A 72,089-nucleotide genomic window follows, 5' to 3' on the forward strand; every position below is an offset into this window, starting at 1 on the left:
AGCTCTAAGTTAACTTTTTCCAGAGAAAGGTGGTCAGGGATAGCCCTCTGTAATGTCAGAAGAGTATAGTATAGCAGACAGTAAATAGACAGATTTTGGTTTCAGGGTAGCTGCTCAGGCAAAGGACCCCTTGAGACCTGACTCACCTTGCCCGTCAGGTCTCCCTGCATGACCTTGTCATGGGTGGGATCTCCTGTGCTGGCTCCCGGCATACTCATATGTTCACAGTCCCAGAATCTCAGAGACAATCATGCCTGAACTGTGTCCCCATCCCAGTCTCTAAAAATTTTAATCGTTTCATTCTTTAATTTGATCCATATTGCTCTTGAATATCTCTGAGGCCAGTCATCCTAGATTTGGGAGTCACTTGTCTTGAGGGGGCCGATTGAATTTTACGTCCCCTTGTTATACTTTACCCTAACCAACTGTGTGATACAAAATGTCATACCCATCCTCTTACATTCTGTGAGAAAGTAAGAAAAATGGAGTTGAACGTAGGGCTTCTCAGGTGGCTCAGTGATATAGAATCCGCCCGCCAGTGCAGGAGATGCAGAAGACATGAGTTTGCTCCCTGGGTCAGGCAGATCCCCTGGAGGAGGAGATGGCCACTTGCTCCAGTATTCGTGCCTGGGAAATCCCATGGACAGAGGAGTCTGGCAGGCTACAGTCCATGGGATCATAAAAGAGTTGAACTATGTATATTTACATCATGAGAAACGCTGGACTGGAAGAAACACAAGCTGGAATCAAAATTGCTGGGAGAAAGATCAATAACCTCAGATATGCAGATGACACCACCCTTATGGCAGAAAGTGAAGAGGAACTAAAAAGTCTCTTGATGAAAGTAAAAGAGGAGAGTGAAAAACTTGGCTTAAAGCTCAACATTCAGAAAAGGAAGATCATGGCATCCGGTCCCATCACTTCATGGGAAATAGATGGGGGAACAGTGGAAACAGTGTCAGACTTTATTTGGGGGGGCTCCAAAATCACTGCAGATGGTGACTGCAGCCATGAAATTAAAAGACCCTTACCCCTTGGAAGGAAAGTTATGACCAACCTAGATAGCATATTCAAAAGCAGAGACATTACTGTGCCGACTAAGGTCCATCTAGTCAAGGCTATGGTTTTTCCTGTGGTCATGTATGGATGTGAGAGTTGGACTGTGAAGAAAGCTGAGAGCTGAAGAATTGATGCTTTTGAACCGTGGTGTTGGAGAAGACTCTTGAGAGTCCCTTGGACTGCAAGGAGATCCAACCAGTCCATTCTGAAGGAGGTCTGCCCTGGGATTTCTTTGGAAGGAATGATGCTAAAGCTGAAGCTCCAGTTCTTTGGCCACCTCATGCGAAGAGTTAACTCATTGGAAAAGACTTTGATGCTGGGAGGGACTGGGGGCAGGAGAAAAAGGGGACAACAGAGGATGAGATGGCTTGATGGCATCACGGACTCGATGGACGAGAGTCTGAGTGAACTCCGGGAGTTGGTGATGGACAGGGAGGCCTGGCGTGCCACGATTCATGGGGTCGCAAAGAGTCGGACACGACTGCGCGACTGAACTAAACTGAAGTATATTTATCTGTGTATATCTAAAGAACTGATACTTTCAAACTGTGGTGCTGGAGAAGGCTCTTGAAAGTCCTTTGAACTGCAATGAGGTCAAACCAGTTAATCCTAAAGGAAATCAACCTTCAATATATGCTGGAAGAGCTGAAGCTGAAGCTCCAATATTTTGGCCACTTGATACAAAGAGCCAACTCATTGGGAAAAACCCCGACTCATTGGGAAAGACCCTGATGCTGGGAAAGATTTAGGAAAAAAGAGAAAGGTGCAGCAGAGGATGAGATGGTTAGATAGCATCACCAACACAATTTGGTGCAAATGAATTTGAGCAAACTCAAGGAGAGAATAAAGGACTGGGAAGCCTGGTGTGTTACAGTCCATGGAGTTGCAGAGTCAGACATGACTTACCAACTGAGCAACAATAACAAATATATTGATTTGAAATAAAGATTGGAAAAAGTAAGTAAAATGAAATTTTGTGTATATTTCATATCTTCCTTTGTTTATATAACATGCTTTCTTTCAAAAAAGGATTAAAAACCTAAGGAAATCTCAAATATATATCAGAGAAACACAAAAGATATCAGTACCTGTCCCAGAATTCCTGACTTGTTTGTTGCATGCAGTTCTATCTGTTGGAGGATTCAGCATCACTTCCTGCCTGACCTAGATTATATAACCATCTCTGTGTCTGGTCCCTTGGTGCTGAACCCTTGGTCTCTCAGGTGTAATTAACAGACATTATGATGTAGCTTATCATCTGGCGTTTCATACAAGTAAGTTGATTGTGAATGGAATACCGTTACAGTTAAATGATACCAATCACCAAGCATTCTTTACAGGCACTTTATTTTCATGTGATAAATTACAAAACAAATGCACAACCTTTCATCCTTAGATAATTTCACAGACACACAGGCATCCCATTAAAAACATCCCCAAAGTAAAGATTTTGTAAAAACAGCAAATATCTGAACATATATAAACTACCTACGGATAACTATATTTTGTTTTCTACACCACTTGGCTTTTAATTTTTAAATAAAAATGATGTTGCAATGAATTATACATATATATATAACACCACTTAGTGTGTATTCAATTATTAATGTCATAAAACCTGTGATGTGAGAAAATTAAATATATATAATTTATCATCTTTCTGCATTTTCATATTGTGTGGGTCACAGCAAACTGTGGAAAATTCTCAAAGAGATGGGAATACCAGACCACGTTACCTGCCTCCAAGGAAACCTGTAGGCATCTCAAGAAGCAACAGCTAGAATCAAACATGGAGCAACAGTCTAGTTTAAAATTAGGAAAGGAGTTACCTTAAGGCTATATGTTATCACTCTGCTTATTAAACTTATATACAGAGTACATCATGTGAAATGCTGCACTGGATGAAGCACAAGCTGGAATCAAGATTGCTGGGAGAAATATAAACAACCTCAGATATGCAGATGACACCACTCTCATGGCAGAAAGTGAAGAGGAACTAAAGGGCCTTTTGATGAAGGTGAAAGAGCAAAGGGAAAAAGCTGGTTTACAACTCAACATTCAAAACACTAAGATCATGGCATACAGTCCCATAATTTCATGGCAAATACATAGGGAAACAATGGAAATACTTACAGACTTTATTTTCTTTGGCTCCAAAATCACTCCAGATGGTGACTGCAGCCATGAAATTAAAAGATGCTTTCTCCTTGGGAGAAAAGATATGACCAACCTAGGCAGAATATTTTTTTATCTTTATTTATTTTTTTAATTTAAATTTATTCATCTTAATTGGAGGCTAATTACTTTACAATATTGTATTGGTTTTGCCATACATCAACATAAATCTGCCGCGGGTATACACATGTTCCCCATCCTGAATGCCCCTACCACCTCCCTCCCCGTACCATCCCTCTGGGTCATCCCAGTGCACCAGCCCCAAGCATCCTGTATCCTGCATTGAACCTGGACTAGCGATTCATTTCTTATATGATATTATACATGTTTCAATGCCATTCTCCCAAATCATCCCACCCTCTCCCTCTCCCACAGAGTCCAAAAGACTGTTCTATACATCTGTGTCTCTTTTGCTGTCTCACATACAGGGTTATCATTACCATCTTTCTAAATTCCATATATATGCGCTAGTATACTGTATTGGTGTTTTTCTTTCTGGCTTACTTCACTCTGTACAGTCGGCTCCAGTTTCATCCACCTCATTAGAACTGATTCAAATGGATTCTTTTTAATGGCTGAGTAATACTCCATTGTGTATATGTACCACAGCTTTCTTATCCATTCATCTGCTGATGGACATCTAGGTTGCTTCCATGTCCTGGCTATTATAAACAGTGTTGCGATGAACATTGGGGTACACGTGTCTCTTTCAATTCTGGTTTCCTTGGTGTGTATGCCCAGCAGTGGGATTGCTGGGTCATAAGGCAGTTCTATTTCCAGTTTTTTAAGGAATCTCCACACTGTTCTCCATAGTGGCTGTACTAGTTTGCATTTCCACCAACAGTGTAAGAGGGTTCCCTTTTCTCCACACCCTCTCCAGCATTTATTGCTTGTAGACTTTTGGATCACAGCCATTCTGGCAGAATATTAAAAAGCAGAGACATCACTTTGCTGACAAGGGTCAGTATAGACAAAGCTATCGTTTTTCCCATAGTTACATATGGATGTGAGAGTTGGACCTTAAAGAAAGCTGAGCATCAAAGAGTTGATGCTTTTGAACTGTGGTGTTGGAGAAAACTCTTGAGAGTCCTTTGGACAGCAAGGAAATCAACCAGTCCATCCTAAAGGAAATCAGTCCTAAATATTCATTGGAACGACTAATGCTGAGGCTGAAGCTCCAATACTTTGGCCACCTGATGGGAAGAGATGACTCATTGGAAATGACCCTGATGCTGGGAAAGATTGAAGGCAGGAGGAGAAGAGGACAACAGAAGATGAGATGGTTGGATGGCATCACCGATTCAATGGACATGAGTTTGAGCAAACCCCAGGAAATGGTGAAGGACAGGGAAGCCTTGCATGCTGCAGTCAGTGGGGTTGCAAAGAGTTGGACATGACTTAGCAACTGCACAGCAACAACAGAGTTTATCAAAGTCAGATATTTCTTAAAATAAATTCTATGTGGGAACTTCCTTGGGGGTCCAGTGGTTAAGACTCTGCACTTCCACCACAGAGGGTGAGGGTTCCAGTTGCCACCCTTGGTGTGGGTTAAGATCCCACATACCACATGGCAGGCCAATAAATAAATAAATAGAGTTAAAATCATAAAAATAAATAAATAAATTATATAAATGATGTTTGGGACCAAAGAGTATTAAAATGATTTAAAACTTTCAATTTTTGCTTTTTCACCTGTACTCACTTTATATTATCTAATTTTCACTGCATGTTTTAGACTTGACATATTATTACATATATCCTGATCTAATAGCCTCATAATATGAAACAGAAATTGAAGCCCAGAGAGAATAATATTCTGCAACTCTGTAGACATTGTTTCTTTACTTCCATAGAAATACCTCAAAAATAGATTCCTGAATACAGCACAATGAAACAAATTTGTCTTAAAATATAACTCTAAGTAGTCTCTCAGATGTTATGGCTTGTTTATGTTAAAGTGACACTTGAAAACTCACAAAACAATGACATATGGCTCTTAGATTTCTGGGAGGACTGATGGATCATACAAGTCCCATTTCTAAACCAAGGAGGGATCCAGCAGTGACCGAGAGCAGAGGGGCACCTAGGAAGTGCTGTCACCCTGGGAGGGTGTGTGTTTTAGTTATATTACATGGACTCAAAAATAATCAATGTTGGAGTGAAGAGAAAGTGATGTGGGGGACCACTTCATTGCAGTTTCAGGAAGGAATAGGTAGTAAAGAAAGTGGTGTCCCTTGACACTGTACAACCTGACAGTTTTGAGGAGGTGATCTCTGCATTATCCATCTATTGTAGTATTTTATCACACATGTGAGTCATTGCTGTATACTTCTGAGCACAGGTTGCTACTTGTTCTTTAGACACCTATAGGTGATAAATATTCTTCCAAAATGTGCTATAATCATGTATATTACCTCTACAACTTCAGTCTTAATGCAGTTAATTTAATTGTCACAGATGTGTAAATGCAAAATGTGAGCAAACAAGGAAAGTTGTGCAAGGCATGTACCAGTTTATGCGTTCCAGTAATTCAGTAAGTTTCGTATTTCTTCTGAGCTCTAACTTGGAATAAATACAAAACAAATGATTTTCAGTTATTTTTGTTTATGTCTTCATATTGTTTACTGTTATAGTATTTCCCCTTGCTGTCTATAAAGCTAGAATATCCTTCAGACAAAATTCAATTAAATTAATAATTTTCATAAAAGAGATTTCTGTTACAATTATTAATGCTTTTCCTTAGTGTATTCTCTTCTTTATGTGATGACCTCAATATGAAAATACCAAATGTACTTCTGTGGCAGATATTGACAAGAAAAATCGCAAAAACCCTATGTAATTGCTAAAAGTATTTCAGCATGTATGCATAAGATGATGATATATTTGTGGTCATTAAGAATTTATTTCCATTCTCTATTTCTCTGGTGTGTATTTGGAGAGAGTGAAGTCAATTATCATCACCATAACCTGATTTCTTTCCAGACATATTTTTCTCAGATGCTTCTCTTTCTCTAAGAATACCATGTTTCCTCAGGCTACACTCTGTTTAGACAGAACCCCATCTTATCTTCACAAACCTGACTGCCCATCCAGGCTGTGAGGACTAGTTCTCCCTAAATCTGTAACATGGATAGCAGTATGCTACTGACAATTGAATAACATAAATTGCTTCCCCCAAAGTTTGGGCATTAATAGAGAATACCTTTTAGAATCATGAGGACATGGAGGGAGAGACTGAAGGTTGAATTTAAAATGCAAGACTTTGGAGACAAACAATTGAGATTAAAAAAATCTGTAAACAAACCTCCTTGATGCCAATCATGTCCCTAAACATAATACTGTACAGGTAACCACCTATTTAAAATTTTTAAATAAAATTTAGATTTAGTAAATATTCATATAGTTTTATGTAAAGTATGTCAAGTCACACCTCCACTATGACTTTTCAGTGTGAATCATCTGGGTTTTCCACATCTTGTGTTAGCCGCTCAGATGTGTCCAACTCTTTTCAATTCTATGGATTGTAGCCCACCAGGATCTTCTGTCCATGGAATTCTCCAGGCAAGGATACTGGAGTGGGGTGCCATTCCCTTCTCCAGAGCATCTTCCTGACCCAGGGAATGAACCCAGGTCTGTTGCAGGCAGATTCTTTACCATCTCAGGCACCAGGGAAGCCCTTCCGCATCTTAAACAACACTATTGTTGTCTGCCTTTCCAATCCTCGTCCATCGTGTAGAATATCTGATTCCCTGAGGACACGAAAAGCTGAAAATCAACTTATATGAATATCCCTTTTAACGAAATGTCTCTTAAAGTCAAAATTCTGTATAGGTCAGTTAATTGGGCTTGATTGATGGGACTGGGCCTCCTGTAACCCATTGGACTGGAGATGCAATTTTTTCCATCCATTGGTGTATATGGTATATATATATATATATATATATATATATATATATATAGAGAGAGAGAGAGAGAGAGAGAGAGAGAACCCCATCTCTCTGTTATACTTTTTAAATCATCCCAAATAGAAATTATTGATAGAAGCATATCGACATAGATACAGCATGTGGTAGCTGAAATGTTCAATAGTGGTTACTGCATTCATAACTCTCTTTTGACCAGTGGAAAACGAGGCTCATGGAGGAACTGATTTGCTGAAGGTGACTCTTACTGTAAGTTGAGTGTTCATACAGACACAATGCTGTTGAAATTGCTTCTCCAGTTCATAGCTTATTTCTTGAGAGGTTTTCAAGCTAAGTTAAATTTGCTGCCTCTGAAGAAAGAGCCACAGACTTATCAAATCAATGAGAACTGTTACAATTTTGATTCAGCAAACTCTGCTACCTAACTTTCCACCAGTATGAGCTCATGGATTCTATCATTCTATATATGACCTAACTACCATCCCTGGTTATGCTTATTTGTGGGGATACCAATCGCAGAGTAGAAAGAAAGAACTGTGAGAAAAGAATTGACCTAAGTTACAATCTCGTTACACACGGTTACTGAAGGAGGCCATGCAATGGGAGTCAGAGATGGCAAATTAAGCCTAAAATTGTTGGGATGATACCTTACTGAGAGGCTGACAAATGACTCAGAGAGGAAATAGGACTGGGCAATATAAAGTATTAAACTCAAAGTTGAGGTTGAGTAGTCAGGGAGAGGGTGAACTAGCAAGAGAGAAGAAAGCTTTCAGTATTGAAAATGTATGCTGTGTTATAAATTACATCAGAGTTGCATTTATTGCAGTGAAAACTATCTTTAACAGTAGTTTTTTCAGAGGAGGGGATAAGTTAGAAGGTAGGAATCAACATAAACACACTACTAGACATAAAGTAGATGATCAACAAGATCTTACTCTATAGTATAGGGAACTCAGTTCAGTTCAGTTCAGTTCAGTCGCTCAGTCGTGTCCGACTCTTTGCGACCGCATGAATCACAGCACACCAGGCCTCCCTGTCCGTAACCAACTCCCGGAGTTCACTCAGACTCGTGTTCATCGAGTCCGTGATGCCATCCAGCCATCTCATCCTCTGTCGTCCCCTTCTACTCCTGCCTCCAATCCCTCCCAGCATCAAAGTCTTTTCCAATGAGTCAACTCTTCACATAAGGTGGCCAAAGTACTGGAGTTTCAGCTTTAGCATCATTCCTTCCAAAGAAACCCCAGGGTTGATCTCCTTCAGAATGGACTGGTTGGATCTCCTTGCAGTCCAAGGGACTCTCAAGAGTCTTCTCCAACACCACAGTTCAAAAGCATCAATTCTTCGGCGCTCAGCCTTCTTCACAGTCCAACTCTCACATCCATACATGACTACTGGAAAAACCATAGCCTTGACTAGGCGGACCTTTGTTGGCAAAGTAATGTCTCTGCTTTTGAATATGCTATCTAGGTTGGTCATAACTTTTCTTCCAAGGAGTAAGTGTCTTTTAATTTCATGGCTGCAATCACCATCTGCAGTGATTTTGGAGCCCAAAATATAAAGTCTGACACTTAGTGCGCTTGGTGCGCCAGCCACCGCCGCCAATACTCTGCAATAACCTATATGGGATAATAATCTGAAAAAGAATAGACACACGAATTTGTATTACAAATAACTTTTCTGTACGACTGAAACTAAGACAAAATTGTTAATCAACTCTAACCCAATATAAAATAGAAATTAAAAGTAGAATTTTGCCAATACAGATCACTGTGAAGGTAAGGTGTGGGCAATGCTGGCTTTCGGTGGGGAAGAATGGAATGATAGCCATAAGATGATGAGAATCAAGTGCCTTGTCCTAAATATGGAACAGGAAATGTCCTAAGTGCACGAGCTGTCACAAAAGATAGACATTGTTTCCTTTGCAGCTAAATGTGCCATTTCAACCATAGCCCTTGGGGCAGGACCAGAGAATTACGTAAGAAAAGTACTCTGGGATTTATTAGCCAAATTACTTCTTGGCAAGGTGCAACCAGGGAATTGCATCATTAGGGCTGTTTCAACATTTGGACTGACTTGGGAATGGTGTGTCCAACATAGATCACTGTGAAGTAACCTCTGCTCAGCTGGGACAATGAGTGAATGCAGGGCCCTGAAAAACCAGTCCTAAGGGCAAAGAACTCCAAACATGATATGAAGATGGGATGTGTTGTGAGATCTAAAACCCTGGATGACCTGCCTCTGAAGTGGATAAAGATGGATCCTGAAGATGCCACTCATGACCTGGTGCTGTGAATGATGCCATCTCTTTTCAGGGCTTGTCCCTGAGGGAGTTATGAAGCTTTACATGATTGTGCACCCTTATGTAAAACAGATAGCGAGTTGGAGCCTGCTGCACAGCACAGGAAGCTCAATGTGGTGCCCCGTGGTGACCTAGAGGGGTGCGGTGCCAGGGCGGAGGGTGGGGAATATATGCACACACATGGGTGATTTGTTTAATGCACAGCAGAACTAACACAACATTGTAAAGCGACTGTACCCCACCTTAAAAAAATCCAGATTGAATACTCACCCCTCTCACATCTTAATCATTATGTTAAAACAAGAATAAACAGAAACAAATGCAAAAATTCCTGGTTTCCTTATCATATGTAAAGGCATTAATACAGTGTCATTAGATTAAAAGTTAAAGGAACAAAGTAAAGTCTATCTTTTTTTCCTTAAACATACAGTGGGTAGATGGTAAAGAATCCATCTGCAATGAAGGAGACCAGGGGTCAATCCCTGGTTAGAAAGATCTCCTGAAGAAGGAAATCCAGTATTTTTGCCTGGAGAATTACATGGACAGAAGAACCTTGTGGGCGATAGTCAGCAAAAGTCAAACACTACTAAGTGACTAAGCACCTCAGCACCTTTAATGTAAATGACGGCCAGAGAATCCAATTTCGCATAACACAAATAAGCTTATTTTTAATAGGCATGGCTATCTTTAATAGGTTTTTAACAAAGTACATTGAATGTGGAAGGGGTTTGGGCAATAATTAACAGGCACTGATATAGAAAATATACTTAGAAAAAAGTCCATTATTTGAAGTTATAAAAGAAAATAGGGTCATGGAGAAAGCAAGGGAATTTCAAAAAAAGAAAAAAAAAACATCTGCTTCTGCTTCACTGGCTGTGCTACAGTCTTTGACTGTGTGGATCACAAAAATCTATGGAAAAGTCTTAGAACTGATGGTGTTTTGCCAAAAGTTTTCACTTCCTTCTCAGGTTCAAAGGATTTGTTAACACAGTAACCCACTCATTACATACAAATATATAATGCAGATATTTATTAGACAATTATCTAGCTTACTTTCAAGTTACTAACACTAATAGAGCAGAGGATACATCACCAAATTGGGTTTTGACCAACCTCCAGGCTTAAATAGTGCTGGGAAGTCCCATGTCATGGACATCTGGAGGCCCAACTGGGAAAAGGTCCCAGGCAGTACCTCCACTCTGTTTTGTGGGTGAGACTTCAAAGACTGTCCTGATTTTGACTTATAATCCCAGGACAAACTCAAATGGATACATTCATCAATCTGGGACCAAATTGCAAACCTGGTTTCAAGATAAAGCTGTTGGCTTTGCCATGGAAAACTTGGAATGTGGTGAAGCCTGGGGCTTGGTTGGCCAGGCCCCCTCCAGAGGCTCAGCTATCTCAGGATTCCTCCCCTGTCTTATCTATGGGGCTGCAGGTCTTGCACTCATTGCGGTCACTCCCAGTCAAGGCAGTGCCCAGGTAGGTTAGAAGAAAGGTCACAGGCCTGCTCTGCTTTGTCTCTGAAGCCTAAACAAGACTGTTTATTTACTTTCTTTAACAGATGGGAGTACCAAATCACTTTACCTGTCTCCTGAGAAAATTGCATATGAGTCAAGAAACAACAGTTAGAACTGGACATAGAACAAATGACTGGCTCAAAATCGGGAAAGGGGTATGACAAGGCTGTATATTGTCATCCTGTTTACTTAACTTATATGCAGAATACACCATAAGAAATGCTGGGCTGGATGTATCACAAGCTGGAATCAAAATTGCCAGGTGAAATATCAACAACCTTAGATGTGCAATGATACCACTCTGATGGCAGAAAGTGAAGAGGAACTAAAGAGCTTCTTGATGAAGGTGACAGGGGAGTGTGAAAAAGCTGGCTTACAACTCAGCATTCAAATCACTAAGATCATGGCATCTGGTCCTAATGTTTCATGGCAAATTTTGTTGTTCACTCACTAAGTTGTGCCTAACTCTTTGCAGTCCCATAGACTGCAGCACACCAGGCTTTTCTGTCCTTCATCATCTCCCAGAGATTTCTCAAACTCGTGTCTATTGAGTCGGCAATGCCATCCAGCCATCTCATTCTCTGCTGTACCCTTTTCCTCCTGCTTTCAGTCATTCCCAAATTCAAGGTCTTTCCCAAACATTTGGCTCTTTGGATCAGGTAACCAACATATTGGAGCTTCAGCTTCAGCATCAATCTTTCCAATGAATATTCAGGGTTTATTTATTTTAGGATTGACTGGTTTGATCTCCTTGCTGTTCAAGGAACTCTCAAGAGTCTTCTCCAGCACCACAGTTCAAAAACATCGATTCTTTGGACTCAATTTTCTTTATGGTACAATTCTTACCTATGTACATGATAACTGGAAAAGCCATATTTTGGTGACTACTACTAAAATTCTGTTTAGAATAAAGTCCCAGGACATGTCGCAGATACACAGAGAGCCAATATCAATCATTGCAAATATAATCAATTCTAAACATTACTTTGTGTTTGTTTCTTATTTTCCTGTATACCAATGCTTAAGATGATAACTTTCCCGGAGGGAGGTGGGAGGGGGGTTCATGTTTGGGAATGCATGTAAGAATTAAAGATTTTAAAATTTAAAAAATAAATAAATAAATAAAATTTTTAAAAAAATAAATAAAAGATAGCAATTGGGCTTTTTCTTTTTAAAAAAATATTAACTGAGGTAATGGCTCACTGGTAAAGAATCAGCCTAATAATGCAAAGGACGTGGGTTTAATCTCTCGGTCGGGAAGATCCCCTGGAGAAGGAAATGGCAGCCCACTCCAATATTCTTGCCTGGGAAATCCCATGGACAGAAGAGCCTGGTGGGAACAATAGAGTCAGACACAACTTTGTGACTAAAAACAATGACAGCAAAAGGCTAATGCCAGGAACACCCCAAGAGGTGTAGTTGTCTTTTCCAGTGACCTTTAAAGAAGACCCAGGTTCTTCATCCCCCAACTTCTAATCATGAGTTTCTGTACATCTGTGAAAAGCACCGTATCTGTTCTCTGCAATATTGGCAAGATAGAACATCCACAGGATGATAACCAGTCTCTGAAGTGTAACAGCAATAGAGTACACATGATTCTAAGATTACTTAGTGATATTATTGGGGCAGAATTATAAGGAATAGACTCTTCATGAAGTTCTGTCGATCCCTGTGATCCCTGTCCCTGTTACTCATTCAACTGAGTCTGGAGGCACAAAAGAGAGACATATTTCTTTTACACTGAATATACATGTGTGCTAAGTCGCTTCAGTTGTGCCTGACTCTTAACAACCCCATGGACTAAAGCGCACCAGGCTTGACTGTCCATGGGATTCTCCAGGCAAGAATACTAGAGTGGGTTGCCATGCCCTTCTCCAGGGGATCTTCCCCATTAAGGGATCAAGCCCACATCTCATTTCTCCTACACTGGCAGGTAGGTTCTTTACCATCTGGAAGGCACAGTAAATGTACTAGAATGAAATGAAGTAAAGGGAGGGGTTCTTGCTAGTGTATTTGGAAAATTTACAAGGACTCCTTTGCTTAATAATGCAAGGGGTCCTCATTCATTTATTCAATAAGTGTTTTTGAATGACATTCTGAAGCCCAGCAATATAAATATCCAAATAGATAACGGGTGAGCAAGAAAGGAAAGGAACTTGTAACTATCGAGGTTTTAATTACAATACATGGTTTTATGTTTATTCTTATTTATTTATGAAATTATTTTGTATATGAAAGTATTTATTCACTGCCTCTACAATTTTACATGCTATGATGACACAGTTATAGAGTGATACAAGTACATAAAAAGTGTACAAAAAAAACTATTTCACTCACTATTATTCTCTTATTGCTGAGCAACTTTATTAAACATATTGTTTTAAAAATGTACTGAAATCATAGGATGGTAAGTTGAATTGACATAGGAGAAGGGATAGCTTGGTGAGTGCTATCTCACAGTAGGCTTACCCAAGGAAAGAGGTATAAAAAAGACCCTCCCTGCAAAACAGCATATTGCTCCCCTTTCTTAGTCTGGAGACAAATTAAGATCACCAATGACTATTTTCAACACTCAATTTAGGCACAAAGGTAACTAATGGGTAATATCCAGAAGACTGTAAGGGTGAGACTACAAGAATCTATCAGTACCTGAACTTCAGCTCTCAGAATCTTTACATATGTAGTTTTGGTTGAAAACACTGTATCACTCAGAACACAATTTAGTACTGATTACTTTTTTTATGGCAACTTTCACATCCTTATTCCTTAAGCTGTAGATGAGTGGGTTTAACATGGGGATGACAACTGTGTAGAAGACAGATTATTTTGTCTGTGTCCATGGAGTAACTTGAACTGGGTCTGAAATACATGAATAGGGGCAAGCCATGAAATATAGCCACAGCAGTTAAATGGGAGGCACACATAGAGAAAGCTTTGCATCTCCCCTAGGCTGAGTTCATCCTTAGGATGGTTGCTATGATGTAGCTGTAGGAGAGGAGGACAGTGATAATGCTGGTCCCCATAACACAACTACTGGAAATGAACAGCATTATCCCATTGATGGGTGTATCTGAGGAAGAGAGGGCTAGCAAGGCCCGGAAGTCACAGAAAAAGTGATTGATGGCATCAGAACTGCAAAATGATAAGCAAAATGTACAACAGGTGTGGATTGCTGAATCTACCAAACCTTCCACGTAGACAACAGATATTAGCTGGGTACAGAGTCTTCTGGACATGGAAACTGTATAAAGAAGTGGATTGCAAATGGCTACATAATGGTCATAAGCCATGACAGCCAACATGAGACATTCCACATCTGCAAAGGTCCCCCAGAAATACATCTGCATAGCACACAAGTCAAATGGAATCCTTTTATGCTCAGATAGCAAATCAGCCAGCATCTTGGGAGAGACAGCAGAGGAGTAGCAGACATCACAGAAGGAAAGATTGCTCAGGAAATGATACATGGGGGTGTGCAGTCTTGGGTCCACCTTGATCAGCAGGATCATTCCGACACTGGCAACCACAGTTATGCCATAAACCAGCAGGAAGAGCACAAAGAGCTCCTGCTGCAAGTGCCTTCTGTCTGAAAGCCCTAGAAATGTGAAGTCAGTAGCCACACTGCAGTTCTGAGCAGTCATCACTCATATCTGTTGGGAAATTCCTGGTTGTGAAAGAAGAAAAGGAAATGGAGGATAAATATATCAATTTATTATCTTTATAGTTAAACCCCTGGTCCTTCTGTAGATGTCAGTAATCAAGAAAAGAGACAGACCTTCCTAGGACTGCATGAGACCAACAGACTCTGAGAAATATTCTCCAATTTTATTTAAATGAAAAAAAAATTGACAACAATACATTTGCAAAGCACTGTATAGTTTTGCAGTGGCCTTTCATCCAAACTAAATCAGACTGTTTTCAATCCAACTTGTGTAGTATTTATGACCATGTTTGTGGCTTTCCTGATGGCTGAGATGGTAAAGAATTTGCCTGCAATGCAGGATACCTGGGTTTGATCCCTGGGTTGGGACGATACCCTGGAGAAGGGAATGGCTATCCACTCCAGTATTCTTGCCTGGAGAATCCCATGAACAGAGGATCCTGGTGGGCTCTATAGTCCATGGAGTCGCAGAGTTAGACACAACTGAGTGACTAACACTTTACTACTTCTGTCTAATACTAACAAAATGATGTGCTCTGAGTGAAGCAAGGGTCTGATAATTGGGTGGTTCACATAACTTGTCTTTTGACAAGATTGCTGAGTTTTTTTGGTTTGTTTTGGTTTTCAATAATGTAGAAATGTTGTTATACCCTGTGTTAGAGAAGAGTAGTAAGTAAGAAGTACAGGTGATGAATATATCGCTTTCTTATTCCCCCTGTGGAGAGGGCAGAACTATAGCCAGCTCTGAATATAAGAAGTCCTCACTTCACCGTTAACCTCTCAAGTCCCTCCAACCTCATCATAGGACGGATAGATGGTTCATGATTCAGGACCTGCTGGGACAGAGAGGGTGGTGATTTTTGGATAAGAGGGTGGAAGAGGCTCTATGAACTAAATGCTGAGATGCACATAGAGTGACATGCCAGTGCTGACCATTCTTCTGCTTGGAAGTTGCAGTTATACCGGGGAGATGATGAAGAGCACTTGAGATCCAGTTGCAGAGATGCTGGTAGCAAGGGTCATAGAGGCAAGAAAAAAGGCTTGGTTTGCTGCGTGAGTCCTTTCTGCCCTAACCTACTCTCTTCCACTTTGTATTCTGCCATAACGGTTTCATAAGACACATAACATAAATACTCTCACGGTCACACTTCTGTAACCTCAGAGACATTCACATCTGAGCTGTGGCCCCACTCTAATTCCCTAAAAATTTTAATACTGTTTGATTATTTTATTTGAGCCAGATTTCTCTTCAGTATCTCTGAGTTCTGCCTTTCTTTGGTTTAAGAATGACTTGTCTTTAGAAGGACAATGGAATTCTGTGTCCCACTGTTATATTTTACCCAAACCAGTGATGTGATACATAATGTCATCAGTTAGTCAGTTGAGTCACTCAGTTGGGTCTGACTCTTTGTGACCTCGTGGACTGCAGCACGCCAGTCTTCCCTGTCCATCACCAACTCCCAGAGCTTTCTCAAACTCATGTCCATTGAGTCAGAGATGACATCCAACCATCTCATCCCCTGTCATTCCCTTCTCCTCCATTTGTCCTCTTATGTTCTAGGAGAATTTAAAAAACAGGAGTTGAATGTAGATGAGGGATAGAGAAGAGCTTTGGAACAGTGGTCTAGTGATCACTGTGCAGGTTTTCAACCCTAGGACTTAACTCGTATATCTGCTTAGAAAGACATAATTAAGCAAAAATACTTTCCTTTAAAACTTAAAGCAGTTATAGAAGTATAATATGTATGTTATACATAATGCACAGTATAACAGATAAATTTTTAGAATAGTAGAGGACGTCTGACCATTTCCATAATGCCTCTTTGCTCCTTTTGTATTCCCTATTTACATGTATTTAAAATAAACAGGTTGTACAACTAACTAAAATAAAAATGTGTGTGCTATTTCATATGTTCCTTTGTTTATATAAAATAACTTCTTTCAAAAAACCATTAAAAAATAAGGAAATCTCAAATATAAGTCAAAGAAACAGCAAAGATATCAGTACCTGTCCCAGAACCCCTGCCTTGTTCATTGCATGCAGTTCTGTCTGCAGGAGGGTTCAGCATTGCCTCCTGCCTGACCCGGATTATATAATCATCTCTGTGTCTCATCCCTGGGTGGTGAACCCTTAGTCTCTCAGGAATAAGTAACAGATATGATGTAATTTATCATCTGATATTTCATACAAGTAAGCTGATTGTACATGGAATATAGACCTTTAGAATAGTTTGCCTTTGGCCCCCCTCTACCTTAATGCCCAATATTATACTTATTCAGAAACAGTGAATGCCTCTGATCTGCAAGCATTCCTAATTCCCAGTTCACCAATCCTTATGTAGCTGCTTTGTTTTCATTCAATACATTAGAAAACAAATGCATACCCATTCCCCCTCACAGACTTACAGACACACAAACACAAACACTCTCCATTAAACACATTCATGAAACAAAGATTTTGTAAAAACAGCAAAAATCTCAACATATTTACATTCCATAGGGATAACTGCATGTTTTCTACACTATTTGGCTTTTAGTTTTTAAATTAAAATGATGTTAGGATTATGTGTGTGTACAGGGAAGCCTGACGTGCTTAAATTCATGGGGTCACAAAGAGTTGGACACAATGACTGACCAACAGCAAGGCCTTTTATATTATGTCATAATTACAGTCTGTTAGAAATAATTTTAATAGCTATTTAATTGACATTGCTCACTTCCATTATATGGCAAGATTCATTAGTAGAAAAGCAGATGGAATCACGATGAAATAAAGCCCACATAGAGTGCAGCAGCAACTTAGAAAACACTAACTTTCAGGAACATTTTTAAAATTAAGACTGAAGAAACACAAATTTGACAAAGAGTCTGAAAATTTTCCACAAATAAGGAGTATTAAACAGAAGTTTGAGATATAAAATGAAACCTGTGGCATTTAGGAAATCATACATATTGCTAGGATTGGAAGACAGTATAAATATAAACAAATCATACAACATTAGTCAAACCAATTTTGATTTTCATAAATTATTGTGTAACATTGGGAGGAAGATGTATACGAGCAAATTTTCAATGGAACTGTTTTTTATTTTTACATTTCATCAGAGCCTCTTTCACATCTTTGTTCTGTAGGCTGTAAATCAGAGGATTTAACATGGGAATCACAAGAGTATAAAACAAGGAGGTCATTTTGTCTTCATCTAGAGAGTAGGAAGTACTTGGCCTGAAATACATGAAGAGCAGAGTTCCCTGGAAAATTGCCAAAGCAGTTGGGTGGGAGGTGCAGGTGGAGAAAGCCTTGAACCTCCCCTCAGCAGAGTGGATCTTTATCACTGCTAGGATAATGTAACAGTAAGACACAAAAAGACCTGAGAGGGTGATCAGTTCAATGAAGCCAAAAATGATAAATGTCACTAATTCATTGACCTGTGTATCTGAGAAAGATTGCAAGAGGAGAGGAGGAACATCACAGAAGAAATGGTTAGTTTCATTTGACCCACAGAAACATAAGCAGAAAGTTAATATTGCATTTATCGAAGCATCCATAACTCACCATATAAACCCCAGCCATCAGCAGGGAGCACACCTTGCCAGACATCTTGACTGTATAAAGCAAGGGGTTGCTAATAGCTATGTACCGATCGTAGGCCATGACCGCCAACAGTAGACACAGAATCTGCAAACGTACAGAAGATCAGGAATTGCAGAGCACAGCCATAGAAGGGGATTGATTTGTTCTTGATGAGGAAGCCCACGGGAATCCTGGGTCCAATGACTGTGGAATAGCAGAGGTCACTGAAGGAGAGGTGGCTGAGGAAAAAGTACATGGATGTGTGCAGCTGGGGGTCTGTTCTAACTAAAACGGTCATCCTGAGATTTGCAAAAAGAATAATGAGATAAATAACCAGAAATGTGGTAAATAGGGTCACTTTGACTGCAGAGCTACTACTAATTCCCAAGAGAAGGAATTCTCCCAAGGAAGTGCAATTTTCTCCATCCATTCTTCTTTATTCTTTTTGTAAAAATGCTCCAGAAATGACTGAGACAATGACAGATCAATGTTTTCACTCTTTTTGAGCAAAATATTATCTGTAAATCAGATAAAATTAATTCCAGTACATTTTATTCTGAGAAAATAACCCATACAATTTCCCCACTATTTGATTTCAAAAGGTTAAGTGTGGGATAGGAGTTTTGAAAAAGTCTGACCCTAAATGTGGATGTCATCTATGATGTATGTGACTAGTTGGAACCTTCACTGCTTTATCTCAGCAGTCAGTTCTTTACTGACAGTTCGTTGCATGTCAAACATAATATGAAAGTAACACTTTAATTAAAGACAAGGTTGGAGTATTCAACCTTATATTTTAAAGATACCTATCCAACTAAGAATACAAGTGATTACACTTCTTGAGTACTTAAGAATCATAATGTGTTTATTTGCTCGTTTGCTTGTTCAATTGCTAAGATGTGTCTGGCTCTTTCAACTCAATGTTGAAGCCTACCAGCCTCCTCTGTCCATGGGATTTACCAGGCAAGGACACAGAAGCGGGTTGTCATTTCCTTCTCCAGGGCGTCTTCCCAAATCAGGGATAGAACCCCAATCTCCTGAACTGCAGGCGGATTCCTAATGACAGAATGAACTATCTCTGATTTTGAAAGAATGAACAATATGGTATTATTGTCTCTGCTCTACTTTTTAATGTAGATATTGAGCATTAGATATATTTTAGTAAAATTATCTCTAGAAATATTTTACTGCTTTGCCACATTATTATTATTTATGTGCAGGGGCAGTCTGGTGCCAAAGGACATGTCTCTTGACCAGATAAAGAAAAATTCTAGAAACAAGCAGAAACCAAAAAACTTTAGCTAATTCATTTTCATCCCTTTAGATTTTAACCTGGGTTGTTCATTAAAAATAGATGGGACAAAGTAACAAACATATATTTGATATAAGCTTCTATTTGTGTGTATGTTTATATGCATGTGCACATGAGTGCTTGTGTGGGCATGCACTCTGTTGATATATGAGATGTGGAGTAGGAATGATGAACTGATTTTGCTTCAGACTTGAGTAAATGTGGTATGTGGTTTTTATGGATTGAATTTGCACAAGTTATTAATAGTATTAGTATTGTGATAAGTCATTATGCACAGTGGCAAAGAATTTGCCTGCAATGCAGGAGACACGGGTTCAATCTGAGGCTCAGGAAGATCCCCTGGAGAAGGAAATAGCAACCCACTCTAGTATTCTTGCTGGGAAAATCCCATGGACAGAGGAGACTGTTGGGCTACAGTCCTTGTAGTCACAAAGAGTCAGACATGACTAACTGAGCACACACAACATGAACAATATGACACTTTTTACTGTTAAAATATTCAAAAAAATCTTAAATCTTTGTTATATCTTTTCACAGTGCTTAAAAAAATCCAACTTTTCCCCTTATGATATACATATATAAAGTTGTTTGCTAATCAAAATGAATCTGATTTGTCCTGCTTTAATAAGAAATACAATGGGAAACGGATGTACACCCATGGCTGATTCATATCAGTGTATGGCAAAACCACCACAATATTGTAAAGTAATTAGCCTCCAATTAAAATAAATTAATTAATTTTTAAAAATACAATGTTTTTTCCATTAGATTATGATTACTAACCAAAGGAATAAGTAAATAAAGTGTTTATTTACAAGTCTCTAAATATTTGATTCCTTAGTTTTTGAAATTTAAGGTTCTTATTAAATTTAAGGTTCTTATTTTGGCAACTCAGAAATCTACCTGCAATGAGCAAGTTCTCCTGTGCTTGCCTTTGGCAGGTGAACAGTATAGACAGATCACACTTAATTTTTACTTAGTGACAGTTGGGAGTTAAATCTCTAAGGCATTTGCCCTCATTCTTCTGTGTTATGCAAGCATGAGATTAATTAGATTTCTAGTTTTGTATTTTCCCCCATGAATGCTGTAACAACTTTAGAAAAGGCAGAACTTTTATTCTTCACACTTGAAGCAAATTGATCGTATCAAGACGGTTAAATGATTTTTTAGTACGATTTATTGTGACCCTGAGTCTACATCATCTTCCTCCTGTCAAATCAGACATATAATGAAACTTAAATGGACTCTCCACTTAATTATTTTATTGTTATTATTTCTGTTGCTAAATTTATGAAATTAGTAAATTTATTAAATATAGCAACTATTTATTAATTTGTTTACTCTTAATTATTTTTAATGTTTCTTTACTGCTGAAACAATCTCCTTCACCTTCATACATTGGAATATATCAGTTTTTCAATGGTACGTTACTAACCAATACCTTTTTTTCCTCATTAACTGTCTCTGATTTCATTTCTGAAGTCACATGTTATCCAACAAGATTTCAATTACTTGTGTAATTGCACACATATAAGTGGACTGTGAACAAAGCTGAGCGCCAAAGAATTGATGCTTTTGAACTGTGGTGTTGGAGAGGACTCTTGAGAGTCCCTTGGACTGCAAGGAGATCCAACCAGTCCATTCTAAAGGAGATCAGCCCTGGGTGTTCTTTGGAAGGAATGATGCTAAAGCTGAAACTCCAGTACTTTGGCCATCTCATGCGAAGAGTTGACTCATTGGGAAAGACTCTGATGCTGGGAGGGATTGGGGGCAGGAGGAGAAGGGGATGACCGAGGATGAGATGGCTGGATGACATCACCGACTGGATGGACGTGAGTCTGAGTGAACTCTGGGAGTTGGTGATGGACAGGGAGGCCTGGCGTGCTGTGGTTCATGGGGTTGCAAAGAGTTGGGCACAACTGAGCAACTGAACTGACTAAACTGAACTGAACACACATAAAATATTTTTTTCTCTAAATGGATACTGCAGGAAGAAAAAAAATGAATTTCTAGATCCAGTTCTAAACTAATTTGATTCATCAGGACACCATTGAAACCCTCAGTTGCTTAGTTTCTTTGATGATCTTACACCAGAGGTTTATATTCAGTTTATAATTATGATGGTATTAAAGAGTTATCATGTTTCATCTTATAGTTTCCACTATGTTTAGCAAAGCGAAACCAAAATATTTTTGTAAGTAAGCCTCTTGATGAAAGTGAAAGAGAGTGAAAAAGTTGGCTTAAAGCTCAACATTCACAAAACGAAGATCATGGCATCCGGTCCCATCACTTCATGGGAAATAGATGGGGAAACAGTGGGAACTTTATTTTGAGGGGCTCCAAAATTACTGCAGATGGTGACTGCAGCCATGAAATTCAAAGATGCTTACTCCTTGGAAGAAAAGTTATGACCAACCTAGATAGCATATTCAAAAGCAGAGACATTACTTTGCCGACTAAGGTCCATCTAGTCAAGGCTATGGTTTTTCCAGTAGTCATGTATGGATGTGAGAGTTGAACTGTGAAGAAAGCTGAGCGCCAAAGAATTGATGCTTTAGAACTGTGGTGTTGGAGAAGACTCTTGAGAGTCCCTTGGACTGCAAGGAGATCCAACCAGTCCATTCTGAAGGAGATCAGCCCTGGGATTTCTTTGGAAGGAATGATGCTAAAGCTGAAAGTCCAGCACTTTGGCCACCTCATGCGAAGAGTTGACTCATTGGAGAGGACTTTGATGCTGGGAGGGATTGGGGACAGGAGGAAAAGGGGATGACAGAGGATGAGATGGCTGGATCGCAAAGAGTCAGACACGACTGAGCGACTGAACTGAACCTAACTGAACTGATTGATGAAGTGATGTGCATTTAAGTTCCCTTATGGACTTCCCTGGTGGCTCAGACGGTAAAGCGTCTGTCTACAAAGTGCTAGACCAGGGTTCGATCCCTGGGTTGTTAAGATCTGCTGGAGAAGGAAATGGCAATCCACTCTAGTACTATTGCCTAGAAAATCCCGTGGACAGGGCAGCCTGGTAGGCTACAGTCCATGGGGTCGCAAAGAGTCGGACATGACTGAGCGACTTCACTTTCCTTTCCTTTCCTTTAACAATCTCTACTACATCAAAGGGTGATACAAAAATAGCTGTTCAGAGACATATATGGTATTCAAGTGGTAAACTAATAGCTGAAGGTAGGGCAGATTTCTGTATATGACTTTTATTCTGCAACTCTGTTGAATTTATTGATGGGTCCTAATAGTTTTCTTTTTTGCTGATGTCTTTAGGATTTTCTACACACTGTAACATGAATCTTCAATAATGATGTGTGTGTGTGTGTGTGTGTGTGTGTGTGCATGTGTTTGTGCTCAGTCGTGCCTGACTCTTTGCAAACCCATGGACGGTAGCCCACCAGGTTCCTCTGTCCATGGGATTCTCCAGGCAATAATATTGGATTGGGAGGTTGGGTCCTAAGATGGCAGAGGAATAGGACAGGGAGACCACTTTCTCCCCCACAAGTTCATCAAAAGAATATTTAAACACTGAGTAAATTCCACAATACAACTTCTGAAGGCCGGCAGAGGACATCAAGCACCCAGAAAAGCAGCCCATTCTCTTCGAAAGAAGGTAGGAAAAAAATATTTAAAAAATATAAAAGACAAAGAAAGAGACAAAAGAGGTAGGGATGGAGCTCCGTCCCGGGAAGGGAGTCTTTAAAAGAGAGAAGTTTCCAAACACTAAGAAACACTCTCACTGCCGAATTTGTGGCGAGCCTTGGAACCACAGAGAACAGCATAACTGGGAGGAAAAATAAATAAACAATTAAAACCCACAGATTACGTGCCCAACAGTAACTCCCCCAGCAGAGAAGCAGTGCAGACGCCTGCAGCCGCCACTAGCAGCAGGGGCTGGGCAGGGAGGCGCAGGCAGCATTGTTTAGAGTAAGGACCAGGCCTGTGTCAGGGCGGAAATCAGACACTGAAGAGACCAGCAAACAGAAGCTAAAACAGAGGGAACCGCTTGGAAGTGACAGGTGCGATAGATTAAAACCTATGTAGTTAGTACCGACTACATAGGAAGCGGCCTATAGATCTTGAGAAATATATAAGCCAGACCAAGGAACTATCCGAAGATGAACTGACCCCACACTGCCCACCACAACACCAGAGAAAGTCCTAGATATGTTTTTACTATTTTTACGATCATTCTTTTTTTTTAAATTTTTTAAAAATGTTTAAGTCCTCTATTACTCCTTTAATTTTCATTTTTATAACCCATTATTATTTTGCAAAAAAAAAGACCCTATTTTTAAAAGCAAACTTCATATATATTTTTTTTTAATAATTTTTGTGACTGTTTGATATTATATTTTTGAAAATCCAACCTCTACTCTAGATTTTTAATCTTTCCTTTTTGGTATTTGTTATCAATTTTGTACCTTTGAGAACCCAATCTTCAGTACCCATTTTGACTTGGGAGTGAGATTACTGGCTTGACTGCTCTCTCCCCCTTTGGACTCTTCTTTTTCTCCACCAGGTCGCCTCTATCTCCTCCTTCCCTCTTCTCTTCTCTAACCAACTCTGTGAATCTCTTTGTGTGTTCCAGACGATGGAGAACACTTAGGGAATTGATTACTGGCTGGATTTGTCTCTCTCCTTTTGATTCCCCCCTTTATCCTCCTGGTCACCTCTGTCTCCTTCCTCCTTCTCCCCTTCTCTGTATAACTCCGTGAACATCCTGAGTGGTCCAGACTGTGGACTGCACATAAGGAAGTGATTACTGGCTAGCTTGCTCTCTCCTCTTTTTGATTCCACCTCATCTCATTTGGGTCACCTCTAACTCCCTCCTTCCTCTTCTCTTCTCCATGTAACTCTGTGAACCTCTCTGGGTGTTCCTCACTGTGGAGAAACTTTTCATCCTTAACCTAGATGTTTTATCGGTGGTGCTGTAGAGATAGAGAAGTCTTGAGACTACTGTAAAAATAAGACTGAAAACCAGAAGCAGGAGGCTTAAGTCCAAATCCTGAGAACACCAGAGAACTTCTGACTCCAGGGAACATTAATCAACAGGAGCTCATCAAATGCCTCCATACCTACACTGAAACTGAGCACCACCCAAGGATGAACAAGTTCCAGAGCAAGACATACCATGCAAATTCTCCAGCAACACAGGAACACAGCTCTGAGCTTCAAAATGCAGACTGCCCAAAGTTACTCCAAACCCACTGACATCTCATAACTCGTTACTGGATGCTTCATTGCACTACAGAGAGAAGAAATCCAGCTCACCCACCAGAACACTGACACAAGCTTACCTAACCAGGAAACCTTGACAAGCCACCCATCCAACCCCACTCACAGTGAGGAAACTCCACAATAAAGAGAACTCCACAAACAACCAGAATACAGAAAGGCCACCCCAAATTCAGCAATATAAACAAGATGAAGAGAAATACCCAGCAGATAAAGGAACAGGATAAATGCCCACCAAACCAAACAAAAGAGGAAGAGATAGGGAATCTACCTGATAAAGAATTCCGAATAATGATAGTGAAAATGATCCAAAAACTTGAAAACAAAATGGAATCACAGATAAATAGCCTGGAGACCAGGATTGAGAAGATGCAAGAAAGGTTTAACAAGGACCTAGAAGAAACAAAAAAGAATCAATATATAATGAATAATGCAATAAATGAGATAAAAAACACTCTGGAGGCAACAAATAGTAAAATAACGGAGGCAGAAGATAGGATTAGTAAAGTAGAAGATAGAATGGTATAAATAAATGAATCAGAGAGGAAAAAAAGAAAAACTAATTAAAGGAAATGAGGACAATCTCAGAGACCTCCAGGAAGATATTAAACACCCCAACATTCGAATCACAGGAGTCCCAGAAGAAGAAGACAAAAAGAAAGACCATGAGAAAATATTTGAGGAGACAATAGTTGAAAACTTCCCTAAAATGGGGAAGGAAATAATCACCCATGTCCAAGAAACCCAGAGACTCCCAACCAGGATAAACCCAAGGTGAAACACCCCAAGACACATACTAATCAAATTAACAAAGATCAAACACAAAGAACAAATAATAAAAGCAGCAAGGGAAAAACAACAAATAACACACAAGGGGATTCCCATAAGGATAACAGCTGATCTTTCAATAGAAACTCTTCAGGCCAGGAGGGAATGGCAAGACATACTTAAAGTGATGAAAGAGAATAACCTACAGCCCAGATTACTGTACCCAGCAAGGACCTCCTTCAAATATGAAGGAGAAATCAAAAGCTTCACAGACAAGCAAAAGCTGAGAGAATTCAGCACCACCAAACCAGCTCTCCAACAAATGCTAAAGGATCTTCTGTAGACAGGAAACACAAAAAGGGTATATAAACTCGAACCCAAAACAATAAAGTAAATGGCAACAGGATCATCTTATCAATAATTACCTTAAACGTAAATGGGTTGACTGCCCCAACCAAAAGATGAAGACTGGCCAAATGGATACAAAAACAAGACCCCTATAAATGTTGTCTACAAGAGATCCACCTCAAACCAGGAGACACAAACGGACTGAAAGTGAAGGGCTGGAAAAAGATATTCCATGTAAATAGAGACCAAAAGAAAGCAAGAGTAGCAATACTCATATCAGATAAAATAGACTTTAAAACAAAGGCTGTGAAAAGAGACAAAGAAAGACACTACATAATGATCAAAGGATCAACCCAAGAAGAAGATATAACAATTATAAATATATATGCACCCAACATAGGAGCACCGCAATATGTAACACAAATGTTAACAAGTATGAAAGGGGAAATTAACAAGAACACTATAATAGTGGGAGACTTTAATACCCCACTCACACCTATGGATAGATCAACTAAACAGAAAATTAACAAGAAAACACAAACTTTAAATAATACAATAGGCCAGTTAGACCTAATTAATATCTATAGGACATTTCACCCCAAAACAATGAATTTCACCTTTTTCTCAAGCTCACACGGAACCTTCTCCAGGATAGATCACATAAATCTAGCCTTGGTAAATTAAAAAAAAAAAATTGAAATCATTCAAAACACCTTTTTTGACCATAATGCAGTAAGATTAGATGTCAATTACAGGAGAAAAACTATTAAAAATTCCAGCATATGGAGGTTGAACAACATGCTACTGAATAACCAACAAATCACAGAAGAAATCAAAAAAGAAATGAAAATATGCATAGAAACGAATGAATATGAAAATACAACAACCCAAAACTTATGGGACACTGTAAAAGCAGTGCTAAGGGGAAAGTTCATAGCAATAAAGGAACAAGAAAAAGCTCAAATAAATAACCCAACTCTACACCCAAAGCAACTAGAAAAAAGGAAGAAATGAAGAACCACAGGGTTAGTAGAAGGAAAGACATCTTAAAAATTAGGGCAGAAATAAATGCAAAAGAAACAAAAGAGACCATAGCAAAAATCAACAAAGCCAAAAGCTGGTTCTTTGAAAGGATAAATAAAATTGACAAACCATTAGCCAGACTCATCAAGAAACAAAGGGAGAAAAATAAAATCAATAAAATTAGAAATCAAAATGGAGAGATCACAACAGACAACACAGAAATACAAAGGATCATAAAATTCTACTATCAGCAATTATACGCCAATAAAATGGACAACTTGGAAGAAATGGACAAATTCTTAGAAAAGTACAACTTTCCAAAACTGATCCAGGAAGAAATAGAAAATCTTAACAGACCCATCACAAGCATGGAAATTGAAACTGTAATCAGAAATCTTCCAGCAAACAAAAGCCCAGGTCCAGATGGCTTCACAGCTGTATTCTACCAAAAATTCAGAAAACAGCTAACACCTATCCTATTCAAACTCTTCCAGAAAATAGCAGAGGAAGGTAAACTTCCAAGCTCATTCTATGAGGCCACCATCACCCTAATACCAAAACCTGACAAAGATGCCACCAAAAAAAGAAAACTACAGGCCAATATCTCTGATGAACATAGATGCAAAAATCCTTTAAAAAGTTTTAGCAATCAGAATCCAACAACACATTTAAAAGATCATACACCATGACCAAGTGGGCTTTATCCCAGGGATGCAAGGATTCTTCAATATCTGCAAATCAAACAATGTAATACATCACATTAACAAATTGAAAAATAAAAGCCATATGATTATCTCAATAGATGCAGAGAAAGCCTTTGACAAAATTCAACATCGATTTATGATTAAAAAAAAACTCTCCAGAAAGCAGGAATAGAAGGAACATACCTCAACATAATGAAAGCTATATATGACAAACCCGCAGCAAACATTATCCTCAATGGAGAAAAATTGAAAGCATTTCCCCTAAAGTCAGGAACAAGACAAGGGTGCCCATTTTCACCGCTACTATTCAACATAGTTTTGGAAGTTTTCACCACAGCAATCAGAGCAGAAAAAGAAATGAAAGGAATCCAAATTGGAAAAGAAGAAGTAAAACTCTCACTGTTTGCAGATGACATGATCCTCTACATAGAAAACCCTAAACACTCCACCAGAAAATTACTAGAGCTAATCAATAAATATAGTAAAGTTGCAGGATATAAAATCAACACAGAAATCCCTTGCATTCTTATGCACTAATAATGAGAAAATAGAGAAATTAAGGGAAAAATTCCATTCACCATTGCAATGAAAAGAATAAAATACTTCGGAATATATCTACCTAAAGGAACAAAAGACCTATATATAGAAAACTATAAAACACTGGTAAAAGAAATCAAAGAGGACACTAATAGATGGAGAAATATACCATGTTCATGGATGGGAAGAAGCAATATAGTGAAAATGAGTATACTACCCAAAGCAATCTACAGATTCAATGCAATTCCTACCAAGCTACCAGCAGTATTTTTCACAGAGCTAGAACAAATAACTTCACAATTTGTACAGAAATATAAAAAACCTCGAAAAGCCAAAGTAATCTTGAGAAAGAAGAATGGAACTGGAGGAATCAACCTGCCTGACTTCAGGCTCTAATACAAAGCCACAGTCATCAAGACAGTATGGTACTGGCACAAAGACAGAAATATAGAATCAATGGAACAAAATAGAAAGCCCAGAGATAAATCCATGCACCTATGGACACCTTATCTTTGACAAAGGAGGCAAGAATATACAATGGAGAAAAGACAATCTCTTCAACAAGTGATGCTGGGAAAACCCTTCAACCACTTGGAAAACAATGAAACTAGAACACTTTCTAACACCATACACAAAAATAAACTCAAAATGGATTAAAGATCTAAATGTAAGACCAGAAACTATAAAACTCCTAGAGGAGAACATAGGCAAAACACTCTCTGACATAAATCACAGCAGGATCCCCTATGACCCACCTCCAAGGATATTGGAAATAAAAACAAAAATAAACAAATGGGACATAATTAAAATTAAAATATTCTGCACAACAAAAGAAACTATAAACAAGGTGAAAAGACAGCCTTTGGAATGGGAGAAAATAATAGCAAATGAAGCAACTGACAAACAACTAATCTCAAAAATATACAAGAAACTCCTGCAGCTCAATTCCAGAAAAATAAAAGACCAATCAAAAAATGGGCCAAAGAACTAAATAGACATTTCTCCAAAGAAGACATACAGATGGCTAACAAACACATGAAAAGATGCTCAACATCACTCATTATTAGAGAAATGCAAATCAAAACCACAATGAGGTACCATTTCACACCAGTCAGAATGGCTGCAATCCAAAAGTCTACAAGCAATAAATGCTGGAGAGGGTGTGGAGAAAAGGGAACCCTCTTACACTGTTGGTGGGAATGCAAACTACTACAGCCACTATGGAGAACAAGGTGCAGATTCCTTAAAAAACTGGAAATAGAACTGCCTTATGACCCAGCAATCCCACTGCTGGGCATACACACTGAGGAAACCAGAATTGAAAGAGACACGTGTACCCCAATCTTCATCGCAGCACTGTTTATAATAGCCAGGACATGGAAGCAACCTAGATGTCCATCAGCAGATGAATGGATAAGAAAGCTGTGGTACATATACACAATGGAGTATTACTCAGCCATTAAAAAGAATACATTTGAATCAGTTCTAATGAGGTGGATGAAACTGGAGCTGATTATACAGAGTGAAGTAGGCCAGAAAGAAAAACACCAATGCAGTATACTAACACATACATATGGAATTTAGAAAGATGGTAATGATAACCCTGTATGTGAGACAGCAAAAGAGACACAGACGTATAGAACAGACTTTTGGATTCTGTGGGAGAGGGTGAGGGTGGGATGATTTGGGAGAACGGCATTGAAACATGTATAATATCATATAAGAAATCAGTCACCAGTCCAGGTTTGATGCAAGATACAGGATGCTTGGGGCTGGAGCACTGGGATGGCCCAGGGGGATGGTATGGGGAGGGCGGTGGGAGGGGGCTTTGGGATTAAGAACACGTGTACACCCATGGCAGATTCATGTTGATGTATGGCAAAACCAATACAGTATTGTAAAGCAAAATAAAGTAAAATAAAATAAAATAAATAATCAAAATAGTCTTTAGAAAATTACATTATACTTGATCAGACAGAACATTGAGTGTTTATTGCTTGATAATTTTCTTAAAATTAAACACAAACAGAACCAGCAAATCCTATTAAAGCAGTCTTTAAAGAAAAAGTTTTAAAGAAAAAAGGGTAAAGAGATTAAGGGATGTCTCTTTATCTTAAACATATGTGTGAAAGATATTTAATCTAATTTTATGCAACACAAAAAGGTTTAATTGTTATAGACATGAATATGTTTAGTATGTTTTTATTAAAGTAAATTGAATGTGGAAGGAGTTGGACTGTAATTAATTTCCTGATATGTGAAATATTCTGTGAACAGCAAATATATTATCTGGAATATAAAATAAAATATTTTAGAGTAATATATACTTTTGTGTTAAAACTCAATTCAATCAGTAATTGAAAGCAAATAACCTGCTGATAATTATGTTTTAATGTGTTGCTTTATTCATATGATATTTTAAAGTACATAATATTCAGCACTTTTTATACCTAATGCGATATATAGAATTAGAAAAGAAATGAAATTGAAAACCTTGCATAACTCATTACCCCATCCTCCTGAAATCAGAAAAGAGTGACTCCATGTTCATTTTTGATGAAGTAAAATAAAGTGAGTGGTCATGACAACCTGATATAATGTTATGTTTTTCATAAATGGACTAGCTGCTAATTTATTACTGTGAGAACAACCTAACTACTTAATTTAGTGTTACAAAGTGAGGATTACTTAATATCCACCTACTTGGCAATCACCACTATTTAAACTATTAAGAATACAGTTCCTGTTTATTTCACAAATACACAGAGAGCAAATATAAGTACTTACAAATGGAATACTAATGCAAATACTACTTTTTCCCCATTGAACACAATTTTTTAATAACCATTCCTTTACAACTGCAACTCTATTAACCAGGTCTTTTTTTCCCCTAATTTAAAAAGAATAATGCTATGAGCACATGAAAAGAGATGGAGTCTTATTTTCTAGTGAGCTTTAGAGAAGGTCCTGGTACATTGCCCCCAACTCCCATTCATGTAGTTACTATAAAGTTGTTCTCGCTGATGTAATCAGGGCAGAATGATGAAGAATAAAAGATTGAGAAATTCTCTACATCTGATGACCCCTGCCTCTGATACATATTTAACCTATGCCAAAAGATAGAAACATAAGTGAATTTTGTCTAAAATAGATATTCTGGAATAAACTATTAAAATAGAATTTTTTTAATTTCAAATTTGGCAAAACTCATTTTTGCATCTGTTTTTCAAGGAACACTCATTTATTTATTCATTAAATGTTTCTGAATGGCATCATGAAACCAAGCATTTTAAGTAGCAAAGTAGAATCTTTGGAACAAGACAGGCTAGGGTCTTGTATTTATGAAACTTTGAGTTAAGGTAGGAAGTTTTTCTTTTCTTTCTTTATTTTTATTACTTAAGTTCTACTAAGTGTCATGATGGAACATGTGTTACTACTACACAAGAAAGGCAAAAACAAACCTTTTAACCCACTAACTCTCACTTTTGAGGGAGAAAGTTTATTTCCCACTGTTAAAAAAAAAATACTGGAATATTTGGACCACAAGTTGAATTGGTGTGGGAAGAAGGATTGCTCTGCCCATGATATCTCTCTGAAGCATACACATGAACTGAGAAGAGATATATCTTTTCTAAAAAATAGCAAAGTGAGCCTATTACTATTCTTCCTTAGTTTAGAGTGACAATGAAGATAAATAATTTCTGACCCCCACATTCATTTTAGGCATAAAGAAAAGTGATGGAAAATATCTAGAAGTTACATTGGTGAGATTAACAGACTCAGTCAAAGTACCTAAACATTAGCTATCAAAATCTTTAAATAAATCATTTTGGGTAAAAATGTAATTTAGTGACAATTGCTCTTTTCAGTGCAGTTTTCACATTCTTGTTTCTTAAACTGTAGATCAGTGGATTTAACACTGGGATGAAAACTGTGTGGAAGACAGAGGCCATTTTGTCTGTGTCCATAGAGTAACTGGAGCTGGATCTGACATACATGAGCAGAAGCGTGCCATAAAATATAGCCACAGTGGTTAACTGGGAGGCACATGTAGAGAAGGCTTTGCATCTCCCTTTGGCTGTATTCATTCTAAGGATGGTTGTTATGATGTAGCTGTAGGAAACAAAGACAATGATGATACTGCAACCCAGAACACAGCTGCCATAAGGGAACATCATAATCTCATTGATGGTTGTATCTGAGGAAAAGAGAGCAAATAAGGGTGGGAGTTACAGAAAAAAATGATGATTGATGACATTGGAATTGCAGAATGACAACTGAATTGTGCAATAGGTAAAAACTGCTGGATAGATCAAAGTTTCTAAGTACACAAAAACTATAAGCTGGGTACAGAATCTCCTGGACAACTGTATAAAGAAGTGGATTACAAATGGCTACATAATGATCATAAGCCATGATAGTCAACATGAGACATTCCATATCTGCAAAGTCCCAAAACAATACATCTGAACAGCACACAGGTTAAATGAAATCTTCTTTAGCTCAGATAAGAAATCAGCCAGCATACTGGGATAGACAGTGGAGGAGCAGCGAGCATCAAGAAGCACAGATTGCTCAGGAAATGATACACGGGTGTGTGGAGTCTAGGGTCCACCTTGATCAGCAGGACTACGTTGGCAACCACAGTTGGCAACCACAGTTATGCCATAAACCAGCAGGAAGAGAATGAAGAGTGCCTGCTGCACATCCCATCTGCCAGAAAGTCCTAACAGTACAAACTCAGGAAACACAGTGCAGTTCTCAGCAGCCATCACTCACATCTGGGAATCCCTGGTTATGAAAGAGGAGATGGAAGTGGAGGATAACATCATCTTACTATCTTAGTATTTTAGTTGCTGGCCCTTTCTGTATTTCAGTAATTAAGAAAAGACATAATGCTAGGACTATGTGAGGCAAACTGACTCCCTGAAAATTTATCTATTTTAGTGTATATCAACAATAATAATAATGATATCACTTACATTTGCATAGCATTGTACTATTTGTGGCATTCTTTCATCTAAATTATTTCCACATCAGCCTTATTAGTGTGTATGCCAATTTTTGCTGCTTTTACTTATATTAAGAAATTGATGTCCTCAGAGTTGAGGCAGTAATTCTTGAATTATTTGGTCCAGATAACCCACATATTCTGACAAGATTGTTGCTCTTTTCAATATTGCAGAAATATTGTTTTATCCTGAAATAGAGATGCAGAGTTAATGAATGGTGTAAATAACGGATGTGTCCCTTTTGATATTTCTCATCATACACAATTATGGAACAGGCAGAGCTATCCCATTTTCCTGGATATAACACACTCCTGTGTCCCCATAGGTCTCCCCCCCCACCCCCCGTATCCAGTATACATTCTTACTGTTGTTGTTTAGGTCCTAGGTCATGTCCGACTCTTTTGTGATCCCATGGACCAAGCTTCCCTGTCCATGGGATTTTCCAGGTAAAAATACTGGAGTGGGTTGCCATTTCCTTCTCAGGGGATCTTCCCTATCCAGGCATTGAACCCCAGTCTCCTGCATTGGCAGGCAGATCCTTTACCACTGAACCTCCGAGGAAGTCCAGTATCCAGTAACAAGTATCAGTTAACCGGAGCAGGGAGGGAACTGAAGAAGGTGGAGGTGTCTGCATAAGTTATATACTGGACAGCGCTCCCCTAACACTGAGCTGTTGCTCAGGGGAGATTATGAAGAATCTTTGGGACTTAACATAGATTAGTAAGACAGGTGACACTGAGGCAAGAAAGGCAGCACGGTTTCCTGCATGAGTCGTTCTGCCGTAATTAACTAGAATCTACATGATCTACTCACCAATAGATAAGATATGTAAGATGTTTGGTAAAATTGCTCCTATGTCCTCAGTCCCACATATGCAGAAAGATTCACATATTAATGATGCCTCTATCCCAATCCCCCAGAAACTGTAATATTGGTTTACTGTTTTCTTTTATGCCTATTCTTCTATATTTCTGAAATCTGCCTCTCTGTTTTAAAGGAGTTGATGTTTCTTGAATTCCCTGCTCCAGTCTTACATTCTACACAATAAATTATGTTATACAAATGTCACAAATATTCTCCTTGTTCTTTTAGAATATTCAAAGAGTGGAGTTTCATGTGTTGGCACTGTTGATATATGAAAATTGGGATGTGGTCTGACTTTTATTATTTCTAAACAAGTATTATGGTGCATTTCCCAGATGGTTCAGAGGTAAAGAATCTTGGGTGGGAAAGATCACTTGGAGAAGGAAATGGCAACCCACTCCAGTATTTTTGCCAGGAAAATTCCATGGACAGAGAAGCCTGGTGGGCTACAACCCATAGGGTGGCAAACAGTTGGACATGACTTAGAGACTAAATAACAATAAAGAATTATAGCATTTGGATATCATAAATATTGTGTTATGGACTTGGATTTATACAATTGGTAGTTGTAATATGTTATCTCTACTATTATTTTTAAAAGACAAGAGCAAATTTACCTGTACAATGATATTATTTGCAACAGTGAAAAATGGTTTACATATCAACCTTGATTCAGTTCAGTTCAGTCGCTCAGTCGTGTCTGACTCTTTGCGACCCCATGAACTGCAGCACGCCAGGCCTCACTGTCCATCACCAACTCCCGGAGTCCACCCAAATCCATGTCCATCAAGTCGGTGATGCCATCCAACCAGCTCATCCTCGGTCGTCCCCTTCTCCTCCTGCCCTCAATCTTTCCCAGCATCAGGGTCTTTTCCAATGAGTCAGCTCTTCACATCAGGTGGCCAAAGTATTGGAGTTTCAACTTCAACATCAGTCTTTCCAATAAACGCCCAGGACTGATCTTTAGGATGGACTGGTTGGATCTCCTTGCAGCCCAAGGGACTCTCAAGAGTCTTCTCCAATACCACAGTTCAAAAGCATCAATTCTTCGGTGCTCAGCTTTCTTTATAGTCCAACTCTCACATCCATACATGACTACTGGAAAAACCATAGCTTTGACTACACGGACCTTTGTTGGCAAAGTAATGTCTCTGCTTTTTAATATGCTGTCTAGGTTGGTCATAACTTTCCTTCCAAAGAGTAAGCGTCTTTTAATTTCATGGCTACAATCACCATCTGCAGTGATTTTGGAGTCCAGAAAAATAAACACTTGATTAAAATAGAAAAAACTAAAATATTTAATATTCTTCTACAAATTATAAATGAGGTTTGTCAAATTCACACAGGTTTAATAAGCATCTTTGTTTAATTATTACATTACAGTGTATATATAACTGAGCAAGCAAGTATAAAATGACTCACTTGAAAATTTTCAGTACTTCTTCACTTTTCTGCAAAAGTAAGTCTTCCATATTCTTTAAATTCATCCCTTTAGAAACCTACCTGCAATGAACAAGTCTTCAGTCTTTTCACTCTGGTACATGTACCATAGGCAGGTTGCCTTTTGTTTTGTTTTGTTTTTGTTCTGGAATGATTGCTTTTTATTTCTGCCTGGCGACTGTTAGGACTTAAGTCTCTAAAGCTTCAGCTTTTATATTTTTATGTTATAAGAACATGGTTAATTAGATCTCTAGTTCTGTATTTTCCCCTGTGGATGCACAACAGCTTTAGCAAGGGTTGAACTTTTAATACTTTCTTCTTTTCACAAAATTGATCACTGTCAGAAATTTATCAAAAAAAAAAAAGAAATTTATCAGAAATTATTTTAGTACTATGTTTTATGGATACCAAAAATCTACATTCTCTTCCCATGAAAAGAGATGCCTAATGAAATTAAAATAGATTTTTCCACTAATGATTTTCATCTCTTTCTCATTGCTGATTCAGTTTCTTCCATTTTTAAAGATTGCCTTCCTTTCTCATTTATAGATATGACAATCTTACTTATTGCTTTATTCATTAGTCATGGTCTGAGACCTTTTCCTTAAGGACATGTCAGTCACCCTTATTTCAATGTTTTTTTTAATTGTGTGGCTTCAGAATAATTTTCCTTTCCTCTAAGTTATGACTAGCCTAATAGTTAAATGAACATAAGACAGAGTAATAGGAGAAAAACAAATGTACTTTTCTACATATGGATGTCCCATAAAAAAATGATGAGATTCAAAGTGACCAAAGCAGAAAGCTTTTATTTATTTTAGGCAAGAAAGCAGTAATTTGTGAGGAATTGATGAGACAAAGGTCTTTAGGCTTCAGTTCAGTTTGGATCAGTCGCTCAGTCGTGTCTGACTCTTTGCGACCCCATGAACTGCAGCACGCCAGGCCTCCCTGTCCATCACCAACTCCAAGAGTTCACTCAAACTCATGTCCATCGAGTTGGTGATGCCATCCAGCATCTTGTCCTCTGTCATCCCCTTTTCCTCCTGCCCCCAATCCCTCCCAGCATCAGAGTCTTTTCCAATGAGTCAGCTCTTCGCATGAGGTGGCCAAAGTACTGGAGCTTCAGCTTTAGTATCATTCCCTCCAAAGAACACCCAGGGCTGATCTCCTTCAGAATGGACTGGTTGGATCTCCTTGCAGTCCAAGGAACTCTCAGGAGTCTTCAACACCACAGTTCAAAAGCATCAATTCTTCGGCGCTCAGCCTTCTTCACAGTCCAACTCTCACATCCATACATGACCACTGGAAAAACCATAGCCTTGACTAGATGGACCTTTGTTAGCAAAGTAATGTCTCTGCTTTTAAATATGCTATCTAGGTTGGTCATAACTTTTCTTCCAAGGAGTTTAGGCTTAGGACAGTCATTAGTAAGCATCTGGTCCCACCACTTCATGACAAATAGATCGGGCAAAAATGGAAACTGTGGCAGAGTTTATTTTCTTGGGCTCCAAAATCAGTGTGGACAGTGACTAAAGTGTGAAATTAAAATATGCTTGCTTCTTGGAAGAAAAGCTATGACAAACCTACAAAGTGAAAGAAAAGTAAAGTCATTCAGTCGTGTCTGACTCTGTGTGATCCCATGAACTGTAGCCAACAAGCCTCCTCTGTCCATGGGATTTTCTAGGCAAGAGTACTAGAGTCGGTTGCCATTTCCTTCTTCAGGGGATCTTCCCAACCCAGGAATCAAACCCAGGTCTCCCTCATAGTAGACAGACACTCTAGACAGCGTGTTAAAAAGCAGAGACTTCACTTTGTTGACAAAGGTCTGTACCGTCAAGGCTGTAGTTTTTCCAGGAGCCATGTATGGATGTGACAGTTGGACTATAAAGAAGGTTGAGTACCAAATTGATGCTTTAGAAATGTGGTGCTGAAGAAGACTCTTGAGAGTTCCTTGGACAGCAAAGAGATTAAACCAGTCAATCCTAAAGGAAATCAACCTTGAATATTCACTGGAAGGACTGATGTCAAAACTGAAGCTCCAATACTTTGGCCACCTGATGTGAAGAGCCAACTCACTGTAAAAAAAAAAAAAAAAAAAAAAAAACCTGATGCTGGGAAAGATTGAGGGCAGGAGAAGGGGGTGACAGAGGATGAGATGGTTGGATGGCATCACCGACTCTATGGACATGGGTTTGAACAAACCCTGGGAGATGATGAAGGACAGGGATGCCTGGTGTGCTTCAGTCCATGGGGTCACAAGGAATTGGACAGGACTGAGAGACTGAACAACAGCAACAAGCAATCAATGAAGGAGGAACAAGGTTTGGTCATGCAGCCTTCTTGGCCCATAAATTCCCTGTTTCTTGTGACATAATTGCCTTCTACTCTCTGGTACAGGGAGGGGAACTTTCACATGAGAGATTTATTTCCTGCTTTAAGGACTACAAAGGAGAATCAGAGTGTCCTTTTCCCACTGCTCTTTCTTAAGTAACTTTAATTCAAAGTATTAATATGCCAAAGCAGCATATTTTGGGGTGATATAGTCTGCTCTCTTTCAATGGCATAATATCTATCACACATAGTTCACTCTTTATTGAATTTCCTATTATATTTATATACAGATAAATTTCATTTTCTCATGCTTCATTTTCTTGTTTTTGCAGTTAGTTGTATTTTTGTTTATTTTTTTTAACAAGCTGAAAGTTTGTGGTCACTCTGCATCAACCAAGTCTGTCAGCACATGTTTTCCAACAGAATTTATTCACTTCCTATCTCCATGTCACATGTTGATAATTCTCACAACTTTTGAACTGTCTCATCATCAATCTATTTGTTCTGTTGGTCTGTGATCAGTGATTTTTTATGTTACTATTACAGCTCGTTGAAAACTCAGATGATGATTAGCATTTCTTCTTTCTTTTTAGTGATCAAGTACTTTTAAATTATGGTATTTGCATTTTTTAGACAAAATGCAACTGAACATTTAATAGACTATGATATGTGAATGTAACTTTAACATTCACTGGGAAACCAAGCATTTCTTTTGACTCTCTTTACTGTGATATTCGCTTTATTGTGGTAGGCTGGAACTCAACCCACAGTATCTCCTAGGTCTGTCTGTAGGTGTACATTCCTATAGTCCATAAGAAGAAGATTTCCATAAGTAATTGCTCCATTAATGTGTGTTTTAAAATATTATCCTGTTGCTATGCTGGAGAATGTTCTTTATCTCTGGTGATACAAGGCTGGTAAATGTTCAACAACAATTAAGAATAAACAGCATTTGAAAGTTTTTTCTACTAATTCAGTTCAGATGAACAAAGATAATATTTTACTAAAAACATGTGTTTGGACACTTCTGTCAAAAAAAAAAAGCGAATGTCCATTTGTTTCGAAAATATCCTTTTTGTGTTACTCATAGGGACAGAGAGAGAATGATGGTTACCAGGATATGGGGGTAGGGGACTGAGAATATGCTGTTTAAATTGTACACAATTACATTGTAAGAGAAATTAGTTCTTTATCTTGTGTACAGCATTGGAATTAAATCTACAATACTATATTATATATTTTAAAGTTACTAGGATACTAGATCATAATGATCCCTCAACAAAAATAAACAATAATTATATGACCAATGCAGGTGTTAGCTAAAGGTATAATGGTAATCCTGTTCTAATACATAGATTACTAAATAAATACTGTACTACACAATTTCATGAAGCAAAGGAAATAACTAAAATATTGTCCCTGAAGTTGTACAGCATAGCAGCCTTAGGGGATATGCTCTTTATTTTTTTGTGTTCAGCTTTATAATTTATAATATATGAATCATTTCAGGATGCTGACAAACATAAATTCTATGTATTCATTAAAGTCTTCTCCTGAATGTAACATAAAGTCTTCTTACTGTGAGTTTTTCTTATCACAATTAATTTATTTATTTACCACAGAAAAGGCAAAAGCAAAATTTTTGTGTATGGAAAATAATTTATGAAGATAAATATAAGCCAGTATATGTTTACAAATGCTCCAGGGAATTTTTTCCTCTGAAACCTCACTGAGAACTAGATAGAGACCTAGCTTTACTTTTAGGGTCCTATAAACCTAGAACCCACTGTAGACTAAAATCATTACAATAAAATATTCTTGATATGTGATAAAGAGTACCTGAATGATATATTAATTGTTACCTTATTGGAATTATTAGCTTGATTATGTCTATATGAACAACTTACATTACGGGAGATATTGCTGAGGCCAAGCACAAGCGAAGTAATTATAATAATTTGCTACATACTAAACTGAAGGTGTTTGTGTCACTCAAGAGCTTTACTACCATTATCTAGTTACATATTTGCAGGTTGGAGTTTATCCTCACTTACTTCATTATGATTCCTTTGCAAAATCACTTTTTCCATCAGACACTTCTCTATTTCCTGGGATATAAAATCTCTTAGGATCTCACTCTGTTGAGATAGGACTTAAATTTAGCTTCCTAAACATGGCCGTCTCTGCAGACCATTTAATATAACCTCCTGCCATTATGAGGGAATGAGCTGTTGTGGCCACGTTCTCATAAAAAATTGGATAATTAGCTTAACAAAGGGTTTTATGTTTAATTGAAGTTGACTTTCTTACATTACAGAAGAAAATCATGTAGTTAAAATTTAATACATCAGAGACAAGCAATTGAGAAAGAAATATCTACATGATTCCCTTGTGCCATTATGCCTCTATTTGTAATACTCTATAAGCAACAGTTTATTTATTAATATAAACACTTGCCTTTAGAAAATAATTGTGTGCCACTGAGTCATGGGCCAATGAGTGTAGGTTCAGTGTACCAAGAAGGGTACCAAGAGGGTACCAAGGAGTACAAGATTCATTAAGTCTCTTTGTTGCTGGGAAAAGTATTAGAAGTACACATGGGTTTAAAAAGAGGTTAAATAAGACATTTTTGCATTACTAAATAATCTATGAATGTTGCACTATTTATTTTACAAAAATATACTGCACTATTATGTATATAAAGAATTTCTAGGGATACAAACCTATAATAGTAAGTCTGAATTTTCTGGTAATGGCAAACAGACTTTACCTTTGGAAAATGTTTTTGATGTGCAATGAACAAATCAGTTCAGTCATTCAGTCGTGTCCAACTCTTTGCGACCCCATGGACTACAGCATGCCAGGCTTCCCTGTCCATCACCAATTCCTGGAGCTTACTTAAAATCATGCTATATACTGCTGCTACTGCTGCGAAGTCGCGTCAGTCATGTCCGACTCTGTGCGACCCCATAGACAGAAGCTCACCAGGCTCCTCTGTCCCTGAGATTCTCCAGGCAAGAACACTGGAGTGGGTTTCCATTTCCTCTCCAATGCATGAAAGTGAAAAGTGAAAGTGAAGTCGCTCAGTCATGTCCGACTCTTAGCGACCCCATGGACTGCAGCCTACCAGGCTCCTCCGTCCATGGGATTTCCCAGGCAAGAGTACTGGAGTGGGGTGCCATTGCCTTCTCCGCATGCTATATAGAGAACACTTAAATAATAACTATATAGATAAACATTTTTCCAAAGGTTACCTGTATAGCTAGGTAAGTAAGGCCAAGAAGTAACAATTTCCACAATTAACAAAGCCTTCTATAAACTCCCTCCTAAATGGCTAATGGAACAACAGACTGGTTCCAAATAGGAAAAGGAGTACTTCAAGGCTGTATATTGTCACCCTGCTTATTTAACTTCTATGCAGAGTACATCATGAGAAACGCAGGACTCGAAGAAACACAAGCTGGAATCAAGATTGCCAGGAGAAATATCAAGAACCTCAGATATGCAGATGACACCACCCTTATGGCAGAAAGCGAAGAGGAACTTAAAAGCTTTTTGATGAAAGTAAAAGAGGAGAGTGAAAAAGTTTGCTTAAAGCTCAACATTCAGAAAATGAAGGTCATGTCATCTGGTCCCATCACTCCATGGGAAATAGATGGAGAAACAGTGGAAAGAGTGTCAGACTTTATTTTGGGGGGCTCCAAAATCACTGCAGATGGTGACTGCAGCCATGAAATTAAAAGACGCTTACTCTTTGAAAGAAAAGTTATGAGCAACCTAGATAGTATATTCAAAAGCAGAGACATTACTTTGCCAACTAAGGTCCGTCTAGTCAAGGCTATTGTTTTTCCAGGAGTCATGTATGGATGTGAGAGTTGGACTGTGAAGAAGGCTGAGGGCCAAAGAATTGATGCTTTTGAACTGTGGTGTTGGAGAAGACTCTTGAGAGTCCCTTGGACTGCAAGGAGATCCAACCAGTCCATTCTGAAGGAGATCAACCTTGGGATTTCTTTGGAAGGAATGATGCTAAAGCTGAAACTCCAGTACTTTGGCCACCTCATGCGAAGAGTTGACTCATTGGAAAAGACTTTGATGCTGGGAGGGACTGGGGGCAGGAGAAGAAGGGGACGACCCAGGATGAGATGGCTGGATGGCATCACCCGCTCGATGGACGCGAGTGTGAGTGAACTCCGGAAGTTGGTGATGGACAGGGCGGCCTGGCGTGCTGCCATTCATGGGGTCGCAAAGAGTCGGACACAACTGAGCGACTGAACTGAACTGAAATGGCTAACCTCTTACCTCCAAAGAGTAGATACTTTCTTGACTTTTACTGAGACAGATCAGTTTTGTATTTTTTTGAACCAGACATAACTGGATGCCTATAGCATGCACTATTTTTTTCAATTACATGCAATCCATCCCTGCTGTTGCAAGCAGCTTCAGTACATTGATTGTCATTGAAATACTTAATTCTTGGTGCATGTGCATCATTTCTTTATCTATTTTAATGTTGATGAACAATCATACTTGCCACCAATTGGTAGTGAGTACACTATGAAAGGCATATGAATTAAATATAAAAAAAGTGAAGAAAATGGTTAGAATTGGAATTAGATCATGCAAGACAAAGTATTTTGATGCTAGCTTTCCCTTTCTATGGAAAACCAAACCAGAAATCTCTTACAAGTCCTTAGCTCAAGCCCTTATTTGAATCACAAATTCTGTGGGGCGTTCACATTAAGTGACTATTTATCCTCCACATTCTATTTAGGGCCAGGGATCTCACACATTGTACAAGCCAGTCAATTTAAGACACCCTTTATTGAGATTAAAATTCTTCATTTAATACGCAACATTTTATTTTCTTCAGTTCACTCTTTAGCCTTCGATTTGCTCATAAGGGCTAAATGCATATGAAATCTGATTTTAGACATATTAGCATTTTTGATAGGAGAGTATTTGCTAACTCTCCTATAAAGTAAGGAGCAACCGCACGTCCAAGGAGTGGTGGCTGCATGTGCACAGGAGGGCCTAGAGGAGATACCCCACGTTGAAGGTCAGGAAGGGCAGTGGTCAGGAGATACCCCTTGTCCAAGGTAAGGAGCAGCAGCTGCACTTTGCTGGAGCAGCTGTGAAGAGATACCCCATGCCCAAGGTAAGAGAAACCCAAGTAAGATGGTAGGTGTTGCAAGAGGGCATCAGAGGGCAGACACACTAAAACCATACTCACAGAAGACTAGTCAATCTAATCACATTAGGACCACAGCCTTGTCTAACTCAATGAAACCAAGCCATGCTCACAGGGCAACCCAAGACAGGCAAGTCATGGTGGAAAGGTCTGACAGAATGTAGTCCACTGGAGAAGGGAATGGCAAACCACTTCAGTGTTCTTGCCTTGAGAACCCCATGAACAGTATGAAAAGGCAAAATAATAGGATACTGAAAGAGGAACTTCCCATGTCAGTAGGTGCCCAATATGCTTCTGGAGATCAGTGGAGAAATAACTCCAGAAAGAATGAAGGGATGGAGCCAAAGCAAAAACAATACCCAGCTGTGGATTTGACTGGTGATAGAAGCAAGGTCCGATGCTGTAAAGAGCAATACTGCATAAGAACCTGGAATGTCAGGTCCATGAATCAAGGCAAATTAGAAGTGGTCAACAGGAGATGGCAAGAGTGAACATCGACATTCTAGGAATCAGCAAACTAAAATGGACTGGAATGGGTGAATTTAACTCTGATGACCATTATATCTACTACTGTGGGATTCTAAGGAATCCCTTAGAAGAAATGGAGTAGCCATCATGGTCAACAAGAGAGTCTGAAATGCAGTACTTGGATGCAAACTCAAAAACAACAGAATGATCTCTGTTCGTTTCCAAGGCACACAATTCAATACCACAGTAATCCAAGTCTATGCCCCAACCAGTAACACTGAAGAAGCTGAAGTTGAATGGTTCTATGAAGATCTACAAGACGTTTTAGAACTAACACTAAAAAAGATGTCCTTTTCATTGCAGGGGACTGGAATGCAAAAGTAGGAAGTCAAGAAACACCTGGAGTAACAGGCAAATTTGGCCTTGGAATGCAGAATGAAGCAGGGCAAAGACTAATAGAGTTTTGCCAAGAAAATGCACTGGTCATAGCAAACACCCTCTTCTAACAACACAAGAGAAGACTCTACACATGGACATCACCAGATGGTCAACACCGAAATCAGATTGATTATATTCTTTGCAGCCAAAGATGGAGAAGCTCTATACAGTCAGCAAAAACAACACCAGGAACTGACTGTGGCTCAGATCATGAACTCCTTATTAACAAATTCAGACTTAAATTGAAAGTAGGGAAAACCACTAGGCAATTCATGTTTGACCTAAATCAAATCCCTTCTGATTATACAGTGGAAGTGAGAAATAAACTTAAGGGCCAAGATCTGATAGATAAGAGTGCCTGATGAACTATGGAATGAGGTTCGTGACACTGTACAGGAGACAGGGATCAAGACCATCCCCATGGAAAAGAAATGCAAAAAACCAAAATGGCTGTCTGGGGAGGCCTTACAAATAGCTGTGAAAAGAAGAGAAGTGAAAAGCAAAGGAGAAAAGGAAAGATATAAGCATTTGAATGCAGAGTTCCAAGGAATAGCAAGAAGAGATAAGAAACTCTTCTTCAGCAATCAATGCAAAGAAATAGAGGACAAGAACAGAATGAGAAAGACTAGAGATCTCTTCAAGAAAATTAGAGATACCAAGGGAACATTTCATGCAAAGATGGGCTCAATAAAGGACAGAAATGGTATGGACCTAACAGAAGCAGAAGATATTAAGAAGAGGTGGTAAGAATACACAGAAGAACTGTACAAAAAGATCTTCATGACCCAGATAATCACGATGGTGTGATCACTCACCTAGAGCCAGACATCCTGGAATGCAAAGTCAAGTGGGCCTTAGAAAGCATCACTACGAACAAAACTAGTGGAGGTGATGGAATTCCAGTGGAGCTATTTCAAATCCTGAAAGATGATGCTGTGAAAGTGCTGCACTCAATATGCCAGCAAATTTGGAAAACTCAGCAGTGGCCACAGGACTGGAAAAGGTCACTTTTCATTCCAATCCCAAAGAAAGGCAATGCCAAAGAATGCTCAAACTACTGCACAATTGCACTCATCTCACATGCTAGTAAAGTAATGCTCAAAATTCTCCAAGCCAGGCTTCAGCAATACGTGAACCGTGAACTCCCTGATGTTCAAGCTGGTTTTAGAAAAGGCAGAGGAACAAGAGATCAAATTGCCAACATCCACTGGATCATGGAAAAAGCAAGAGAGTTCCAGAAAAACATCTATTTCTGCTTTCTTGACTATGCCAAAGCCTTTGACTGTGTGGATCACAATAAACTGTGGAAAATTCTGCAAGGGATGGTAATACCAGATCACCTGACCTGCCTCTTGAGAAATCTGTATGCGGGTCAGAAAGCAACAGTTAAAACTAGACATGGAACAACAGACTGGTTCCAAATAGGAAAAGGAGAACGTCAAGGCTGTATATTGTCACCCTGCTTATTTAACTTCTATGCAGAGTACATCATGAGAAACACTGGACTGGAAGAAACACAAGCTGGAATCAAGATTGTCAGTAGAAATATCAAGAATCTCAGATATGCAGATGACATCACCCTTATGGCAGAAAGCGAAGAGGAACTTAAAAGCCTCTTGATGGAAGTAAAAGAGGAGAGTGAAAAAGTTGGCTTAAAGCTCAACATTCAGAAAACGAAGATCATGGCATCTGGTCCCATCACTTCGTGGGAAATAGATGGGGAAACAGTGGAAACAGTGGCAGACTTCGTTTTGGGGGGCTCCAGAATCACTGCAGATGGTGACTGCAGCCATGAAATCAAAAGACGCTTACTCCTTGGAAGAAAAGTTATGACCAACCTAGACAGCATATTCAAAAGCAGAGGCATTACTTTGCTGACTATGGTCTGTCTAGTCAAGGCTATGGCTTTTCCTGTGGTCATGTGTGGATGTCAGAGTTGGACTGAAGAAAGCTGAGCACTGAAGAATTGATGCTTTCGAACTGTGGTGTTGGAGAAGACTCTTGAGAGTCACTTGGACTGCAAGGAGATCCAACCAGTCCATTCTGAAGGAGATCAGTCCTGGGATTTCTTTGGAAGGAATGATGCTAAAGCTGAAACTCCAGTACTTTGGCCACCACATGCGAAGAGTTGACTCGTTGGAAAAGACTTTGATGCTGGGAGTAATTGGGGGCAGAAGTAGAAGGGCACGACAGAGGATGAGATGGCTGGATGGCATCACTGACTTAATGGACGTGAGTGTGAGTGAACTCCGGGAGATGGTGATGGACAGGGAGGCCTGGTGTGCTGCGATTCATGGGGTCGCAAGGAGTCGGACACGACTGAGCTACTGAACTGAACTGAATGTGCTAACTGTATAATCTTTGTACTTCTGAGATTGACACCCTTCTTTGTGTCAGACTTCATTCTGAATCAGTCTCACTTCTGCCTTGCTGCTGTTCAATATAGTATCTAGAAGGTAGATAAACATTTCAGTAGAAGGAAATGGCAACCCACTCCAGTACGCCTGTCTGGAAAATCCCATAGACAGAGGAGCCTAGTAGGCTACAGTCCATGCGGTTGCAAAGAGTCAGACACAACTGAGTGATTTCACTTTCACATTTCATTTTCATGCATTGGAGAATGAAATGGCAACCCACTCCAGACTTCTTGCCTGGAGAATCCCAGTGGGCTGCCGTCTATGGGGTTGCACAGAGTTGGACACGACTGAAGTGACTTAGCAGCAGCAACAGCAGCAGATAAACATTCCAAAACGTAATTCAAAAGGATTGAGAAAATATTATAAATAAAAGAAACACCCCCTCATTTTCCTAATCCTCGACACATCCCGCTACCTGTCTCAGAATTCTAGAAAAGCTATTACTCTGGAGTCTCATTCTCCTACTTGGGCTTTAGCAACACCATTATTTACTTTACAATATCGTAAAGTAAAATAAATAAATAAAACTGAAAAAAAAAGTAAATAAAATGTTTTCACTCAAAGGTGTCTTACGAAGGCACTTGGATAGACTTAGCTACCGAATTATTTTTGGCTTGTTTTACTGTAGCAAACACTCAAGAATGCACTTGATTTTTATAGGGTCCTTCAAATGAATGCTTATGTCTCTGTTCACTTATGTCACTTTCAGCGATTCAATCACCAGCAAACTATAGTAGAGCTATGTGAAGTTTTCAAATATCTTCTAACCAGAGTAGAGTTCTTTGGTTTAATTTTTTTTTTTAATCATCTGTATGTCTTTAACTCTCCATTACTTTTAGTATTCAGAATCAGTTTATGTACTTAGCTGTAAGATGTGTGTGTGAGTTTGTGCTCAGTCGTGTCTGACTCTTTGTGACCCCCTAAGCTGTAGCCTTCAGTTCCTCTGTCCATGGAATTATCCAGGTAGGAATACTGGAGTGAGTTCCCTTTCCCTTTTCCAAGGGATCTTCCTGACTTAGGGATCAAACCTGCACTTCCTGCATCTCCTGCATTGGCAGGTATATTCTTCACCACTGTGCCATCCAGGAAGCAGATATAAAGTACAAAACATGTGTTTAAGGCACATGCATTTAAAGCTATCAGTAATTTTTTTTTGCTTTATTATGAATAAACATTCCATAAAATTAACTTCTTTCTTTCTCCTTTTCTCTCTCATTCTTTCATTTACCCACTTGCTATATATCTTCTGGGTAACAGTCCTTAAAATCAGGATGTTCATAACCCCACATTGTAGGAAATGATTTAGAAAACAGATACAACAATGATCTGAAGCACAGGCTGGTGTACAAATCAAACTCAGAGCTTGCAGGACAGATGGAAAGTTCCTGGAGGAGGTGACTGGGTTGTAAGTTGCAGCACTCCAACCTGGACACACTGAGTTTCCTTAAATGACATGGTCTTGTCCACCTCACGGTCACTCTAACTGTCCAACCATCTGCACAAAATGCTTTCTCTGCTGACTTGCGTCTCTCAGTTACTTCCTACTTATCTCTTAGATACCAAACTAGTTGTGTTCATTTTCAGGAAGCAATTTTTAACTTGCTACACTACATTTGAACAATGTGCTTTGGGTTTATGTTGTCCAGTCTTTTTACATTATGGTGCAAATATAGTTAATTATAAATAATGTGAATAATTATCTCATTAACACCTATCACTTCCATTAGAAAAGATTAATTTGTGTAAAAACTGCTAGATTTACCATTAAATTCAGAGGAAACAAAAACTTGGCCAACTAACAGTTTAGAACTTTTCGACAAATAAGGAGTCTTAAATATAAGTTCAAGACATAAAATGGAAGCATGGAGTATATAGGAAACAACTCATTTTGGAATGACTTGAACATAATTTAAAAATACTTATCGATCAAACCAAATGGATCAAAACAATTTTGACTTAAATCATAGTATAAGAGTGGGAGAAAAACATATAGCTACAGCTTTACAATGGAACCACTTTCTATTTTTAAGTTTCTTCAGAGCCTCTTTCACATCCTTGTTTCTTAAGCTATAAATCAGGGGGTTTAACATGGGAATCAAGGATATAAAACAAGGAAGTCATTTTGTCTTCTTCAAGACAGTAGGATGAACTTGCCTGGAAATACTTGAAGAGTAGAGTTCCCTGGAAAATTGCCATAGCAGTTAGGTGGAAGGTGCAGGTAGAGAAAGCCTTGAACCTCCCTTCAGCAGAGTGGATCTTTATCAGTGCTAGGATGATGTAACAGTAAGACACAAAAAGACCTGAAAGCGTAGTCAGTTCAATGAAGCCAAAAATGATAAATATCACTAACTCATTGACCAGTGCATGTGACCAAGATAGAGAAAGTAGAGGGGGGACATCACAGAAGAAATGATTAATCTCATTTGACTCACAGAAACACATGTGGAATATTAATATTGTATTAATTAAAGCATCCACAATGCTGATCATGTAAATCGCAACCACGGGCAGGGAGCACACCCTGCTGGACATGCTGACCGCATAGAGCAAGGGGCTGCTGACGGCCTTGTATCAGTCATAGGCCATGACTGCCAGCAGGAGACACTCAGAACCTGCAAAGGTACAGAAGATCAGTGACTGCAGAGCACAGCCATAAAAGGGGATTGATTTGTTCTTGGCAAGGAGATCTATCAACATCTTGGGTCCAAATGCTGTGGAATAGCAGAGGTCACTGAAGGAGAGGTGACCGAGGAAAAAGTACATTGGCATGTGAAGCTGGAAGTCCATGTTTATCAAAATGATTATCCCAAGGTTTGCAACAAGAATAATGAGATAAACAACCAGAAATGTGGTGTCACTTTGATTCTAGGGTCATTACTAATTCCCAAGAAAATGAATTCATTCAAGGAAGAGCAATTTTCTCCATCCATTCTTCTTTATTCTTCTAAAATGCTCCAGAAATCATTTTTTAAAAAGTGTGAGATCAGAGGTTTAACTCTTCTTGACATTTGGAAAAATATAATCTGTAAATAAGAAGATTCATTACAGTGCATTATATTTTTTATATCCTTTATCCTCATAACATAGCTTACAGATGTCTCATTGTATATTGTTGACAAAAGTTGAAGTGTCTAGGATAGGATTTTGACAGTTTGATCCTCAATTTGGATGTCATCTGTGAGGTATGTGAATTGTGTGAAACTTCACTGCTTTATCTCAGCAATCAGTAATGAGATTAGAGATCACTAGAGGTTAATATGATATGAAAGCAACACCCAAATTAAAGAGACAAAACTGGAATATACAAACTTGTATTTATAAGATAAATATCCAATTATCTTATATCTTAAAAGTGGTTATACTTCTTGAGTTATTTAAGAATCATATGCCAGAAACCAACACAATGTTGTAAAGCAATTATCTTCCAATGAAAAATAAAACTTAAAAAGGAATCATAATTTGCTTAAGATTGTGTATTAAACTTGCACAATGAGCATATCTTGGAATTTAAAATGAACAATATGATATTACTATTCTTGGTCTAAATTAGTGTTCGTATTTTGGAGACATTAGATATTTCATAAGGTTTTATCTAGATATATTCCGCATTATTGTTATTTACATGCAGGAGTGGTGTGGGGTCAAAAGATCTGTCTCTTGATCAGCCAAACAAATTCTAACGACTAGTGGGATCAACACAGCCTTTTAGACTTTAGCCTCATTTATTCCAGGCAGCTGCTAAGGTAGGAGATGCCTGAGATAGGGGTTCCATACCTGGGTTGTGAAGATCCCCTATAGGAGGGCATGACCATCCACTCCAGTGTTCTTGCTTGAGAATCCCATGGACAGATGAGCCTCGTGGTCTACAGTCCATAGGGTCACAAAGAGTTGGACACAACTTGAAGCAACTTAGCATGAACACACATCCATTAAAAATAGAGATTAAAAAAAGGAGCAATAAACATATTTTTTATATATTGCCTACTATTTGTATGTATTTGTGTGTGTATGTATTTTTGTTTCCCTGTTAATATATGAAAACTGGAATATGAGTGATAGTTTGATTTTGCTTTAAACAAGTAAATATAATATGTGGTTTATACCAGGCTGAATTTATACGAATTTGTATTTGTATTGGGATATATCAGTGGTGACTGGTGAAATATTGAAAAAAGTCTTAAGTATACGTATATCATTTTACAGTGGTTAAAAATATGAATATTATCTTCTTAATTTTGATTATTAACTAAATTAATATAAGTTTTACTTATCTAATCAAAACGAATCATTTTTTCCCTTGATTTAAAAGAAACATCATTTTTTTGCAAAGAGATTGCAGACTATGACTAAAGAAAATAAGCAAAAAAAATTTATCTACACTTTTCTAAATAATTTATTCCTTATTTTTTCAAATATAAAGTATTTTATTTTTCACTCTTATATTTGGTTATGTAGAAACCTACCTGTGATCAGCAAGTCTTTTGGTGCTTGCTGCTGGTAACGGAACAACATATGCAAATCACATTTCATTTTTCATAGTGACATTTGGGAGTACATCTCTAAAGTTTTTACCCTCAAGCTTTTGTGTTATGCAAACATGTGGTTAATTAAATTTCTAATTCTGTATTTTCCCCTCTGATTGATGAAACCACTTCAGCGATGCCCAAACTTTAGTTCTTTGCACTTGCTTCAAATTGATCGATATTAGAAAGGTAAAATGATTTTAATAGTATGATTCATTGTTACCCTAAGTCTACACCATCTTCCATTCAAATTAGACATTTAATGAAAGTGAAACAAACTTCCTATTTAATTATTTTATGTTATCACTCATCCTGTTAATTCTTAAATTAATACATTAATTAAAATGATTATTTATTTCGGTGTCAAACCAAAAACTAATTTCCAAGACTGATGTCAAGTTTATCTCCTGCATTTTGCTTAGAAGTTTTATGGTTTCCATTCTTATGTTCAAGTCTTTAACTCATTTTGAGTTGATTTTTGTGTATGGAATAAGGAGTACAGGTGGTAAAGAACCCGCTTGCCAATTTTGGAGACATAAGAGATCCTGGTGGGATCCCTGGGTAGGGAAGATCCTCTGGAGAAAGAAATGGCAGCCCCCTCCAGTATTGTTGCCTGGAGAATGCCATGGATGGAGGAGCCTGTCAGGTTATAGCCCATGGTGTTGCACGACTGAGTAACCCAACAGTTTCATTATTTCATCTGCAGCTATCTAGTCCTTCCAGCACCATTTATTAAAAAAGACTATCTTCCCCATTGTATATTATTGGATCCATAAGTGTACATTTACGACACATGTATAAGGTGGTTTGTTTGTTCCATTGATCTATGTGTCTGTTTTATTCCAATACCATACTCTTTTGTTTACTATGTCTTCATAATATAGTTTGAAATCAGGAAATGTGATGCCTCAGGTTTGTTTTGCTTTCCCAAGATTGATTGGCTATTAAGCATCTTTTGGTTCCATGTCTCTAGAGGATTTTTTTTCATTTGTGAAATATTAATAGGGTTTATATTGAATATGTAGCTTACTTTGAGTGATACAGGTATTCTAGCAATAATAATTATTCAGATGCATGAGAATGAAATATCTTTCCATTTATTTATGTCTTCTTCAGTTTCTTTCAGGAGTACAATGTTCCTGTATTTCATCAATACAATTTCAGTGTATAGTTCATTCACGTCTTGGTTAAGTTTATTTTAATTATTTTTTATGAGATTTTTTTTTGCTTAATTTCTCTTTCTGATAAATAATTAAGTGTATAGAAATGCAACTGTTTTGTATTTATTTTATACCTGAAATTACTGAATTATTTATTAGTGTTGTTTATGGTGAAAATTTTAATATTTTCTACATACTATATGATGGTACCTGCAAAGAGACTCTTTCACTTCTTTTTCGACCTGAATGCCTTTTATTTCTTTTCTTTCCTATTTGTTCTGGCTAGGACTTTCAAGAAAATGTTAAATGCAATTTGCAAGGATTGGAATTCTTGTCTTGTTCCTCATCTTTGAAGGAAAGATTTTACCTTTTCACTGTTTAATGTAATATAAGCTGAGTTTGTCATATATGTCCTTTATTTTTACTGAGATAGTTTCCCTCTCTATTAGTATAGTATTCCCTCTTGCTGAGAATTTTATCATGAAAAATTTTTGATTTTTGTCATTTGTTTTATGCATTTATTGAGATGATTATATTACTTTTTCTTGTGTTTGTTAATGTGGTATATCACATTAATTGACTTGCACATGTTGAATGGTCCTTGCATGCTTGGACTAAATAACACTTGATCATAATGTATAATCCTATTGATACAGTTTTGAATTTTTTTTTTATTTTGTTAGAGACTTGCATTCATGTTCATCAGGAATACTGACCCTTAATTTTCATTCCTTGTTGTGTTTTGTCTGGTATTGAGTCAAGGTAATGCTGGACTCATAAAATGAGTTTGGAGGTACTGCCTATGCTTCTATTTTTTTTTTTTTTTGAAAAGTTTAAAAACTGTTCTTTAAATGTTAGAATTCACCAATGAAGTGATGTGGTCCTGAACTATCTTTTGAGGAAGCTTTGGTTAATTGATTAAATCTCTTTACTAGTAATTTGTCTATTCACATTTTCTATTTTTTCATCATTCAGGCTTTGTAGACCATTCAGGTATGACCTAAATCAAATCCCTTATGATTATACAGTGGAAGTGAGAAATAGATTTAAGGGACTAAATCTGATAGATAGAGTGCCTGATGAACTATGGAATGAGGTTCGTGACATTGTACAGGAGACAGGGGTCAAGACCATCCCCATGGAAAAGAAATGCAAAAAAGCAAAATGGCTGTCTGGGGCGGGCCTTACAAATAGCTGTGAAAAGAAGAGAGGTGAAAAGCAAAGGAGAAAAGGAAAGATATAAGCATCTGAATGCAGAGTTCCAAAGAATAGCAAGAAGAGATAAGAAAGCCTTCTTCAGCAATCAATGCAAAGAAATAGAGGAAAACAGCAGAATGGGAAAGACTAGAGATCTTTTCAAGAAAATTAGAGATACAAGCCAAAAGCTTGTTCTTTGAGAAGATAAATAAAATTGACAAACCATTAGCCAGACTCATCAAGAAACAAAGGGAGAAAAATCAAATCAACAAAATTAGAAATGAAAATGGAAAAATCACAACAGATAACACAGAAATACAAAGGATCATAAAATTCTACTATCAGTAACTATATGCCAATAAAATGGACAATTTGGAAGAAATGGACAAATTCTTATAAAAGTACAACTTTCCAAAACTGATCCGGAAGAAAGAAAATCTTAACAGACCCATCACAAGCACGGAAATTGAAACTAATCAGAAATCTTCCAGCAAACAAAAGCCCAGGACCAGACAGCTTCACGCTGAATTCTACCAAAAATTTAGAGAAGAGCTAACACCTATCCTACTCAAACTCTTCCAGAAAATTGCAGAGGAAGGTAAACTTCCAAACTCATTATATGAGGCCACATCACCCTAATATCAAAACCTGACAAAGATGCCACCAAAAAAGAAAACTACAGGCCAATATCACTGATGAACATAGATGCAAAAGTCTTTTAAAAAATCCTAGCAAACAGAATCTAACAAAATATTAAAAAGATCATACATCATGACCAAGTGGGCTTTATCCCAGGGATGCAAGGATTCTTGAATATCTGCAAATCAATCAATGTAATACACCACACTAACAAATTGAAAAAATAAAAACCATATGATTATCTCAATAGATGCAGAGAAAGCCTTGGACAAAATTCAACATCCATTTATGATAAAAAAAAAAAAAACCTCTCCAGAAAGCAGGAATAGAAGGAACATACCTCAACATAATAAAAGTTATATATGACAAATCCACAGCAAACATTATCCTCAATGGTGAAAAATAGAAAGCATTTCGCCTAAAGTCACAAACAAAAGAGGGTGCCCACTCTCACCACTACTATTCAACATAGTTTTGAAAGTTTTGGCCACAGCATCAGAGCAGAAAAAGAAATAAAAAGAATCCAGATTGGAAAAGAAGTAAAACTCTCACTCTTTGCAGATGACATGACCCTCTACACAGAAAACCCTAAAGACTCCACCAGAAAATTACTAGAGTTAATCAATGAATATAGTAAAGGTGCAAGATATAAAATCAACACACAGAAATCCCTTGCATTCCTATACACTAACAATGAGAAAACAGAAAGAGAAATTAAGGAAACAATTCCATTCACCATTGCAATGAAAAGAATAAAATACTTAGGAATATATCTACCTAAAGAAACTAAAGACCTATATATAGAAAACTATAAAACACTGGTAAAAGAAATCAAACAGGACACATATAGATGGAGAAATATACCATGTTCATGGATTGGAAGAACCAATATAGTGAAAATGAATATACTACCCAAAGCAATCTACAGATTCAGTGCAATCCCTATCAAACTACCATTGGTATTTTTCAGAGAACTAGAACAAATAATTCCACAAGTTGTATAGAAATATGAAAAACCTCGAATATCCAAAGCAATCTTGAGAAAGAAGAATGGAACTGGAGGAATCAACCTGCCTGTCTTCAGGCTCCACTACAAAGCCAGTCATCAAAACAGTATGGTACTGGCACAAAGACAGAAATATAGATCAATGGAACAAAATAGAAAGCCCAGAGATAAATCCACACACGTAGGGACAGTTTATCTTCAACAAAGAAGGCAAGAATATGAAGAAAAGATAATCTCTTTAACAAGTGGTGCTGGGAAAACTCTTCAACAACTTGTAAAACAATGAAACTAGAACACTTTCTAACACCATAGACAAAAAAAAAAAAAACTCAAAATGGATTAAAGATCTAAATGTAAGACCAGAAACTATAAAACTCCTGGAGGAAAACATAGGCAAAACACTCTCCAACATAAACCACAGCAGGATCCTCTATGGCCCACCTCCTAGAGTAATGGAAATAAAAGCAGGAATAAACAAATGGGACCCAACTAGAATAAAAAGCTTCTGCACAACAAAGGAAACTATAAGCAAGGTGAAAAGACAGCCTTTAGAATAGGAGAAAATAATGGCAAATGAAGCAACAAAGAATTAATCTCAAAAATACACAAGAAAATCTTGCAGCTCAATTCCAGAAAAATAAACGACCCAATCAAAAAGTGGGCCAAAAAACTAGACAGACATTCTCCAAAGAAGACATACAGATGGCTAACAAACACATGAAAAGATGCTCAACATCACTCATTATCAGAGAAATGCAAATCAAAACCACAATGACGAACCATTTCACGCCAGTCAGAATGGCTGCTATCCAAAAGTCTACAAGCAATAAATGCTGGAGAGGGTGTGGAGAAAAGGGAACCCAATTCAGACTTAAATTGAAGAAAGTAGGGAAAACCACTAGACCATTCAGTTATGACCTAAATCAAATCCCTTATGATTATACAGTGGAAGTGAGAAATAGATTTAAGGGACTACATCTGATAGAGCACCTGATGAACTATGGACTGAGGTTTGTGACATTGTACAGGAGACAGAGATCAAGACCATCCCCATGGGAAAGAAATGCAAAAAAGCAAAATGGCTGTCTAGGGGGGCCTTACAAATAGTTGTGAAAAGAAGAGAAGCGAAAAGCCAAGGAGAAAAGGAAAGATATAAGCATCTGAATGCAGAGTTCCAAAGAATAGCAAGAAGAGATAAGAAAGCCTTCCTCAGTGATCAGTGCAAAGACATAGAGGCAAACAACAGAATGGGAAAGACTAGAGATCTCTTCAAGAAAATTAGAGATACTAAAGGAACATTTCATGCAAAGATGGACTCAATAAAGGACAGAAATGGTATAGACCTAACAGAAGCAGAAGATATTAAGAAGAGGTGGCAAGAATACACAGAAGAACTGTACAAAAAAGAGCTTCACAACCAAGATAATCATGATGGTATGATCACTCACCTAGCGCCAGACATCCTGGAATCTGAAGTCAAGTGGGCCTTAGAAAGCATCACTAAGAACAAAGCTAGTGGAGGTGATGGAATTCCAGTGGAGCTATTTCAAATCCTGAAAGATGATGCTGTGAAAGTGCTGCACTCAATATGCCAGCACATTTGGAAAACTCAACAGTGGCCACAGGACTGAAAAAGGTCCGTTTTCATTCCAAGCCCAAAGAAAGGCAATGCCAAAGAATGCTCAAACTACCACACAATTGCACTCATCTCACATGCTGGCAAAGTAATGCTCAAAATTCTCCAAGCCAGGCTTCAGCAATACATGAACCATGTACTTCCAGATGTTCAAGCTGGTTTTAGGAAAGGCAGAGGAACCAGAGACCAAATTGGCAACATCTGCTGGATCATGGAAAAAGCAAGAGAGTTCCAGAAAAACCTCTATTTCTGCTTTGTTGACTATGCCAAAGCTTTTGACTGTGTGGATCACAATAAACTGTGGAAAATTCTGAAAGATGGGAATACCAGACCACCTGACCTGCCTCTTGAGAAATCTGTATGCAGGTCAGGAAGCAACAGTTAGAACTGGACATGGAACAACAGACTGGTTCCAAATAGGGAAAGGAGTACGTCAAAGCTGTATATTGTCATCCTGCTTATTTAACTTATATGCAGAGTACCTCATGAGGAACCCTGGACTGGAAGAAGCGCAAGCTGGAATCAATATTGACCAGAGAAATATCAATAACCTCAGATATGCAGATGACACCACCCTATGGCAGAAAGTGAAGAGGAAAAGCCTCTTGGTGAGAGTGAAAGTGGAGAGTGAAAAAGTTTGCTTAAAACTCAACATTCAGGAAACAAAGATCATGGCATCTGGTCCCATCACTTCATGGGAAATAGATGGGAAAACAGTGGAAACAGTGGCAGACTTCATTTTAGGGGGCTCCTAAATCACTGCAGATGGTGACTGCAGCCATGAAATTAAAAGACGTTTACTCCTTGGAAGGAAAGTTATGACTAACCTAGATAGCATATTGAAAAGCAGAGGCATTACTTTGCCAACAAAGGTCCATCTAGTCAAGGCTTTGGTTTTTCCAGTGGTCATGTATGGATGTGAGATTTGGACTGTGAAGAAAGCTGAGCACTGAAGAATTGATGCTTTTGAACTGTGGTGTTGGAGAAGACTCTTGAGAGTCCCTTGGACTGCAAGGAGATCCAACCAGTCCATTCTAAAGGAGATCAGTCCTGGGTGATCTTTGGAAGGACTAATGCCAAAGCTGAAACTCCAGTAGTTTGGCCACCTCATTCAAAGGTTTTACCAATTGGAAAAGACTCATGCTGGGAGGGATTGGGGGCAGGAGGAAAAGGGGACCACAGAGGATGAGATGGCTGGATGGCATCACCGAATTGATGGACATGAGTTTGAGTGAACTCTGGGAGATGGTGATAGGGAGGCCTGGCGTGCTGTGATTCATGGGGTCACAAAGAGTTGGACATGACTGAGTGACTGAACTGAACTGAACTGTACTGAGCATGGCCCTGCCCATCAGAGCAAGATCCAGATTTCCCTACAGCCAGTACCTCCCAACAAGAAGCTTCCACAAGCCTCTTACCTTATCCATCAGAGGGAAAACAGAATGAAAACCACAATCACAGAAAACTAACCAAACTTATCACATGGATGACAGCCTTTTCTCACTTAATGAAACTATGAGCCATGCCTCGTAGGGCCACCTAAAATGGATAGGTTATGGTGGAGAGTTCTGACAAATTGTGGTCCACTGGAGAAGGGAATGGAAACCACTTTAGCATTCTTGCCTTGAGAACCACATGAACAGTATGGAAAGGAAAAAAGATATGACACTGAAAGATGAATTTCCCAGGTTGGTAGGTGCCCAATATGCTACTGAAGAGTGAAGAAATAGCTCCAGAAGGAATGAAGAGGCTGAGCCAAAGTGGAAACAACACTCACCTGTGGGTGTGTCTGGTGGTAAAAGTAAAGTCCGATGCTGTAAAGAACAACACTGCATAGGAACCTGGAATGTTAGGTCCATGAATCAAGGTAAATTAGAAGTGGTCAAACAGGAGATGGCAAGAGTGAACACTGACATTTTAGGAATCAGTGAACTAAAATGGATGGGAATTGGTAAATTTAATTCAGATGATCATTGTATCTATTACTGTGGGCAAGAATCCCTTAGAAGAAATGGAGTAGCCCTCAGAGTCAACAAGAGTCTGAAATGCAGTACTTGGGTGCACTCTCAAAAATGACAGATCTCTGTTTGTTTCCAAGGCAAACCATTCAATATCACAGTCATCCAAGGATATGGTCCAACCACTAATGCCAAAAAAGCTGAAATTGAATGGTTCTATTATGACCTCCAAGACTTTCTAGAACTAACACACCCAATATATGTCCTTTTCATAATAGGGGTCTTGAATGCAAAAATAGGAAGTCAGGAGATACCTGGAGTAACAGGTAAGTTTGGCCATTGAATACAAAATGAAACAGGCCAAAGTCTAACAGAGTTTTGCCAAAAGAATGCAGTGGTCATAGCAAACACCTTCTTCCAACAACACAAGAGATAACTCTACACGTGGACATCACCAGATGGTCAATACCAAAATCAGATTGATTATATTCTTTTCAGCCAAAGATGGAGAAGCTCTATATAGTCATCAGAAAAAAGACTGGGAGCTGACTGTGGCTCAAATCATGAACTCTTTATTGCAAAATTCAGACTTAAACTGAAGAAAGTCTGTTTCTTCAGACAGAAAGAAGGAGGAAACCACAAGGCCATTCAGGTATGACCTAAATCAAATCCTTTATGATTATACAATGGAAGTTCCAAATCAAATCAAGGGACTAGATCTGATAGACAGAGTGCCTAAAGAACTATAAATGGAGGTCTGTTATGTTGTAAAGGAGGCAGTGATCAAAATCATCCCCATGAAAACTTCCATAAGACCCAGTGATCCTACTCCTAGGTATATACCCTGAGAAAACCATAATTCAGAGATATGCAGCACTATTTACATTAGCCAGGACTTTGGAGCAACCTAGATGTATACTGACAGATGAATGGATAAAGAAGTAGTGGTACATATATATAATGGAATATTGCTCAGTCGTAGAAAGTAATGAATTTGTGTCAGTTCTAATTAGGTGGATGAATCTAGAGCATGCTATATAGAATGAAGGAAGTCAGAAAGAGAAAAATAAATATTGATGTTAATGCAAATAAAATGGACTCTAGAAAATTCGTACTGATTAATCTATTTGCAGGGTAGGATTAGAGAAGCAGACACGGAGAACAGACTTGTGAACACCGCTGGGGAAGCAGAGGGTGGAGAAAACAGAGAGTAGCACTGAAACATTTACATAACCATGTGCAAAGCAGGTCTAATGGGAAGTTGCTGTATAACACAGCTCAGCCCAGTACTCTAGACAACCTAGAGAGGTGGGATGGGGTGCAGAATGGGAGGGAGGTTCAAGAGAAAGGGGACACATGTATCCTTAGGGTTGATCCACCTTGTTGTGTGGCAGAAAACAATACAACATTGTAAAGCAATTATCCTCCAATTAAAAAAATAAAAATAAAAAAGCACCCAAATCTACATTCCTGAGAAACACTTCAGCTTTTCACCAGATGAACAGACACAAAAGAAGTACTACCTACTACCACCAAATATTGTGAAACATTGATATGTATGCAGATATATTCTCCTTTAGAATTTTATTTAAGCCTGTGAGATAAAACACATTTATTTGCTTCACAGAGCCCTTCTGGTGGGGTGGTCTGACTAGTCTTATATTTTAAAATAAAGACATTGGAGTGTCAGGTTCCTTATGCTTTCCTGCTTTCCCATTCTTAGATATGACTTCTGCACCCTTCCAAGGATGAAAGATGGAGAAGGAAATGGCAACCCACTCCAGTATACTTGCCTGGAAAATCCCATGGACAGAGGAGCCTGGTGGGCTGCAGTCCATGGGGTCGCAAAGAGTTGGGCATGACTGAGTGACTAACACTAAGGATGAAAGTAGTGGAAACAAAAGACTGAGCACTTGTTGACACCTATCTTCATGTTATTAACCAAAATTGAGTCATTGCTTCACACTCAGCTGGAATGGAGGCTGAGAAATTGAATATTTCAAATCCTCTTAGTACAGTTAAATTGGTTATGAGATTGAAGTTTTGAATTTGTATATCCTGAGCAGTACTACACCATCTCTTATATCATTTTCTGTAAATATCATTATCTTCTGTGTATTAGTTGTCTCTTGCAGTTTTAGTAAATTACCACAAACTGAGTGCCTTAAAATTTATTATCTTGGAGGTCTGTAGATGATAGGTCAAAAGTATTAGGAGGGCCACATTCTTTTTTTATGCTCTAGTGAGTATTCCATCTTTCTTTTTCAATTAAATTATTGGCCGAATTTTCTTCCTTGAGGTTGTTGGACAGAGGACTGATTCCTTGCTGGCAACTGGTCAAATGCCATGCTCACTTTCTAGAGATCAGGACTATCCTTGCTCTTTGTCCCAACAGACTTTGGAGCCAGCATTGACAAAATGAGCCTTCCTTTTCTCTGTTCCATCTGTGATAATCCATTTTTTGAATATTGCTTTTCTTTCTCTTCTTGTTTTTAAGGCTATTGTGATCAGATTGGTTCTACCTGAATAACCTCCCCATCTCAATGATTTATGATATTAATCATATCTATAAAGTCCATTTTGTCAACTAATGTAGTATACCTGTTTCCAGGGATTCTAGTTCATCTCACCTAGAGAGATATCTATCACAATCTCCCAATGAAATAGCATGACTGGCTTATGTGATCTTCATTTGATTGAACCATTAACTTCCATAAATTATTCTCTGATACACCATATGATAGTACATCCCAGGATAAAGCCAGTTAGGTTATAATTAAAGTGAAAACTAGGTGGAATAATAGTCAAAAGAACTGTAGCAGAAGTTCTCAGGGACAGCTACAACAAACCATCTCTTAATGTTGCTGATTTGAGGATGGAATTGGGAAGATGGGCATTAATAATCTTAGTGAGATATGTTCACTTTCCTTGATTATATCAGTCAATGATTTAAAGTTTTCAACACTAAAGGAGGGGATAAAGACATGGGAGGTTAGTCCAGATACACTTATGTAATGCAATTGTACAGACTGTGGGTAATTCTGAAAATAACGTCTAAAACTTTTCTTCACTTTTACATCCATATATTTTTTCTTTTAAAAATTCAAAAAAGACACAGATGTGTATAGTGGACTTTTGGACTCAGAGGGAGAGGGAGAGGGTGGAATGATTTGGGAGAATGGCATTGAAACATGTATACTATCATGTAAAAATCGAATCACCAGTCTATGTCCGATGCAGGATACAGCATGCTTGGGGCTGGTGCATGGGGATGACCCAGAGGGATGTTTTGGGGAGGGAGGTGGGAGGGGGGTTCATGTTTGGGGTCGCATGTACACCCGTGGTGGATTCGTGTCAATGTATGGCAAAACCAATACAGTACTGTAAAGCAAAATAAAGTAAAAATAAAAATTAAAATTAAAATAAATTCAAATTGACATAGATGTAGCTGTTAGAATGCAGTTATGTGAAGGATGAAATAATGCAAAACAAATTATTTTGGATCAAATTTGCTAAGTAGAACATGCAAATATGTGCAAAGTAAACCAGCTAAGATGAGCAGGAAGGTACTCTTTTATCATGCACTTAGGAAGAGAACAAAGCCTATGAATGCTGTTCTTTTGGTTTTATGATTGCAGTAATTTCACGTGAGTTTATAGTGGGTAAGCAAATATGCTCCCAATATTATTGGTTCTCTGAAAAATCTAGATTTTTTTGCTAGCAGTCTGATGTTGGCACTAGCAATATTCATTTACCCATTCACTCATTCAATCCTTCCTTCAAACATCCAATTTTCAACTGCTAGTAGTCATTTTCTGTCCTGTAGAATCAAAGAATGCAATCAAATACAAGTGTGGAAATAGAGATAATTATTTAGATAAATAAACATATATTTTCCAGTATACGTAAGCCAAAAAACTTAACTGATTCAATTTTGTTTTAGCTTTTTTAATATGTAAATTACTATGTAATTCATGAGACAGGATTATTCCTTAGGCATGGAGGATTGACGACTTATTTATCTGGTATATATCCAAGCCCAGTAAATTGTGGATTAGTTTTCTAAAGTTATTCATAAGTGCATCTGAGAATAGAAGAGGCTAATTCCTTAAAAGAGGAAGATAGACGCTGAAAATGTTTCTCTGTTAACTGTTTAGCAAACAGTTAAAACAATTATAATTAAAATCATCACATTATTTTTTAAGTAATAATTTTCTCAGTGCTTCAATCGCATCCTTGTTCCGAAGGCTGTATATCATGGGATTGAACATCGGAGTCACTATGGTGTGGAACAGAGAGAACAGTCAGTTCCTGCAGAATGACTGGATTTTGGTCTTGAGTAGGCAATGGCAGCAGATCCGAAGAATAACACCACAACCAACAGGTGAAAAGAGCATGTGGAGAAGGTTTTAGCCTGTCCTCTGGCCGTTGGCAACCTCAGAATAGTGGAAATGATTTTGCTGTAAGAGGCAAGGATCAACCTAAAAGGTACAGCAACAAACAGAGCTAGTGCACAGACTGAGAGCTCACGTGCAGAAGTGTCTCCGCAGGCCAGCTTCAGAATGGGGGGATGTCACAGGAGAAGTGGTTAATCTCGTTCAAATGACAGAAGTGTGGAGAGAAGATCTGGCACACTTGCCCTATCTGCACTGGGATCCCACTGACCCAGGAGCCCACAGCCAGCTGGAGGCACACCTTTGGGGTCATGATCAGGGGATAGTGCAGAGGGTCACAGATGGCCACACAGCAGTCATAGGCCATCACCACCAGGAGGAAGCACTCAGTGGCTCCGAGGATAAGGAAGAAGCACATTTGGGCAACACAGTCCAGCACAGAAATGGTCCTGTCCTGAGTCCAAAGGTTCACCAGAATCCTAAGGAGAGTGACGGATACGTAACAGATTTCCAAGGAGGAAAAGGTTGCCAGGAAGAAATACATGGGTTTTCATGTTTGGGAATGCATGTAAGAATTAAAGATTTTAAAATTTAAAAAATAAAAAACTAAAAAAAAAGAAAAAGAAAAAGAAATACATGGGTTTGTGCAGTGCAGCATCAAGCGTAGTTATTATTATTATAAGACTGTTTCCAATAAAGATAATGATGTAAATGATGGAGAACACCCCAAATAATAGCCCTTGAAGATTTGGAAGGTCAGAAAACCCCAGGAGTACAAATTGTATCACTGTGGACATGTTGTCTTCCACTTCCATCTCTTCATATTTCATCTGTGGGAATGATTCAATCAAAGGTACTGGTATTTCACTTTCTTTGGCTTTTGTTTCCTTATATATATAAGAGATGATACACCATTCATTTTTTCCAATTCCATTAGAAAACAAACCTTTAATTGCTAGGTGTCTAACAGGTTGTGATTTTTCATCATTATTAAATCAATTTGTAAGAAAAGCTATCCATTTAATCTTTATTTTCTGCCATGAATTATCACTTTTTCTGAAGATATGTAATTATAATTTTGCTCTTCATCTGAATGTTCAAAATGCAAAAATTTGAGTTAAATTCATTTACATAGTGATTTTGCTTTTTCAGCCTGTGTTTTTCTCTTCACCTCTCAATTCTGTGTTTAATTATTATCAATTGAAAGTTAATTTGATTGCATGGTGAAATAATTGTAAGTCACTTAAGATAGTTTTAGGGTTGAACATAGTTAATTTTTAAAGTGTTGATTTTCCTGTGGTATTTCCAAAGTCTTGTTTGACACTGGCATTCTACATACTTCATTTTTTTCTTATAAATAAAATTGGTGAGCTGACTATATAATATTATGTGATGTTACTAGTTTTCAAACATGTGTATTTCAGTGTAAAGTCCGTAAATCAGTAGTGATAAGTTCTATTCAGATTTCTTAGTTGAGAGAAAAGGAATTTTAAGGTGTTCTTTTGGCCCAGGAACACTCGAGACGTAAGAGGCAAGTACATCCAGGTTTATGTTCACGAAAGCAGTTCTAGCTAGAATGTTCACCTCTCACTCATTTACTGCATGAAGAGACACCACCCATGAATCATCTGTGAGATCTTCCTAAATTACCCACATCCTCAACAATTGCTGTTTTACTGATAAGCCCATTCAACCTTTTCATTCTTTCGTTTTTGCATGTTTGTATTAGTCATGTATGTGAATGAGGTAGGTTGAGATTTCCCATCTTTTTTGCATTTTTCTCATTATTTTAACTATATTACTAGCGTCTTTTGTTTTTTCTATAGATCTTTTTGGGCAACGCATAGTACATTTCTTCCACTAAATGTGATTCATTAACTTCTAGAATACATTAAAGATGAATCAATTTGATTGCTTCTTTGGAATTTCCCCCAAGGTATAAGAACCTGGATAGCTCAGTCAGTATAGCATCAGTCTGAGGGTCCAGGGTTCAAGTCCATGTTCAGGCGGAGGTTATTTCGGGCTTCCCTGATAGCTCAGCTGGCAAAGAATCTGCCTGCAATGCAGGAGACCCCGGTTTGATCCCTGGGTTGGGAAGATCTGCTGGAGAAGGTATAGGCTACCCACTCCAGTATTCTTAGGCTTCCCTTGTGGCTCAGCTGGTAAAGAATCTGCCCACAATGCGGGAGACCTGGGTTTGATCCCTAGGTTGGGAAGATCCCCTGGAGAAGGAAAAAGCTACCCACTCCAGTATTCTGGCCTGGAGAATTCCATGGACTGTATAGTCCACGGGGTCACAAAGAGCCAGACACAACTAGAGACTTTCACTTCACTTCACTTCACTTCACTTCACTTCACTTCACTTCCAAAGTATAAACATGGATTCCCACTGAAAATGTAAATCTCTCCTTCCTCTCTTTCCTGTTAGAGATCAAGCATACTTTTTGTGGGGCGTGCATGTGTGTGTATTCAGAAATTATACTCTTTTCACTCATTCTTGCAGAAGTAGTAAATTGCTTCATTGTTTTCAGCATGTGATACGTGTATTTTTCATATTATGTGTTAACTTATTTAGCTGTACCCTGGTGGCTCAGATGTTAAAGAATTTGCCTACAATGCAGGAGACCCCGGTTTGATCCCTGGGTCAGGAAGATCCTCTGGAGAAGGAAATGGCTACCCACTCCAGTATTCTGGCCTGGAGAATCCCACAAACAGAGGAGCCTGGTGGGCTACAGTCCATGGGGTCACAAAGAGTCAGACGCAACTGAGTAACTAACACTTCTGGTTAACTTATTTGAAAGCCAGTAGAAAATAAGTCACTGAAAATAAGATACACAACTAAGTACATATTCTAAGGGTATTAAGTGAGGACAAAAGTCAAGATTTCTGCTGCAAAAATGTAGACAAACATGGGGTAGAACCAATAGTCCATACAAAAGCAAGAATACTGGGGTGGGTTGCCAATCTCTTCTCCAGGGGATTTTCCCCACCCAGGGGTCAAACCCAGGTCTTCTGCATGGCAGGCAGATTCTTAATCTTCTGAGCCATCAGGGAAGCCATACACTGTTTATATATGTACCATCTACAATATCTTAAACTACACATTACAGTACAAAAGATATTCAAATTTCTCCATTATTATACAACTCTCTCAATAGAAATGTGATTGGTAGAAATGCAAAAAGTGCTAAGAGTGGCTCTTAAATTGTCAGAAGCTAGTGGCTGACAGATGCATCATATATGAGTCTACACAGTCATGCCTCCTTTTTTCAATACCTTGTCTGAACACCTTTACCAAATTTTATTCACATACTTGAATCAATGTAGAATGTAGTACTTGGATACTGATTAAAACTGCTTGTTGAATGAATCATCAGTCTTTTCAGCAAGCAGCATGCACCTACATTTGTTAGGTGCATCCATTTCCCACAGAAATTGCCATCTGCTTTATTTTTTTTATTGTATCTGCTGTTTATGTATGTAAGATTTTCTCTCATTTTTTAATCCCCTTTGTAAATTATTCCTTGCTGTTCAGGTAGGACAGTACATTTGAAAAGCATACTGAAACTAAGATGTCAAAGAAAAGCCAGAAAAAGTAAGAAAGCAAAACTTAATATCAAGAATGGAGTGTCCCACATTTATTAAAATATTTTTCATCTCAACTTTTTATTTGTCAAATGGAAACTTTTTATGAATAGTAAATAGAACTGTCAGTATAAAACCATTTCTAAAGTAAGAAATATTATAATTATTCAAATTCTATACAAACTGTAATTATATTCTAAACTCAGTCTCAGGTTCAAAGATTTCCTCAAATATTGTGACATATTTGTTGGTTTCTCTGACTTCTGAAAACTGTCAATGCTTCTCTTTATACAACTCAAAGAGAAAAATCACTATATAATTCATCTAAATAGAGCCACTTTTGTTTTTGTTCAAATAATTAATGTTTATTGCTCTGGTATTTCCACTGAAATCACAATTTTCTTTGATGTAGGGATTTATTACAATATCATGTAAATCAGCTATATCACAATGCATTTAATACTGATGAAATCAGTTTGAAATAGGAAATGAAAACCTGAAATTGGTGAATGCAATTCAGAAGCCTGCTTCCTTTAGGACAAAAAGAAAAACATGCCAATATTACTTTAATATTTTCTCATTCATTTGCATAGAATTTAATTTTAAGAAACAAATGATTCCCTTGATATTGGATGAGAACACATTTTAATAACTCCTTTTACTATCATACAACTTAGTTAAATAATTTTTAATGTTTTTGTGATATATCCTGATTTAATACTACATGCAAACTACTTAAATATATGCTTACTATGTAGTAATCACTTATAAATCTTAATACTTAAGATGACTGATGATAATGATAATGAGGTTGTAATCTTTGATATATTGGCCAAATATAATTCAAGACATTTCCTGTGGCTCAGTGGTAAAGAATCTGCCTGGAATGTAAGAGATGAGAGACGTGAGTTCGATCCCTGGGGCAGAAAGATCTCCTGGAGAAGGGCATGAGAGCCCACTCCGGTACTCTTGCCTGGAGAATGCCAAGGACAGAGGAGCCTGGTGGACTATAGTCCATAGGTTCCCAAAGAGTCAGAAGACTGAAGCGGCTGAGCACACATGTGCGTTATACAGTGCTCTGTAATTTCTCACTTGATAATATAATGATGAGAATCAGGAGTAAAAAGATTATCTGAATCAGGGTTTTCTCAGTTAATTAACAGTAAGGAGAAAGGATCTATTTTTAATTCTTCTGAAGTGAATGCCTTTTTTGCTGATGCTAAATATACATAGATATTGTAAAGCTAAATTTGCTATTGGAAAAAATGATTCATGCTTACCTGTTTGAATTAAAGCTAAATGCAATGCTTACCTTTATAGATAGAGTTAAAATACAGAAAAAAAGTCAGACCTTTTTTGTTTTAGCAATTAGGCAATTTACATTTATTTGGAACAGAGGCTAACCACAGTCTATAATATATTCCTTGTCATAAAAAATAGTGCTCTTTAAATAGAAAATATTCTTTACCCTTGGGATCAACTTATTCCCCATGTCACTTCTTAATTAAACTAAACCTTTGTGTCTGACTGACACTGGAGGAGTTTGGTATGACAACCAAAATCACATCTATCCATATTATTCCTTAAATTTTTCTACCTCCTCTCCTATATTTTGTGATTATTAAGAAATGGAAGTATTGTGAAATCAGAAAATTATGATTACATATTACTGATGCTATAAAATAAAAATAAAGATATTCTGAAAAAGATTTAAATGAATAATGTCCTGAAGAGAATTGTCTTTGTCATTAAAAATTCAAAAGTAAGAAATCTAAAAGACTTAGGACAATTAGATCATGTTCAACGTGAATTTTCCATCTCCGCCTTCACACTAACCAGGTACAGAAAGGGGAGTAAGGGGAAGGGGAACACACACTTTTCATTTTCAGGTCTACAAGCTGAAAGCAGGAGCCCAGTGGGCTGCAGTCCAAAGTGTCGCAGAGACGACTAAGCATGCACACATGTAAGCAGGAATAAACAGACTTGTATAAAGAATAACGAGAAGAGAGAATGATACATTTTATAAATATTTTGTCCATGCATTGAAAGCTATCACTATTGAAGGGTTATATGTTATGTAACTTTTCAAGTACATGGAGGTCTTCCTCTTATTGATCTACATGTTTACTTTGTATAAATGTAACATATCACAATCTATGAGATGCAGCCAAAGCAGCACTTAAATAAAATATTATAGTACTGAACACTTAGAACATTAAAATAATATCTTAAGTCAATAAACTAAATTTTCACCACAAAAAATTCTAAAAGTCATAGGAAAATAAATCCAAATCAAACAAAAGGAAGAAAAAACAAAATAGTAGAAGTCATCAAAACTAAAAAAAAAAAAAATAGAGAAAGGCAATCAAGTAAAAAGCTGATACTTTCTAAATTTTATAAAGTAGATATGATTTTTAAAAATAGACAATGAAAAAAGACATATCACATATATTAAACACAAAGAATGAGAGTTGGCACATTGAAATCTATAGATATTATTAAAGGGTTAGTAAAGATGCTTTTAATAACTCTGTGTCTATAAAATTGCCAATAAGATGAAATGGACTGATTCCTCAAAACTCACAAACTATCAGGGGGTCTTTCCCACTCAGGGATTGAACCTGCATCTTTTAGTTCTCCTGTATAGGCAGATGGACTCTTTACCACTAGCGCCACCTGGGAAGCTGCAGGATATTTATATCTGTATCTAGATATCTAATCTATGTCTGTATCTGTTAATTTATATTAATTTTAAAATATTCAATTGTTAAATTTAATGAGAAACTACAGCAAACCAATTGGGGCAGCCTGAGGATCACAAAGAATCAGACATGACTGAAGCAACTGAGCATACACACGCACACACAGCCCCCGGAATCCTACATCCAGTTTCTGGAAACTGTTTCCATCTCTGTGTGTTTGTGTGTGTATGTGTGCATGTTTACAAAAGACTGAGAGCAAGAGGGAAAGGGAGCAACAGAGGATGAGATGGGTGGATGGCATCACCATTTCTCTCCCTCATTTGATCAATTTTGAGTTAATTTTTAAATAAGGTTTTACGGTTAATATAGAAGTTCAGGGGGTTTTTTGTGGTGGTGGTGGTGGTTGTTTGCTTCTTTGGATTTGCATGTGCAATGCTTTAATAACTTTTGAAAGACAATATATTTTTTCTTAAATATATTGAATGATTTTGAACCTTTGTCAAAAACCAGTTAGTCATATTTGTGTTGGAAAATTTTTTTAATGTCTTAGATTCCATTGCTCCATCAACATTAGATGTCCTAATTCCACTAGGATATTTATGTGCTTGCATACTAAGTAGCTTCAGTCATGTCCGACTCTTTGTGACCCAGTGAACTGTAGGCCGCCAGGTTCCTCTGTCCATGGGATTCTGCAGGCAAGAATCCTGAAGTCAGTTGCCTTGTGACTTAAAGCACTACAGAATAGAGTAAGACATCACTGAAAAGGAATGCTATGGCCAGGGGCATTTTTGGTTGCTTTCCAAAATATTTGAATGGCTAGTATGAGCTGGTTCAAGTTCTCAGGAGAGAACTAATTTCCAAGGCTGAAAGAAATCTATTTCTACTTAAAGAGCACTATTTGCTTTGGAGGGAAAAAATGATTTAGAAAGACATTTGCAACACCTAACATTCAAACTGTTTAAAGCTGAATATCAATAGAACAACATTTAAAATACTCTATATCAAAGAAAGAAATAACTTCATTCCAGTCCAGGAAGGTAACCATGAACTCTTACATCAAAAGTGTTCTTTACATTTTAGATTGGTTTTCTTAGCTAATCACATCTTAAATATCAAAGTTTATAAAGCCCAAATATTTACAGGCTATTAAGACAATATATCAAGTTTGGCAAGCTAGACTACATTTCAGGCAACATCTTCATTATTCTGTTAGAAAATTAGTGAGATAAATGACTAAAATAATTTTGAAATGAATTGTTAATTTTAATGTAACAAAAGTTATTAAAATAGTTGAGGTAGTTTTGAAGAAAATTTTAAATGTCGGAAAACTTACTGAAGAAGGCAGTAATTGGCTTCTTTTTAAATGTTTTTAAAGTGTTTGCATACTACCATCAATGAAATGCAGTATTATTTCCGAAGAAACACTATTTTGAAAAGTATTAGTTGCTCAGTTGTGTCCAACTCTTTGTTCTCATGTACTGTAGCCTGCCAGGCTCCTCTGTCCATGGAATTTTCCCACAAGAATATTGGAGTTGTCGGTAACCATTCCCTTCTCAAGGGGATCTACCTGACCCAGGGGTCAAACCCAGGTCTCCTGCAGTGCAGGCAGACTCTTTACCATCTGAGCCAACAGGAAAGTCCTCTTGAAAAGGAATCTAACATTTTAGGGCATTAAAAGAAAAATCATTGATGTTATATTTTCTGATTAAACAAATACTACACAATCAGACTACAAATATAACTGTCTTTGTCCTCATTCAGAGGGAGTTAGAGCCCTGAGGTCATTAGCTAAGTAAAAGAGAAATTGGCCTGTGTCCCTAAGAAGCCAACCTAAAGGAAAAACAAACAAACAAACAAAAAGCCTCAATTACTGTTCACTTGGGAGGACTTCTGCGAAAGAGAAGTTTGAGTAGAATTAATTTTAGAGTAGTGACGTGACACTGCCTATCTCTACCTACAGTGAAGGGGTATAAGTATACAATCAAACCACAATTCTAAGCGCATCTCCAGTATTAGGCATAGATTGAAAGCACTGGTGTTGGTTTAGTCACTGTTCTGTCTGACTCTTGCAGTCCCCATGGACTGCAGCCCACCAGGCTCCTCCATCCGAGAGATTTCCCAGGCAAGAATACTGGAGCAGGTTGCCATTTCCTTCTCCAAGGGATCTTCCTGACCCAGAGATTGGACCCATGTCTCCTGCATTACAGGTGGATTCTTTATTGCTGAGCCACCAGGGGTTCACTAAGGTGAATATTTTGTTATGAAAATACTGAGAATAATTCATAGGTTGTGGCTTTTCCATCTCTCTCTCCCTCCCTTCTTTCTTTCCCTCCCTCTCTCCTTCCCTCCCTTCTTCCCTTTTTCTTTCCTCCTTCCCCCTCTCTCCCCTTCCCTTTCTCTGATCTTCTTCCTTTTCTGTCTTTATGTTGCTTGAATTTCATCCAGCTCATAATCATTTTATTGCTCAAGTATCACCTGACAAAATAAAATGTGGAGAGCCTTATAATAGATGTGGTGGATAATACCACCATCTCTGTATTGCATGTGTGAATGCATGTTCAATTGTGTCTGACTCTTTGCAATCTCCTAGATTGTAGCCCATCAGGCTCCTTTGTCCATTGAATTTTCCAGGCAAGAATGCTGGAGAGGGTTGCTATCTCCTCCTCCAGGCAGTCTTCCAGACCCAGGGATTGAATCTGCAACTCTTGCATCTCCTGCACTGGCAGGCGGATTGTTTACCACTAATGCCACGTGGGAAACCCCTTTGTATTGCAGAACACTGTAATTTCAATTAAACTGTTTTGGGGAAACATAAAATCATTTAACACAAGTAGAAACTGTTAATCAAAGTCTGAAATAAATAGTGGACTTAGAATGGAATTTGTAGTCGCCAGCTGTTTGGTTTGTACACTTTTTCTTTGTAACTCCATTCTCCGTGTTTTAGGTTATTAGAACAGAAATAATATGAGTCCAACACAGTGTGTGATCAG

General features: G+C 38.0%; 1 protein-coding gene and 4 pseudogenes across 1 annotated transcript; all 5 read right to left on the reverse strand.

Moving 5' to 3' along the window:
• LOC108633758 overlaps nt 1-452 on the reverse strand; it is a 3,456-nt pseudogene extending 3,004 nt beyond the window's left edge.
• On the reverse strand, nt 13,681-14,617 carry LOC108633759 (annotated as a pseudogene).
• On the reverse strand, nt 17,707-18,638 carry LOC106503527 (olfactory receptor-like protein OLF2). Its single transcript, XM_013974217.2, is given in 3 exon segments — nt 17,707-18,187; nt 18,189-18,308; nt 18,310-18,638. Coding segments are annotated over 3 exon segments (930 nt in total).
• LOC108633760 lies at nt 31,966-32,913 on the reverse strand (annotated as a pseudogene).
• Nucleotides 48,261-49,229, reverse strand: LOC106503523 (annotated as a pseudogene).

The sequence above is a fragment of the Capra hircus genome, chromosome 24 (genome assembly GCF_001704415.2).
Source record: "Capra hircus breed San Clemente chromosome 24, ASM170441v1, whole genome shotgun sequence".
NCBI lineage: Eukaryota > Metazoa > Chordata > Mammalia > Artiodactyla > Bovidae > Capra > Capra hircus.